Source organism: Xenopus tropicalis, chromosome 1 (assembly GCF_000004195.4).
Source record: "Xenopus tropicalis strain Nigerian chromosome 1, UCB_Xtro_10.0, whole genome shotgun sequence".
In the NCBI taxonomy this organism is placed as follows: Eukaryota; Metazoa; Chordata; class Amphibia; order Anura; family Pipidae; genus Xenopus; species Xenopus tropicalis.
The window spans coordinates 173,922,909-173,994,997 of NC_030677.2; the positions used below are offsets into that span (position 1 = coordinate 173,922,909).

A 72,089-nucleotide genomic window follows, 5' to 3' on the forward strand; every position below is an offset into this window, starting at 1 on the left:
CAAAAAAGTTTGCTGATCCCTAATGTTTAACATAAAAACAACTCCCTCCTTATCTATTTTTTTGCTCTTTCCAAACAAAGTATAACCACTGGTATTTACTACCCAGTCATTAGAATCATATAACAGCAATGCCATTAGGTCAAATTTAAATATACATGTAAGATTTCTATTACACTGCGTTTACACGTTTACACATTCAAATACTACAGCATTACTTTGGGCATCATCATCATCAAACCACCCCTGTTTTACAATGTTGAAACATTCTAGCCATCTTCTGCCTTAAAAGAGAACTAAACCCTAACAATTAATATGACTTGAAATGCCATATTTTACATACTGAACTTATTGCACCAGCCTAAAAGTTCGGCTTCTCTATATCAGTAATGATTTAGGCCTTCGAAGTTGTCACAGGACCTCCTCATATTGGATATTGCTAGAAGTGTTAGTGACACTGCACATGCTCAGTGTGCTCTGAGCAGCTGTTGGGAAGCTAAGTTTGGGAGTTGTTGCAAATTATCATGAGAAAATTTGGTTTGCCTGTCATATAAGCTGATATCAGCCTTGTATTATGACATTTATATTCTATATATACATAGCATATTGTGCATCAGCCCCTCAGCTCAGTAAGTGACAGCATTTTTTACTTTAGTTAAGCTTTATTACTTGTTTAAACTCCTTTATGGTGTATAGATACTACTATAATGTCTACCCCTTTTCTCTGGCAGTCCCCTAGTAACTTAGACACCTTAAGGGGGGTTCCTTATTCTAGGAAGGAAGTAAGTCCCTTTCCTGGGTCAAAGTATCACCATTGTAGTTCTATAGTTTGGCCACTAGGCACTGTGTTATAATTTATAAGGCAGAGCAGCCATGTGCTTTGGGTCCATTTTAAGAAGAATTCCACCTGAACAAGCAAATTTGGGAAGATGTGGGACCTAGGACCAGCTCAGGCTTAGTCAGTGTCAAAATACACTCATTCATAGATCACCCTATGAACAGCATGAGCTCCAACAAGGAGATTTATTAGGATTAGTATCCCTGGTGCACTATTGCAAGGAGTAGAGATCAATTGTATAGACCTAGGAATAAAGAGAGTTTGCCTAGGTTCCACTTGAAGGAAGATCCTAAAAGTTGGGGGTTACCCATTGTTCATGTACTACCCCATTGTGTATTGATTGACCCTGCAGGGCAGAATATTATTTGATGAGTATCTGTGAGTATATAACTGACACCTGTGCTATGTGTATAGCCTGCTTTATTGCTGATTAAGTATTCATATGTTAACTTAAATAAAGTTGCTCCTGTTTAAGTTAAGGAACCACTAGCGTCCTTATTGTTACCTCAACATGAGAGGTATAGTTTCGCTTCACCCTTTCCTCCAGTACATGTGAGAAAGAGAGTCTCATCCTTGGGCAATTATTGGTAAAGCAACTGGGTTTTTTGAATTACATTAACTACATATAAATGTGAAATACTGTAGAACTGTTGTTGGAACTAGACAGTGTTCCAAGCAGTACTTGAAGCTTACACCATGAAAGTAAGTGCAATATCATTATCCTTAGTAAAATCCTTAGTTGTGCTACCAAGCATTTATTCAATTATAATTTTTAAAAGGAACACAGGAAAAAAAAATGACAGAGAGAGAAGAAAATGTCATGTTGTGCCTTCCTTTTATCAGAAAGTTAATAAAGACAGTACATGGAAATAAATGTTCAGACCGGTGGATAATAAACATTGTTTAGCTGTCTACGCTATTGTCTTCCCATCAGCTTGATTAATGTGAAGCATGTCTAAAAGGCTTGTAATGGCATTCCCACAAGGCACTTTACAGCTTGCAAAGATAGGAAAATATCAGCAATCCTCTTCAGAGTTCCCATCTGTAATAATAGGAAGGTTGTGGTGGAAATGGGGAGCGCTGCAAAGGGAAATCAATCAGTTCTGTACCAAAGGGCCAGGCTAAAGTAAACAGAAATGTCTGTGTGTATGTGAAAAACAATAGAGGTCACCAAGGCGTTCCATGATAATATATGCTTTAACAATGGAAACATTTTACTATGGTAAAATCTACTAAACTGTAGATTGGCTGTTATGATGGCATTTTATATTTTTCCAGCAGGACTTTGATGGCAAACATCACACTTCTGCCCAATGAAAATTTCTTTGCTTTTTCCCATCATGGCGCTGCATATTTCTTTCCCAAATTCTACAGTACAGTAATCTGAGACAATTATGGCGCATATTTAAAGTGTGTAAGCCAACATCACCGGTGATGTTGCCCATAGCAACCAATCAGCAAGATTGGTTTGCTACGGTCACCTTAAAGTTAGGAAGCAAAAGCAAAGATCCTATGGGCAACATCGCCGGTGTTGTTGGCTTACATAATAAATATGCTCCAAGGTGTATTGTAAACTGTATGTTTAAATGGGTTGTTAACCTTAAAATTACCTTTTAGCATACAGTAAAGACTGTAACTCTGAAACGATTTGCAATTGGTCTTTATTTTTTATCATTTGCGTTTTTTTAATTATTTGGATTTTTGTTCAGCAGCTCTCCAATTTGGTATTTCAGCAGTTATCTGGCTGCCAGGGTTCAATTTCACCTAGCAACAAGGCAGTGGTTGAGAGAGAGAAAAGAATATGAATAGTGAGGAGAGCCTAAATTGAAACAATAACATTGTAGCCTCACAGAGCCATTGTTTTTTGTCTGCTGGGGTCAGTGAGCCCCGTTTGAAACCTGGAAAAAGTCAGAAAAGGAAGGCAAGTAATTAAAAAAAATGAGGACCAAATGAAAAGATGCTAAGAATAGGCCATTCTATATCATACATAAAAGATAACTTAAAGGTGAACCACCCCTTTAAATACTTTCTGTACCAAGTATCTGATAGGTATTTTGCAAAATCTAACTTTTAATCTGAAATGCTCATCCAAACATAAACAATCTCATTAAATAATTTCAACAAAAGGAGGGAAAATGGTCAAAGCAAACGCTACTAATTAAGGAAAGGTGTTTTGTGTTAGCTTTCTAAAGAGTATTAGAAGCTATTGAATTGTTTACATAAAGCCTGGGGGTTACATAAAAAAAATCAGAGATCTAAAAATCTCATGGAAAAGTAATGACTTGTAAAATTAACAGTTAAAAATGCCCCAGGAATGATTAAAAACTATCATGCAGAAAGCTATTAACTTAATACTTTAATTATTATTTTCAGTTTATTTACAGAGCCAATATATTTCTTAATGCATTACGAACAGTGTGGAAAATACATTTACATAAAAAAAATATTTTTTAATGATTTGATACATCTTAGCAGTGCATCTAGTTCATAAAAGAGACACAGGAAATCAGAAAATGTTCTGAGATGGAAATATATTACATGGAATGATGCCTTTTTAGATCTCTCCAGCTCAGCAGGGCAGGCCTATCGCGGAATGAAGCACAGTTGCTGTTAGAGGTCTGCCTGTAACCTTTGAAATTGGTGACTAAACCTGATGAAACCCTTTCAAAGAAAACAATGACTTTTTGATCCTGATCTACATTTATAGAATGTGCGGCCAAACTTGAGCTGAACACTTTGCACAAAGCAGTTCTGAGCTGTAATAGGCTTGTGTGCAAAAAAGAAAAAAACTTTGGCCATTCAAACTCTCATACAATTGCTATATAGCTAATTAGCCAAAAGAGAAAATCATCAGCCAATCCACAACTGCACAAGCCCACAATTTGGCCATCGATCCATGTGTTTAGCCAAAACGTACGACATCTGTGCCAAATATGTTGGAAATATGTTCAGCCTGTTTATGGCCAAAATATAAAAAAGAACTACAAAACAAATACATTTTGTAAGATGCAAAATAATGATTTTAACTAGTAAATCCGGTGACACAGTGGCTTCCCAAGGAGCAAGGAATATCCATATGTCATGTGAAATAAATTATTACACTAGATTACTCTAATAAACATAATCTGAAGTGGTTACACTGGTCCTAGTTCATTCTTTTGATTACTTTACTCACTAAAAGCCACCGTTAAAGAGGAAATTTCTGTATTGCAAAATTCATCTGTATATGAAATAAATAGGTCCACTTACAGGATACTCTGCTACTTTGGGATAAAGTGATTTTGTCATGCCATCTATGTTAGACATATAAGGGCCAATTCACTAAAGTGCGTTAAAACGTGTGCTATTTAATACATTTTTATCGCTAAAAGCATACTTGCGTTAATTTACGCGCAATACTGCATGCGAAGACTATTTTCGTGCGGTATTTGACGGTACATGTGCTAATCAACGCCGCATATAAATAGTCGCCGCATATAAATAGTCACCGCATATAAATAGTCGCCGCATATAAATAGTAGCCATAATAATAATAGTCGTGCGAATAAACGCACGCCATGTTAGCCATACATGCCAATACTTGTGGAAAATTACTGTACTGAAAATTATCATTTCCCTGCAAACTGGAGGCTGCATCACTCTAGGGCCAACACAGACTTGAATAAATCACACTGCAAAGTCCATATTGTGTTGCCAAAAGCTCATTAACTGTACTTTTCTATAATTACTGCCTGCCTCAAGTAGGTGTTAATTTTCGCACAAACTAATGCAATATTTAGCGCATCTAAGTGTTTGCGAATCATGCGTTATTGTTATTTCAGCGCGCAAATTAACGAATGCGGGTGCCCGTAAATTAACGCATGCAATGTGCGACTTAACGCTACTAATACTGTAGTGAATCACGCGTTAATTTTAAAAAATGAACGCACTTTAGTGAATCAGCCCTATAGTTGCATGATGTGAGATCAATAGGGTTGTAGACCAAAATACCTGGACTGGAATGTGATAATTTTGGGGAGAGAGCACAAGCCTCGGTTAATACACGGTCATCCTGTCTGCACAATTTTCAAATACTGTAGAAAATAGGGTATAATAAACATAGCTAAGATTTACATAATTTCTCAGTGTTAATGACAAAACATAATGAGAAGATACTGTACATCTGTTTAATTGTGTTTTTTTATGTGGAATTGCAGTAACTGAAGTGGAATGAATAAATGCAGGACTGTGTGTAATACATTATGGTTTATCTAATGCTTAAAATGTAATGTTTACAACAATATTATGCTGCTGTCAATGCCAAACGGTACTGCTGGGATTGCAGAAATATACATTTTAAGGCAAAAATGTTCCAATTAGCTTATAAAGACACTAAGAAACCTTAAACATTATAATGCCATCAAACTACAGTGCAGAAGTTTAGATTTATTGCAAAGATAAATACAATTTATTCTACATTAATTACACAATAAAAATAAATTGCATGTATTCCTTAGCGTAACTGTATGGGATTTAGAATTTGCAGTTGGTACTGGAGCCCCAAAAATGCCCTTAAAGTTACAAAGACAGACCGTTTACTATATATATGGATTCTACTTGCACTAGACCCGGTGTTAGGAATGTAATGCGTGCACAGTGATAGGTGGATCAATTCATTCCTGTCACTGTGCTCAGGACAGATTTGGGCTGGCCTTAGAAGCTCAATTAAACCAAATTACTAGTCCTCTAAGAAGCCCTATGTATAAACCCAACACTTTCCCCAGCTGATAAAGAGCAGCATATTCTACAGAGCTGAATAATGAGCTTAGTGTATAGTGTCTCTTTAAACCATGCAATTGGGTATGGTGTCAGACAAATGGTTTAACTACTGGTGGAATATTTTTCAACTCCCTGTTAGCACTGAAAATGCAAGGAGCCAAGAGTTGGTATAGTTCTCTGTTATTACAATTAGGAAGCACCGAATCCAGTTTTTCGCATTCATGCAAACCCTCTAATCCACTGTAAGGGATTCCACCGCATACCGCACCGGATATTAGCATATGCTAATTAATATTTGGAAGGGTTAAATGTCATGCGCCGAAAAATTAACATAACAAAAAGTCATGTAATTTTTAGGATTCGGATCCGGTTTAGCCAGGACCGTGGATTCGGCCGAATCCTGTCTGAATATAGAACTGAATCCTGGATTTGGTGCATCCCTAATTACAATAGAGCCAGGTTCAATGCTCGAATATAGGCCTTTCCCTGTCAAGTTCCCCGGTGCATTTAAAGTACTATTTTGGCTGAATTTCTGCTTTGTTTCTGACTTTGATTGTCGGCTGCCACAATCTTTTGCCTGAATTCGACTAAGAAACTAACAGACTTGCTTAACCCCTTGGATACTGCATACTGGATTTTCTGAACTCAGCTTTTTCCTTGGTCCTGACTTCAACCCCGGTAAGGGCTGTCGGCCCTGGCAGTATGGCTCTTTTGTCCCTTGGTCAAGGAAATATTTTACAGTCCAAAGATAATTCCATGGTCAAATACAAACATTTCAGCAATACTTTCTGACAGGAACAACAGGAAGCTTTCTCTATTGATTGGTTGAAAATCCTCTATGGCCCCCTTGCCTTGACTCTGGTGATGTTGTGCCTCTTGTTGCTGTCTGAGTCTGCTAATGCTGAGAAACAGTGGTTGCCAGATCCTAAGGGCAATAATGCAAAAAAGAGGGTAGAAGAGGCCTGCTATGAAGAATGGAAGCTGGACTGGAAACAGTGAAGTTCTGTATGATCAACTACAAAGTTTCTGAGGCCTGTAATTATGGGGGTGGGGGTACAGGTACAACATCATTAACACACCTAGTGACTGGATGCACTCAATACATGGGGACACAACATGAGTAACACATACACAGGAAACCATGTTCTAGCTGAGAATGGTATAAAAACCATGGGGCTGGGGGTGTACCAGGTGCTGCCATTATGACAACAGCTCATTCCATATTCATCCTGTTGTGCCATAATAACACCAGCTGAAAGGCCCAAATCATTCAGTGGGGCTCCCATCAATAAACTAGTCAAACAGGGTTTCTTGGTAATGTGTGGTGCCTTGTCGGGTTAATGTTGTATAGAAACTAGCTCTGCAACCTGCTGACCACCATTAAACGGGAAGTGCTGTTGCTGCAAATTGGAAGTAACGTCATTGGAAGTGGGCAAAAAAAGTTTAATAATGTTTAAAGGAGTAAAATATAGATAATATAGATAAGACCCGCAACTCTCAGACCTGCATATATACACGCATCCAAAAATCCTACTCGCAGCACATAGGGGCCCATTCATCAAAGTTCGAATGAGTATGAATGAGAAAAATTTGTATTTTTTCTAACTTTTAGAACTTTGCGTATTTTGTACGATATTTTCGTACTTTCTTGCAACTTTTTCATGCTTCCTGTCAAGTTGTGAGACAAAAAAATGACTACAAAAGTTTCGGAATTCATTTAAACTTTGTCATTGTGACTTTCCTTGGGCCAGGTTGGAGCTGCAGAGTGCCATTGAGCCCTATGGGAGACTTTCCTTGGGCCAGGTTGGAGCTGCAGAGTGCCATTGAGCCCTATGGGAGACTTTCCTTGGGCCAGGTTGGAGCTGCAGAGTGCCATTGAGCCCTATGGGAGACTTTCCTTGGGCCAGGTTGGAGCTGCAGAGTGCCATTGAGCCCTATGGGAGGCTTTCCTTGGGCCAGGTTGGAGCTGCAGAGTGCCATTGAGCCCTATGAGAGACTTTCCTTGGGCCAGGTTGGAGCTGCAGAGTGCCATTGAGCCCTATGGGAGACTTTCCTTGGGCCAGGTTAGAGCTGCAGAGTGCCATTGAGCCCTATGGGAGACTTTCCTTGGGCCAGGTTGGAGCTGCAGAGTGCCATTGAGCCCTATGGGAGACTTTCCTTGGGCCAGGTTAGAGCTGCAGAGTGCCATTGAGCCCTATGGGTGACTTTCCTTGGGCCAGGTTGGAGCTGCAGAGTGCCATTGAGTCCTATGGAAGGCTTCCAAAATCATGCATTGAAGGTTCAAAGTCAGAAAGGTTTTTGCGCCATTTACGATCGTTCGGACACGAAAATTTTGTAACTTTCGGATTGCACCATAAAATTTTCTTATGACCACGATACAAATTTTTGCGTGATTAACTCACATCAGAAATTACCATATTTACTCTGAATTTTTGCCAATCGTACTTTTAAACATCCGAAATTCGGATAAATGTGCCCCATAGGGTACCCACTTTTTTTGCTGCAGGACTCTACCACAGAAGGCATTAAATATTGGTGGTAAATATTTCCTCTGCTATTTTATTGAACAAAGGAATTGATACCAAAAGGCTTTACCCTTCTTTCCTATGTCTTTAGGACACATAAACAAGAGACAGCAGTTCATAATGCATATGAATATGACAATACATTTTGCCTATCTGTGTTTGACTTACATCTGAAAAGTCATGTTACCCCCCATTATTTGCAGAAATATAGCACGTGGATAAGCTGCAGAGCAGAGATTGAGCTTTTGGAGATAAAGTAATTGACTGTATTTGACATAATAGACAGGAATACAAAAGCACTGCAGGTGGATATAGAAAAATGTTAATATATACATTAAAATGGTACAAGATGAGCTGCATCTTGTGAGAGGGCAGTGGTTGCAATGGATAAGGGGCTCTATACTATTATTATTAGATTATAGGGCAGTGGTTGAAATGGACATGGGCTCTATAATAATATTACTAATATAAGATTATAGAGATGTTCCAGGATGAAAATACCTATGTTCCTTTCGCCACTGATCACTTCTTTACAATGTAGAAAGATTTTGAAAAATTGATTAGCAATGCAGTTGTATGTTCAGTAATTGATGGAAAATTGACCTGGTAGCATGAAAAACAAAGACTGGTAGCTCAAGGGATAGAGGCTTGGCAGTAGATTGATAGCGTTTGCAGGTCAGAAATCTGCATTATTTAATCCTGCCAATGTAGCTAAACAAATTCCTTACCAAAAACGCAGTCAAGATACTGCAGAATATGATGGTCAAATATATATTCACACTAAGTTTAGGCAGTTGTATGTTCTGTCACACTAAGGACAGACAACATGGCAGCTTCATCTAACTTGAAAAGATTAATTTACCACTCCGGTATGCTGCTTGGGTATTGATGCTCGCTTGCCACTACTTTCTCTTTTGCTTGAGGTTGTGCTAAACTACTCGGCGCCTCTGACCGGGTGCTTTAAATGGTGGCGGTTATATAAACTGGCGATTTTGGTAGTGAGTCTAGTGCTGCTGATGTGATTTTGACCTCACACTGCCCAGAGGCCATTGTTAATTATAGGTAGCAATACCTGACTATTTACATGGGGTTTGAGATGTAATTATATGCCACCATGTATTATCTTATCTTGAATTATCTTGAATTTCAAGACTATGAACTGGCTTTCTGGTGGTTGCCTTGTGTACTTGAGACAGTAAGGGCTCTGGCACACGGGGAGATTAGTTGGCCGTGGGTGGGATGGCATACGTGGTGCGGCGATTTCCCCGAAATCACGGAAGTTTCCTCTCAAGGCAACTTCTGCGATTTCAGGGAAATCACTGCGCCACGTATGCCATCCCACCGGTGATTTACATTTTCGCCGGTGGGATGGCATTTCGGGGAGATTAGTCGCCCGCAACAAGGGAGATTTGTCGCGGGCGACTAATCTCCCTGTGTGCCAGAGCCCTAAGGAGGAAAGTTGCACTGTACTGCTTAGATCAAAGAGTAAACCCGGCTTGTTTCATTTTAGAAAAAAAAGGCCTAATACATTTGGTTCTTTGGCTAAAAAAATCTACAACTGAGAAACCCTAAAAGCCAACTCAGATATTTGGGTTTAATTATTCCTTTGGAGTTAAGTATTCACTGAATTTTACTCCAGCTATTGAGAAAGTTGTTAAAATGTGTAAAAACTGGACAAATTCTCCATCATCTAAAAGGTAGGGTGATATTTTTAAAACTTTAATCTTTCCTAACTTGATTTATTCTTTTTAATCTGCATCTGCTTATCCCACACTCTGACATTAGGACGTTAGACACTGCATTAATTAATCTTATTTGAAATTGTAACAAAATCTAAAATTGCACTTTCCAAAACTGAGAGCCCCGGCCAAATTTGGAGGGTTAAAAGTGCCTAATTTCAGAGTTTGTAATTTGGCAGCATTAACAAAATATCAGGTTGAATAAATTTCAAACAAGAAATATACTAACCCTGAAATAAAAATGTTACATGAACCTCACACTCATATTTTATGTATATTACATAGGAAATATCTAGTATAAATAAATCTAAAGCAACTGGACTTTCACTACTCATCCAAGCAGCTTCTTCAGTTCAACTGTTCAATAGGAAATGGAGTGGTGTTCCCAGCGGGTGTAAAAACAATCCATTATATAGAGATTCCATCTGTCACGATCTCCCTGTGGAGACGCTGTGGAGTACCAGGAAGGTGGGAGCCTGAAGACGGGGTAACCCGGAGTGTAACCATAGATCACAGAACTGGTGTCAGAGGCCATGTTGATAGTGAAGAACTTTTAATAAACTTAGTGACTTAACAGTGCACACAAAGGATATACAGACTGAATCTTGAACGGCAGGCAGAGGCAGAATCCAAAACAGGCAAAGGTCAGGGCAAGCGGCAGTCAAGCGAAGTAAAGGACAGGCCAAGGTCAAAACCGGGAAATCAAGGCAGAACTAGAAAGGACTCAGGAACAAGGCAGAAGGCAGGATCAGGACACGGAACTGGAGCTTGGAACCAGCGAGAACAAGGACACAGACACAGGAACAGGACGGCAGGGTCACGAAAGACAATTAATGACCAAGCAAGGGGCAATGGTCAGGGAAAGGCTTATAAAAGGGAGAAGATTAGAAGATGGGAAACACATGAGGTTAATGAGGTGGGCGGAGGAAAGGGAGCAGGCAGAAAGTAGGAGACAAGAGAAGAAACAGACAGACTAAAATGCCTCCAGTGGCTACAAAGGCAAATGCATGCCGCTAGGAACACCCCAAGTGGTGTTCGAATCCCGCTGATCCTGACATTACCCCCCCCTTGAGGATCGACCACTGGGCGATCCCAGGATCGGGTGGACATATTTTAAACATTTTCCTACCAAAAATGTCCTTAAGGTTTGCAGTCCAAAAAATGTCCAAAAGTTTCAAGTCCAGAGAGACCAAAAACAAAAGAACTGCAAAAAATTGAAAATAACCAGGATCAGAAGCCGAAGCCAAAGGGTCGCCAGGAACAGAAGCCGAAGCCAGAGGGTAGTCAGGAACAGAAGCCGAAGCCAAAGGGTCGCCAAAGCCAGGAGCCAGAACAGGAGTGTCGCCAGAGTCAGGAGCCGAAGCCAGAGGATCATTAACACAAGGTAGGCCACCAAGGTCAGGATTTAGAACAGAGAAGTTGCCAGAATCGAGAGCCACAGCGGATGAGACGCCAGAATCGAGAGCCACAGCGGATGAGACGCCAGGGTCAGGAGCCACAGCGGATGAGACGCCAGGGTCAGGAGCCACAGCGGATGAGACGCCAGGGTCAGGAGCCACAGCGGATGAGACGCCAGGGTCAGGAGCCACAGCGGATGAGACGCCAGGGTCAGGAGCCACAGCGGATGAGACGCCAGGGTCAGGAGCCACAGCGGATGAGACGCCAGGGTCAGGAGCCACAGCGGATGAGACGCCAGGGTCAGGAGCCACAGCGGATGAGACGCCAGGGTCAGGAGCCACAGCGGATGAGACGCCAGGGTCAGGAGCCACAGCGGATGAGACGCCAGGGTCAGGAGCCACAGCGGATGAGACGCCACACAAAACACCCATTACAGGTGAAGCACCATCAAACACACCCATTACAGGTGGAGGACCATCATAGACACCCATTACAGGTGAAGCACCATCATACACACCCACTACAGGTGGAAGAGAGATGCCCAGGGAAGCAACAAGACCTCCACTCACTGCAACGGAACTGGCAGTGTCTGTGACAACAGAACCACCAGATCTAGTAGCAGGGAAGGTAGGCCCGGAAGCAATTTTGTCCTCAGAGGCTGCTGGCAGAAGCATTGGCACTGAAGCGAGAACAGGCACGACTGCTGACACAGAGGCTGGAGCAGCCACAACTGCTGGCATGGGAGCTGGCAGGACCACTGGCACAGGAGCTGGAACTGATGGCTGGAGAACCGGCACGGAGGCTGGAGCTGATGGCTGGAGAACTGACACAAGGGAAGGAGCTGGTACAGACCTTACTGCTGGCACAGGCTGAGTAGCAGACACCGGAGCGGGCACTGGCTGGATGGCAGACACCGGAGCGGGCACTGGCTGGATGGCAGACACCGGAGCGGGCACTGGCTGGATGGCAGACACCGGAGCGGGCACTGGCTGGATGGCAGACACCGGAGCAGGCACTGGCTGGATGGCAGACACCGGAGCAGGCACTGGCTGGATGGCAGACACCGGAGCAGGCACTGGCTGGATGGCAGACACCGGAGCAGGCACTGGCTGGATGGCAGACACCGGAGCAGGCACTGGCTGGATGGCAGACACCGGAGCAGGCACTGGCTGGATGGCAGACACCGGAGCAGGCACTGGCTGGATGGCAGACACCGGAGCAGGCACTGGCTGGATGGCAGACACCGGAGCAGGCACTGGCTGGATGGCAGACACCGGAGCAGGCACTGGCTGGATGGCAGACACCGGAGCAGGCACTGGCTGGATGGCAGACACCGGAGCAGGCACTGGCTGGATGGCAGACACCGGAGCAGGCACTGGCTGGATGGCAGACACCGGAGCAGGCACTGGCTGGATGGCAGACACCGGAGCAGGCACTGGCTGGATGGCAGACACCGGAGCAGGCACTGGCTGGATGGCAGGAACTGGAGCAGGCACTGGCTGGATGACAGGTACCGGAGACTGGACTGCGGGTGCAGGAACCGGAGACTGGACTGCGGGTGCAGGAACCGGAGACTGGACTGCGAGTGCAGGAACCGGAGACTGGACTGCGAGTGCAGGAACTGGCAGGTTAACAGCAGGTGCTAGAGCAGACAGCAGCAGCTTTCGGGGAGCCGGCACAGGAGCAGACAGCTTTCGGGGAGCCAGGACAGGAGCAGACAGCTTTCGGGGAGCAGAGACTGTCACAGGAGCGGGCAGGGAGTCAGCTGGCACTGGAGCAGTCAGCTTTCTGGGAGCCGGCACAGGAGCAGACAGCTTTCGGGGAGCCGGCACAGGAGCGGAGACTGGCACAGCAGTGGAGTCTGGCACGGCAGCAGAGTAAAGTTCAGAGCTGGACCGCCAGAGGGATGGTAGAGGCCCAATCCGTGGGAAAGCTGACAAGGGACCAAGCCGCCTGAGAGCAGGTACCAGAAAAATAGACAAATACGCAGGTGCTGAAGGCTGGGCAGCCAGCCCTGGAGCAGGTAGCATGGAGATAGCCAGCATTGGAGCAGACACTGGAAGCTGGGCAGCCGGCACCGGAGCAGACAGGGGGATAGCTGGCACTGGAGCAGACAGGGAGATAGCCGGCACCGGAGCAGACAGGGAGATAGCTGGCACTGGAGCAGATACTGGAAGCTTGGCTGCAGGAACTTGAGCAAGAGACTGGTTTTTAATAGACAGACTCACGAACTGGGGTTCAGGTCTGAGAGACTTGAAAATGGTCACAGGTTTGATGTCAGACTGCCGAACAGCCAAAGCTGACAGGGGAGCAGTTACAGACTGAACAGAAGGTAAATGAACAGACATGGGTTTAATGGCAGTTTGAATCTCATCCTCATCAGTATCCACATCTTCCCAATCTTCATAATCAGAAAAATCAGTATAGTCATCTTCACAGTCTGGTTCCTCATCATAAAAATCATAATAGGAAGGAACAGTAGGCTGGTGGATATTCAATATATTTAACTCAACAAGCTTTGAATATCTTGGGACTGAAGGGGTAAACGGGAAAGGTTTTACAGAACCGGCAGTCCCAGTGGCACTTGAAGAGAATGAGTCAGAGGTAACTGGGAATAAATCCCCAGTAAAAGTAGCTTTCAGGTAGGACAAAAAAGCACAGGGATCCTCCAAAAAACTGGCCTTTTCAGCAATGCACCATTCCGCCCATACACGAGCATCTCCCTCTAGGAGATAACGAGCTATAAGTCTACTCCTTAAAGGATTAGTGGCTTGTACAAAAAATGGAGCAGAACTTAAGACTTTACATGATAGCAGAAAGGCAGAAAAAGAATCTTCCTCACCGTTGTATTTCTTGAGGGTAGAGAGCCAAGGAGCAGTAGAGAGTTGTAGTTCAACATCACAGGACATGGAGGAGTTACCGGCAGGCTCCATTTTGTAAGGCTTGGTCATTCTGTCACGATCTCCCTGTGGAGACGCTGTGGAGTACCAGGAAGGTGGGAGCCTGAAGACGGGGTAACCCGGAGTGTAACCATAGATCACAGAACTGGTGTCAGAGGCCATGTTGATAGTGAAGAACTTTTAATAAACTTAGTGACTTAACAGTGCACACAAAGGATATACAGACTGAATCTTGAACGGCAGGCAGAGGCAGAATCCAAAACAGGCAAAGGTCAGGGCAAGCGGCAGTCAAGCGAAGTAAAGGACAGGCCAAGGTCAAAACCGGGAAATCAAGGCAGAACTAGAAAGGACTCAGGAACAAGGCAGAAGGCAGGATCAGGACACGGAACTGGAGCTTGGAACCAGCGAGAACAAGGACACAGACACAGGAACAGGACGGCAGGGTCACGAAAGACAATTAATGACCAAGCAAGGGGCAATGGTCAGGGAAAGGCTTATAAAAGGGAGAAGATTAGAAGATGGGAAACACATGAGGTTAATGAGGTGGGCGGAGGAAAGGGAGCAGGCAGAAAGTAGGAGACAAGAGAAGAAACAGACAGACTAAAATGCCTCCAGTGGCTACAAAGGCAAATGCATGCCGCTAGGAACACCCCAAGTGGTGTTCGAATCCCGCTGATCCTGACACCATCTTTGTTTGAAAATATTTACTTGTCGTAGGTTTAATCATTCTTAAATTTCATTTATGCCTGCCAAACTATTATTGAAAACCTCTGATCAGCTTAGTTCTCCTTTCTTTTCAGCCTCTGAAGAAAAAATAAAAATGTATGTGATTTCTGGAATACTTTTCAGTAGAGTAGGAATCCTTTGGTCACAGTGTATGCTAAATAGTCCAATTATTTACAACATATGCTGTATCCATCACAATGAGCCCATTTAGATTTTAATGACTGTATCCTAGATGAGCGTTGGAGGGTTAAACAATGTACAGTAAACTAGTACACTTGGGCTACGGTAACATATTTGTTAGAGATAAAAATTCTCCTTTACATGCATGCTGCCCTAAATGTGATAAAGTGATGTAAACCTGTTCCATTATTTTTGGTCTTGACAAGAAACGAGGTGGCAAGTTTTTAAATCACAAGGTCAATATACCCCTACAACTAATATACCCTAGTTTTGCATTATTACATTTTAAAGGAATACTTTCATGGGTATACATGTTTTTGCACACAGCACTTATTATTGCTGCTCCAGCAGAATTTAAAACATCAAAACATTTTTTAAATTTAATTTTGAAATTTGACATGGGGCTAGCAGTTTCCCTACTTTCCCATGTGCCCATGGTCATAGGACTTGTGCCCTGATAAACTTCAGTCTCTCTTTTTTGCTGCACTGCGAGATGGAGTGATATCACCCCCTCAGCAGTCAATCAACAGAATGTTTGGCAGGAAACAAGACAGGGACTTCCTGACATCTTTACTGAAGGATTCAGCTGATTAAACTGATAGTGCTCCATGGGCTAAAGCACTGCTGGTACTGTCCTGAATTTTAGTGAGAGGGTAAACTGGCCTATACGGCCTCCCAATAATTTAGGGCGGCATCAGGCACTTCTCTGCCAGATAAAATACACTGTGGAAGAGCTAGATTATCTTGAATTAGCTTGTACAGTACAGGAGATATAAATATATACACACAATATGCATTTTTAAATGGTACATTGACTTCTATAAACAGTAACTCCATATCATAAATACATTATACAGTGAGGGGCAGAAGTAGTGGCACCCAATATACGTTAAACTGAGAGACATAAGAAAGTGGCACCACAAATACATTAAATACAGTGTGAACTTTAGTCCCAAATACATTAAATACAATGAAATGCAATGATTTCCTCCCCCTCCCCAAACACTTTTACCCTTCCAAAAAGCAGGTTTCCTGAAAGGTGAAGAAGGTTCATCTTTGTAAAGAAGAAATTAATTCAGAAATTGTTTGCATTACTAAATGTGCTCACATACCCCACCTCCTGGTAGACATGCATGAGAATAGCATTCAAGTAGGAGAAACCCAGTTTTTCTATTATACGACTTGAATTGTATTGACAGTTCATTGAGTAGGAGAAACAATGGGTTATCTGAAAGCAATTCTCTTGTGTAGCGCTGGCTCAGAATCAGGCACAATCACTTAAGATGGCTGCCTACACACCAATATTACAGCTACAAAAAAATACAATTTTTGGTTTGCGAATAGAACTTTAAATAGTAGAGTGACTTATTTGCAATGTAATCATTGTTATTTAGAAATAAAAAGCACACCATAAAAATCATGACAGAATTCCTTTAATACAAATGAGGTAATACTAAATAAACTATCAGAGGCATCTGCTAAAAAACAACCTTTTAATTCTCTTCATGGATGCCACCAAGTGAGCTTTACACTATTTTCTTTCTGGTTGCAAAAAAAGTTCCTTCTGTAACTGGCATTTTATCTTACTGTAACCAACTGAGTTAGCTGGATGCCATCACATGTGTAAAATTAGCAAAGGGAAATTTAGGTTATTATTTAAAGAGAATTGTTTAATATATTTCAATACAGGTATGGGACCTGTTACCCAGAATGCTCGGGACCTGGGGTTTTCCAGATAAGGAATCTTTCCGTAATTCGGATCTCCATAACTTAAATCTGCTAAAAATTATTTAAACATTAAATAAACCCAATAGGCTTGTTTTGCTTCCAATAAGGATTAATTATATCTTAGTTGGGATTAAATTGCAATGGTACTTTTTTGGAAACAATTATTCCTTTTTCTTTTTCTAATTATTTCACTAGGCTTAGTTCATTTGTTTAGTTGTCTATCTTTGCCCTTGGTTTATTAGGGTTAACATTTTTGTTTGTTTTTTTTTAGAAATCTTGATTTCAGATTGGCATGCATACAACCTATCATACTGCTTATCATAAGCTTTCCTTACTAACAAAATAGCATCTGCCTGTTTGCTGTAGTTGTGTAATTACAAGACATAAGGAAACAAGATTTAAAGGAGAAGGAAAAGTCATTTGGAATTTTACTGCCAATAGATTTGCCACATTAGTGCCACCTAGAACACTATATTTATTCTGCAGAAACCTTTATCATACTTGAGTAAAGAGCCCTAGAAGCTTTCTCTGATTGCTGCTGCCATTTTAGCTTGGTCTTGGTAGCTTTCTGCTGCAGCTCTGGCCGTTATAGCTCAGATCACACATTCATAAGAGTGGGGGGGGTGAGTTTTATGAATTCTTATGGGATGGGGGAGCAGGAGAGAGGAGAGAACTGTGCAGACTCTGGCCCCGGGAATAAAGGATTTTTCTGTGAGAGGAAGTCAGATACCAAAGAACATGGTTATCAAAAAGGAGACAAGAAATCCGTTTGTTTGTTTTTTGACAGAGAAGTCAGTGCAGTGTTTCTGTGAGTGCTTATGGCTGTATTTACTTAGGCCTTTCTGATAAAGCTTACTTAGTTTGTACCTTTCTTTCTCCTTTAAACAATTTATAGTTTGTATAGCAAAGTTTATTATACTTGACTAGTGATGAGTGAATTTTTTCACCTGGCATGGATTCGCTGCAAATGTCCGCATTTCGACATAAAAATTTGTTGCAGAAAAATTAATCACGTGTCAAAATAGGTGCGGTTGCCGCAAAAAAAGACACGGCCAACAAAAAAGTCACAAGACAAATGCATTCCGCAGATTTTTCACCCTTTCCTGAATTTTCCTGTGAAGCGAAATGGGACAGATTGGCTCATCACTATACTTGACTAAACCATACCTTCCAATTGTCCTGATTTTCACGGGACAGTCCCTCTTTTGACAGCTCAAACCGCAGTCCCGGATTCTTACTGAAAAGTCCCTTATTTCCCTTTGATTTCCTGCACTGAAGCTAAAAAAGATACAAATTGAGGCTAATACCAGACGAGGCGTAGGGGGCGGATATTTTCGGCAAGCGGAAAAGCGATTGCCAAAAATACCGCCCTACGCCTCCTACATGTGCCTGCACCCGAATGAGTAGAATACGCTCAGGCTCATGTAGCCGAAATACGCATAAAAATGCGAGGCTTTCAAACTCTTGCGCTTTTATGCGTATTTCCGCTACATGTGCCCGCACCCGAGAGTATTCCATTCATTCGGGTGCAGGCACAAGTAGGAGGCGTAGGGCGGAATTTTCAGCAAGCGCTTTTCCGCTTGCTGAAAATATCCACCCTACGCCTCGTCTGACATCGGCCTTAACCCTTTAAGTGCCAGCCGAATTCGTCATTTCGGTTCCCCCCAGTGCCAGACGTTTTTTAAGCATTTTGTACTCATTCACTTTAACAATGTTTTTTGGTAGGAAAACCTCCACGAAACTAGGGAAATTATATATCGTTTTTTTCGTCACTAATTGGGCTTCGACATACATACCAAATTTTATAACTTTTCTGGAGATATGATGTGTATTTTGGGTGAAATATGTAAAAAAAAAATAAAATTATGAAAAATTTCTGTATATTTTGAGGTTTTTTTCCATAGAAAAGTTAATTTTACTCACTTTTTTTTATTGTTTGTAAAAGCCCTGATACTCCCAATTCCAACGATACCAAATATGTGGTGGTACCCCACAGTTCCTGTCCAGAAGTAACCCCCAAACTAAGGCAATACTTAGTACAATATCACACCAGAACAAAGCAGAAAAGCGCTTGTAACAGTTAATGCAGCATAACTTATATGTAAATCTAAAATATCCCCTCATGTTTGGTATCTTTAGAAACTACAGACCTTCAGGTTTCTAGGTGCAATGTAGTTTTCACTCAAAAGCCAAATACCTTTTGTCAGTGCATTGTGAAATTTGGAACTTTTTATGACATTTTTTTTTTTTTTCTAAAACGTAAACTTGGACGCATGATCAAATGTGGATTTGACAAAAAAAAATCTCATAAAAATTTTCTAACAAAGGCATATTTGAAAGACAAACTTCTCCTGAATAAAATGATGCCCCATATGTATGGGTGCACATAAAGACATGGGCACCAAACACTCCAAAGCAGGGGCAATGCACAAGGGCAATTACAGCTAAAAATGTGGGGGCTGCGCTCTATGTGCACTTCCTGCAGTTTTTCAGTGTTAACCCCCCCTACCTGTGAAATAACCCCCACAAACTATATATTTCTGAAAAGTGCACACCTTCAGCTATTCAGAGACACCACTCTTCTCTTTCTACATGGAAAATTGTGGCCGCAGTCCCTTGCAGAAGTCAGCGCTTTGGTCAGAAATCAAGGAAAAACCAGATAAAAAACCTAGATTTCTCCCCAAAATCTCCATGGCAACTACCAAAAACTTACTAACCATCAATCTGCAAGTTCCCCTGAATAAAACGATACCCCATATGTATGGGTGCACATAAAGACGTGGCCACCAAATGCCCCAAAACAGGGGCAATGCATAAGGGCAATTTCAGTTGAAATTTTGGGGGCTGCGCTCTATGTGCACTACCTGCAGTTTTTCAGTGTTAACCCCCCCTACCTGTGAGATAACCCCCACAATCTATATATTTACGAAAAGTGCAAACCTTCAGCTATTCAGAGACACCACTCTTCTCTTTCTACATGGAAAATTGTGGCCGCAGTCCCTTGCAGAAGTCAGCGCTTTGGTCAGAAATCAAGGAAAAACTAGATACAAACCTAGATTTCTCCCCAAAATCTCCATGGCAACTACCAAAAACTTACTAACCATCAATCTGCAAGTTCCCCTGAATAAAACGATACCCCATATGTATGGGTGCACATAAAGACGTGGCCACCAAATGCCCCAAAACAGGGGCAATGCATAAGGGCAATTTCAGTTGAAATTTTGGGGGCTGCGCTCTATGTGCACTACCTGCAGTTTTTCAGTGATAACCCCCCCTACCTGTGAGATACCCCCACAATCTATATATTTACGAAAAGTGCACACCTTCAGCTATTCAGAGACACCACTCTTCTCTTTCTACATGGAAAATTGTGGCCGCAGTCCCTTGCAGAAGTCAGCGCTTTGGTCAGAAATCAAGGAAAAACCAGATACAACCCTAGATTTTGGTCAGAAATCAAGGAAAAACCAGATAAAAACCTAGATTTCTCCCCAAAATCTCCATGGCAACTACCAAAAACTTACTAAACCTCAATTTGCAAGTTCCCCTGAATAAAACGATACCCCATATGTATGGGTGCACATAAAGACGTGGCCACCAAATGCCCCAAAACAGGGGCAATGCATAAGGGCAATTTCAGTTGAAATTTTGGGGGCTGCGCTCTATGTGCACTACCTGCAGTTTTTCAGTGTTAACCCCCCCTACCTGTGAAATAACCCCCGCAAACTATATATTTCTGAAAAGTGCACACCTTCAGCTATTCAGAGACGCCACTCTCCTCTTTCTACATGGAAAATTGTGGCCGCAGTCCCTTGCAGAAGTTAGCGCTTTGGTCAGAAATCAAGGAAAAACCAGATACAAACCTAGATTTCTCCCCAAAATCTCCATGGCAACTACCAAAAACTTACTAACCATCAATCTGCAAGTTCCCCTGAATAAAACGATACCCCATATGTATGGGTGCACATAAAGACGTGGCCACCAAATGCCCCAAAACAGGGGCAATGCATAAGGGGAATTTCAGTTGAAATTTTGGGGGCTGCGCTCTATGTGCACTACCTGCAGTTTTTCAGTGATAACCCCCCCTACCTGTGAGATACCCCCACAATCTATATATTTACGAAAAGTGCACACCTTCAGCTATTCAGAGACACCACTCTTCTCTTTCTACATGGAAAATTGTGGCCGCAGTCCCTTGCAGAAGTCAGCGCTTTGGTCAGAAATCAAGGAAAAACCAGATACAACACTAGATTTTGGTCAGAAATCAAGGAAAAACCAGATAAAAACCTAGATTTCTCCCCAAAATCTCCATGGCAACTACCAAAAACTTACTAAGCCTCAATTTGCAAGTTCCCCTGAATAAAACGATACCCCATATGTATGGGTGCACATAAAGACGTGGCCACCAAATGCCCCCAAACAGGGGCAATGCATAAGGGGGGGCTGTGCTCTATCTGCAGTTATTTAGTCTAAACACCCCCATACCTGTGAAATAACCCCCGCAAACTATATATTTCTGAAAAGTGCACACCTTCAGCTATTCAGAGACACCACTCTTCTCTTTCTACATGGAAAATTGTGGCCGCAGTCCCTTGCAGAAGTCAGCGCTTTGGTCAGAAATCAAGGAAAAACCAGATACAAACCTAGATTTTGGTCAGAAATCAAGGAAAAACCAGATAAAAAACCTAGATTTCTCCCCAAAATCTCCATGGCAACTACCAAAAACTTACTAACCATCAATCTGCAAGTTCCCCTGAATAAAACGATACCTATGTCTGGTTGCACATAAGTACATGGCCCTTTTTTTTTGCCTGCACCCGAATGAATGGGATACGCTCGGGTGCAGGCACATGTAGCCGATATACGCATGAAAACGCGTGAGAATGCAAAGTCTCGCGTTTTCATGCGTATATCGGCTACACGTGCCTGCACCCGAGCGTATCCCATTCATTCGGGTGCAGGAACAAGTAGCAGGCGTAGGGCTGAATTTTCGGCAAGCGTTTTTCCACTTGCTGAAAAAATCAGCCCTACGCCTCGTGTGGCATCAGCCTAACCCTTGGCAATAGAAACTACCAGAACAATCTTAGCACCTCTGGACCTTTCTAGAACAACTGAAATCAAATGGAATAAAACCACTAAAAGCAATCAAAGAACAATAGTTGCAATGAAATCGGTAAGAGCCCTGGATCCACCAATGTCACTGCAAAAGCAACCTTTTTGGGGGCACTAAACACACAATAAAGAACAATGCAAAGATAAAACACCGTAAAATCCAATAAAACCACCTAAACCAACAGAAGAACAATAATTGCAATGAAATCGGTGGTCAGAGCCCTGGATCCACCAACGTCACTGCAAATTCAGCACCCAATAGCAATACAAAAAGTTACAGTGCAATAGAATAATTCAAAAACAGAAATCAATTATGAAAATGCCAAAAAAACACTAAAATGCAACCAAATAAATCAGATAATTATAGAGCAAGATCAGAAATAAAGTTTTAGTAAAAAAAAAGACTGCCAAAGAAAGCAAAGACAGAAAGAAAAGAAAAGAAAGAAAGAAAAAAAAAAAAAAAAAAAAAAAAAAAGTGTAAGTGTAAGTGTGTGTGTAAGTGTCTGTGTGTGCTTGGGAAAGTTGTAAATAAGTGTGTATGTGTACAAAAGTGTAATAATGACAAAGATAGAAGAAAAAATGCAAAAAAAAAAAAAAAAAATTTTTTAGACAGTTGAGATAGAAATAAGCAAAATAAACAGTGGTAGAGAGTTGTAGTTCAGCTTACCCAAGGCAGGCAGACGATCAGGGGCGATCAGGGGCGATCAATCCAGCAGGAAGGCAGCAGGGGAGCTCCATCTTGTCCAAAGTGCGCAGCAGGAGTGAGGGAGCCGACAGTAGGCGGCGCTATTTAAAGGGACAGCAGTGGACACGTCATCAACGCATGTCCACTGCTGTCATTGGCTGGTGACGCGATCGGTGCGGCTGGGGGACCCGGATCGGTATGTATGTGCTGCTCTGCTCGTTGCCTAGGGGGATCTGAGGGGTTTACAAGCGCTGCGCTGCTTTAAAAGCGAGCGCAGCGCTTGTAAACCCGACAGTGCCATTGGACGTAGATTCTACGTCCCATGGCACTTTGGTCCCTTGGTACCTGGGACGTAGAATCTACGTCCCTTGGCACTTAAAGGGTTAATTAAAAGTAGCTTTTGGCAGAAAAGAGCCCAGAAATCCTAAAGGAACAGTAACACCAAAAAATGAAAGTGTATAAAAGTAATAACAATATAATGTTACTGTTCCATCACTTGCACTCAGATACATTGTCTCTCGCTTTTAATTAAATAAGTAGCTTTTGGCAGAGCTCAGAAAGGTAAAAAGCCCCCCCCTGCACGTAGATACAACTGTAACTAATAGGCAAAACAGGGCTCTTGGGGGAACTGAGACTTCATCTTAAAGGGAAATTTCACCTTTTTCAGCAAAACTGTAATAACACATAAAACAGGAGCCCAAAACCCCCAGAAATGTGTTCAAACTTTAAATAACCTGGTAAATTTAGTCAAATGGGAGTGGTTTTAGGGGTGTGGTCGCACAAATGGGCATGGTCAAAAAAAATTTATTTTTGTCCCTCTTTCCGTTTTCAAAATGCTGTGAGGTATGCTAAACAGGAAAAAAAATGAATGATATCTAAAGGTGGCAGCTGCCCTTTAAGAGGCTCTAGTGGCAGCTACTGGGCTACAGGTTGCACTCTACAAAAAACAAACCACAAGGGGCCCAGGTATGAGCTCTAGAGAGCAGAGAAAACAAGGGAGGCTTTAATGTTAGTCACACACAGGGTCCCGGGAGCGCAGGCTGTGGGGATAGCGGAGCCAGCACAGACTGACAGACCCGGCCCAACCCTGCTGCTCCCACTGAGAGGCGAGTGCCCGGAGCGGCGCGTCTGTAAGGGGCGTGTGACGTCACACTCTCGCGAGATGAGAGCTGCGGGCCTGGGTTACCTGTCCGGAAGGAATCGAGGAGCTACATATAAACGGCACTGCGAGACTTTGAAACAGCGATCCGGGGCTGCGGGCTGTGTAAGGAAAAGCGGGACTGTCCCGGCCAAAGCGCCACTATTGGGCGGTATGCTGATTACCGCAAACACTAATGCCGATGTTTTCCCTTAGTTGTGTACGTGTGCATCCAGCCATAAGTTGACACCACAATACACTTCACAACACACAGGGCATTTGTGTAGGCGCACATATAATTCTTAGTACTTGTTCAAACCCATTCACCGTTCTGCAAATCGTTTTTAACAGTAAGGCCTTCGAGAAATCGGGGGGGGGGGGGGGCCTTATGCAATAGCATTTAGCAAGGAGCCGTCATAACAACACCCCCCCCCTTAGTGGGTGAGAGTATGTTTGTGAGTGACATAGTATGTTATGTACAAAGCGTATATTGGAAGTTACCTTGTGTGAGTCCTGTGCCTTCAGCTTCTTGCCTTTATATTGCTTTGGTACTCCTCGTTTTTTATATATATTTTAACAAAAAACTGTGCAGGTATGAGATCTGATAGCTTAAATGCTTGGGAACTGGGGGTTTTCATATAGAGAGTCTTTGTGTCATGATGTTGTATTGCTTTTAACACAGGTTTATGCAGCTTAATTCTGCTGGAACTGTTTTTCTATGAGTTGTTAGTGTTTGATTTGGGTATCCAGGCATTGTATTATTTGTATCTATCCAACAAGGACCATAGTTACTGACTGCAGTGCATGAAATACATGCGGTGCACAAATACCCAGCCATATAGTAAATACTTTGATGCTGGCCTTCTCCAAACATAGGGCCCAAGAATGAAAGCAATGGCATAGCCCAAATTCCATTCTTACAATGCCATTAAATACTTAAATTTATTGGAAAACTGGTGCTGAGTACAGGGGAATACTTGCTGAATGCGGGTAAAGCATTACGTTATACCACTTTGCAGGCTATTAGCAAATGTAGAGAATTGCCACTTCTATTGAAAGTGTAGTTTACAACCCTGTTTAACTGTAAGGGCCATGGCACACAGGGAAATTTGTTATCTATAATAAATCTGTGCTACCACAGCCAACTCCTCAATATGCTCTCCCACTAGTAATAATGTAAATCCCTGGTGGGAAACATATACGCGTTGTTTCTTTTTGCCGTAGTCACCCAAAGTTTCCTCACAAGGCAACTTGTGACAAAGCGACCTGTATGTTTTCCTTCCAGCACTTTACATTATTGCCAGCGGGACAGCATTTTTGGGAGGTTAGCCACATGCGGTAGTGCAAATTTATAACAGGCAACTAATCTAACATCTTTTATCGTTTATAACTTAGCACTTAATTTTAAATGTAATAACATTTATGTTGTATAGTTCTCTATTGTCTAGTGATGTCTTCTTTTCATGTACAGTTAGAAAGTACTGTGTTTTGGGAGACTAACTGTACCATTTCAGACACTTTGTAGCCCTGCGAATGTGAAGCTGCATGTTGCCTTTAAAATTATTTCTGTCCTACAGAGTTTTCCATTTACAGTTCTGTTTAGCTATTCATACCCTAATAGGTTTTAGATTACCCCTAGCCACCTATGCCACCAATCTGAATAGTTTGTGGATTGCAACACAACAGGAGGGCTGTGTGGTAATAAGAAAAGATTAGTTGGGACTTCATAGCACCTTCTAAAAAGCTGTGAGATGAAAAGTAACCATTCATTCAACTTTTAAAGTGAGTCTAATGTGTTCCAGGAGGCAGGGCAAACATGTAGACTAAAGTACTGTTGCAATGAGTGCCGCTGGCCTGTAGGGTGTTTAATGTAAACTACTATACTTACATCCTGACTAATATTGTTCAGATCACTTCATCGGTCTGACAAAAACAAGTCTGTTAATTTGCTTGCATAAACAAGCCATGATGTTTTGTAGATTTTGACATGTAGGGTTCTAAAATATTCAAATTGCTGGCTGCTTTGCAGGATCTTTGCTTCTGTAGTATATTTTTTGTGAAAATTATGCATTCGGTTTGCACCTCCCACAATTATAGTCAAGTATAACATGCTGATTTATCCATGATTTCCATTTTTTTTTTTTAGTGATGGGTCAGGAAGCATGCAAAGCAGCCTGGCCCAAGTCAGCTGGAGGCTCTCAGACCATCACTGGGCGGAGGTATGGAAGGAGGCATGCATATGTGAACTTTCGGCCTTCTTTAAAGAGCCCAAAAAGAGCATCAAGTCAACAAATCAAAGAGTGCGAAGGACTGGAACTTGATGATGTACAGACAGAAAAAGATTTAAGTGTGTGCTGTTATTAATTATTGCATTATGGCATATTATTCTTAGCATACCTAAATAATCCACAACCTAATAGCAGGTATGGAGGGCCCATCCATGTGCCAGTAGGTTGGTAGCAAAATTTTGCCTTAGGCTTTAGATTTAGTTGGATTTTCTTCCCGCAGTGTAGTAATCTACATATAGGAATATTTGCAACTATGGTATCAAATGTAAAAGCTGCAATTAATAATATTCAGAGATTATGTTCAGCAGTGCAGAGATAATAAAAAAAAAAAAATACTTACAATTAATGCGTCACATTAGAAATGAGTTGGTGCCCCCCCCCCCACCCCCATCTGCTCCATGGAGACATGAGAAGGTGAACAATTAAATGTTAAAGGGGGGTTAGAAAAGGGGCAAAAATAAAAATAGAATAAAACAAAAATATTCCTGGTAAACAGAAGGGATATTATACGTGACCATATGACCATATAAAAGCACAAGGCCAAAGGTGCTTGGTAATGTCAGGAATGACATCACTAAGCTCCAATTAAAAAAAAATGACATCGCTAAGCTCTGTTTATAAGGATATAATTTACAGGATATTCATGGCTTTTGTGTATTATAATGTTATAATCTTCTCTGTCTTATCAAAGTTATACAGTGCCAACTGTATTTTGTGTAATTTATTTTTTACAATGATATACCACCAGCCAAGACCGGGAAGTCTAGCCAGAGGTCCTCAGGCTGTTGATTTACAACTCCCAACATTATCTTACAACCAGTAACATTTGTAATAAAGTATATGTTATAAGTAAAACTGTAATTAGCTAACATTTTCAAGAACTGAAGACAAGGCATCTAAACTTATTCTCTAGCTACTGCTGAACATCATCTCTGACTGCTACCAGGGGCACTAAAAGTGGTTGTTTGTAAACTATTTAAAGTTGACTTTCTCTGATAATGGAAGTCATCTTGGAATCCCATGGCAACAAGTTGCTAGATTACATTTATGCTCATATTACTACACAGGACTTTGAGTGTGTAAAGGTAGTCTTTTTGAATCCTAGCCGTGTCGTTCTCAGCTAGCAGTGGATACATTTACCAATATGCATTCTGACAAAATTTTGTTTCCCTCAGTTTTGAGATTTTTAGATTTTTTTCCTTTTTTCACCAGCCTTTTATAGTTTGTTTTTTTTTTTTTTTTCAACAAATTTTGTAAATTCAATCTGCTGAGATCCATTTACCCCAAGAGTCTATGGGAACGTTATTTAGGCTAATATCCCAAGGAGAGATTAGTCGGTGCAATTTTTACAAAGCGAGTTCCAGCGACAAGTCGCTCGTCTTTTCCTAACAAGCAATTACTAGAGATTTCAACAACAGAGCAATTATATTTCCCACAAATCCAGTTTTCCCCACCCACAATTAGAAATTACATTCAGTGCAATGGGGAAATCACAGCGACTTCCCGCTCAGTGGCTTTTACTTTCAGCGATCCCAATAGTCTTGAATTATAATGCTTTCTTTGTAAAATCGCTTGAAAAAGGGTCTCATAGTGATTCGGAGCAATAAGCATTTTGAAGTAGTATCATTGGTTTAGGTACTGACGATTTATAAAACGTGCGAGTTTAAAATCGCAGCAATTAATCTCTCCGAGGGACATTAGCCTTACACTCAACAAAATTTACGATTGATAAATATCTGAGAATGCAAAAAGTGAGATGTTTTTTGTTTTAATGCAGTTGAGTAGCAATGTAACAAGTTCCTGATTAGATAAGATAATGCCAAATAACTGCCATACATTGTGAGGAAGAGTATCAGTGGCTTTTTTTCTTACAAGTAGAAGCTATCTTGACAAATGTACCATTATACTATTATTAGATCTTTTGTGTCTGCTGAAAATGGGCCTATTTCTTTTTCTAGTTTCCATGGAAAGCTGTGATTCACCTCTGTACGACATTAGTAAATTTTTAACGACTGACTTGCAACAAGACAACAATAAACTGAAAGCAATGGATGATGTTACATCTTTAGTTACAGAAGTAGAGGAACATGGAGTTTGCCAATCCTTATGTAATAACAATATCTGTAAAAAAAACAAGACTCTTACTAGGCATGTACCCCATAAGTATCAAAATGGAATTTCCTTTTTAAATATTGACTCTTTTGAGCCAGACAGTAGTGAAGGAGAGGAAAACTGTTACAGTTCAGAGGATTTTACGTTGACTGAGGAGACCGGCAAAATTGAAAAATCCTTAGAAAACACACTATCTGAGCTTGAGGAGGTGGGGACATTTTGTGAAATGGAGCCTGAGTTACAAAGTAAAAATCACAGTTGTGCAAAAGACAGATTATCAGAGATGTGGCCTGTATCTTTATGCAAAAGTTCCAAAATTGATTTTGGGACCACCCATGGCAAATGGAATGTGTCAGTAAAATCTGTTTCAGAGGATGAGGCCACAGCACTGGGTATTTCTGAATTCGATTCAAAGAAAAGTAGGACTGATATAACATTAAAAAATTCTGTTGGACTCTATCCTGAAACTGCTTCTAATAGCACTACAATGGAGCAAGATAGTTTAGCTGAACCAGTTGTCAGACCAAAAGTTAGAAAGCAAGGTACAAGTTATGGCAATAAAAACTCTTCCCTACCGGAAGAAAGCAAGGACAATTCAACAGTCCGAAAGAGCAATCGAGGAACACGAGTCAAAGTGGAAAATTCCTGCAAAGATGAAAAGAGTTACCCTGAAATGGAGTCTTCTGGCAGTAATGATGAGGGCACAAGAAAAAAAATCAAGAGCATTTGCAAAGAGCAAGAATATACCGACTGCCATGTTGACAAACCTGCAGTGGATGATACATTTTGGGATGACTTTGAAATATATGGAATGAAATTGTCTGGCTCCATTAAGGACGATGAAAGGTAGGAAATTTATAACATAGATAAGTGCTTTGTAATAACAGGTTAACAGTTAGATTCAAATGAAGACCCAGTATGTAACTTTGGGCTGTATTTGCAGCACCTTAGTGTGCCTAAAAGTAACTGTTGCTATGCAGAAAAACACAGGCAAAATTTGACCCAACTCTTTGGAACCAGTTTGTGTTTTTTCATTATTCTAACTACACTAGACAAAAAAAAACACTACTGAATTGTTCTTTGGGGTTACTGTACTAAATTTCTTGATGGGCATGCACTCTAAACACAGGTGAAGGTGTTTAAGAAAAAGCTTTATTCACATTAGTCCTTAGGATTAATGTGAATAAAGCTTTTTCTTAATCACCTTCACCTGTGTTTCTAGTGCTTACCCATCGAGAGATTGTGCTTTTGACTGCTGGGTCTCCCTTTGCTATGGGTCTGGGGCGCTGCACCCGGACCTTTGGACCAGTGGGATGAGTGTCCATGAAAAACTGTGATTTGTGTGATGATTTTTTTGTCTATGAAGAAATAGTTGTGGAAAAAAATTTCCCTGAGTGAAGGGTCCTGGGCAAGGCACCTACCTGGACAAACTTTGTGAGGGGGTGAGCGAATGCTAATTAAGACTGCCTGTTTTAAACTTTACATTTTAAATTTGGTTTAATGTGTTGGGTGGCTTAGAGCAAGTTTGGAATAATTTTATTTACTGTACTAAGGGGCACATTTACTAACCCACGAACGGGCTGAATGCGTCCGATTGCGTTTTTTTCGTAATGATCGGTATTTTGCGATTTTTTCGGAAAATTGTCGCGACTTTTTCGTTACCAATACGATTTGCGCGAAAAAACGCAAGTTTTTCGTAGCCATTCCAAAAGTTGCACAAAATCGCGGTTTTCGAAAAAAGGCGCGACTTTTCACGCAAGTTTTAACGCTACGAAAAAATCGCCAGATTTTGCGCAACTTTCGGAATGGCTAAGAAAAACTCGCGTTTTTTCGCGCAAATCGTATTGGTAACGAAAAAGTCGCGATCATTTCCGAAAAGTCGTAAAGTCGCCGAAAACATCGCAAAAAATACGAAAAAGTTGCAAAATGTTCGTTTTCCAATCGGAATTTTTCCAATTCGGATTCGAATTCGTGTCTTAGTAAATCAGCCCCTAAGTGTAGTTATTCTGTGAAGCATTCATGGTGTTTCCTGTAGAAAGCAAGCTGTTGTGTGACATTGATTACTTATTGCTTACATCTTTGCCACAGACATCTGTTCATAGAAGAAGGCATTACATTGTGTATACCATTTGGTTCCTTTTTCAGATTATAGTTGAGCAAAGTTGTTGCAAAAAAACAGTTTCTGTTTGTGACAGACCAAAGAGATATACTTTATGCTAGCATACTAAATTCTATATCCGCTTTAGAATGAAGCAGTGGAATCATTTTGGTTTAATATGGGTTATAGTGTATTTTTTTATTGGAAACCACACAGTCAAGGAAGCTATTTTGTGAAGGACAAATTACCATTTAATGGGGTTGTGTGACTGCTTGGGTTTACAAAGCACTTACTTTTGAAGTAGAAGTTTCTAATTATGCTTTACTCCTGAAGGAAGAATAAATGGTCAAACTATAAACCAGTTCAATATCCAACAGCAACTAATCAGACGCTTGCTTTCATTATTCTAATTGGTTACTGGAATAGAGGACTGTTTTGACCTCTTGTTGTTTTCACGGCCCAAAGCTGTTAAGGATAATGTGCCTATAATTCCAAAATCAATACTAATTAATATATAAAAGCAAATACTGGAAAAATAAAGCTATCGTTTCACTGCTAGTAAAGTAATGAACTAAAAAAAGCTAATTTTACTTCATGTCAGCTCTGTCTGCAGTGATGGAGAATGGTCTACATGCTTGCCTTCATATTTTTCTTCGGACAAAGACCATTCGTCAAGTGATGATAGCTGGGAAACACTGCCTGGAAAAGATGAACACGAAGTTCTTAGTAACAGCAGTAGTCTGGAAGAAGAAAATTCTGACTTTTGTTTTCAAGTAGAGTATGTATTCTTCATTTTTTTTTTAATGAATATTTATGTAATGTTGTAATCGTTTTTATATGGATAATGATTTTTCTGAAAGCCAAACAGCAATGTTAGAGCAATCCTGGAAAAACCATTAGTGTTATAATCACTACACACAACCAGGATACTGCTCTAAAACATATTAACCTTTTTTAAACTGTTGAAGTTGATTTTTGTGTTAATTAGATGGTATAAATGGACACTACCATGAACATGAAAAAAAATCTTATTTAATAGTATAGGGATGGTATTAGCCAACACCATCATAAAACTGTGTTTTTTTAATGGTTTGCTTAAGGTGTGAAATGCAGGTGCAAGAAAAATATTTAAAACATTGAAATTTATAACAATGGAGTATTTGACTGCTAATCATCCCTCATACAGCATGTTGTATGAAATCTATTTGTGTTGTAAGGAGGATTTGACATTCTTTCAGCAGAATAGCTTCCTTCTACTTCTTTATGTCTCAGTAAGAATATGGATATTGCCTTTGCTACAGGATTTGTTAAACATTGTCTTAATGTTCCCTTTACCAAAATAAAACACTGCTATAGAGGAATTATCATTTTCATAGCATCTGTTGCTAGTAAAGTGCTTTTGATGCACATGATTGCTTAATATGTCAACATAGTTAAATGTTTTAACCGCACTGTGAAAGGTGATAATAGGACCCAATCATATTCCTATCAGACATCCATCTCCATATTTAGCTGTTGGTGCTGGGCACGGCAGATTGTAGGCTTCTTTAGACATTATTCAATTTGTAAAGCAATATTTTGTCTTACCACAAGACCTGTTTCAAAGCATTACATTTAAAACATTATTTGATCATTATACTTTTGCATTTAGGTGGGGGTTTTTTTATAGGTTTTAGGTTTGAAAAGCTCTTGTCCAATAGCTCTTGTATTTTTCACATGAGTATTGCAATTTATGACAAATGTTTTTATAAAGTGAATTTCTTTAAGTTAACATTTTAAAGCACAATTCTTCCCAAATGCTATTATAACGAAGGGCACAGTTTTTCTGGTTACAGAGTAATATTTTTTTGTCATGGCCTCTGGGGATTTGTCATTTTAGGAATTTAGACAAGTCTGCTTTAAAAATAGTGAACTAAAAATAGTTTACAAATACAAAACATTGTGACTCTATATCGCATAAGTGACACAATCGATCTAAAGTTACAGTAGACATAGTGAAATGTCTGTACTGTACACCAGATTGTTTACATATTTTGCCTTCCCGCTGAATATCAGTCTTTTATTGCACCTTTTAATTCAGTTACAAAGATTATCAGAAATATAGTCCATACAGGGTCCATGGTCCAGAAAAGTCAATACTTGGACTGACTTGAGATCCTGGAACAAAAACAAGAGGAGTCAGTCACAGTCCATAGAGCATACAATTTCTTTCTGAAGCTGGCCTTACTCAGATTTAAGTCTTCTTCCGAAGAACGTTTGTATGTTTACATGCAACAATCTAAAACTAACATTCAGATTAAAATTGTAGACTAAAGTACTAAAAATAACAAATAAGTGGATGTTCTGAACATAAAATAATTAGCAGATAATAATCGCATGAAAGTGACGGTCCAGAAATGCATTGTAGGTCACCCAAGGATATCGTCAGATACACAATACATGCAGAGATTTTATCGTTAAATGAACAAAATTTTCTAACCTGTCCAGTCAGCTGAACAACGATTAAACACCACAGTCCAAAAATCACACAAAATGTTGTTTAGTACAATTATATTAGTGTGTAAATGGCCAGCTTTAGAATACTCTGCAATGAAAATAATCAGGTAGAACAGTGAAAGCAAAAATCCTATTGGCTGCTGTGGGGTTACTGGCCAAATATGCCCAGTTTTTATAAATAAGTCCCAGTGAGTATTGGCAATGGCATATTTTAAAGCTGTTGGCTTTGTATTGCACAGTATTTGTGCATTTACAGTTCATTCAAGAGAAATTAAAGCACCTCTGACACACATGACTATTGTTTCCGTGTCTACGAGCCCTAAGGGTTTTTTTTTTTGTTCAAAGTTGATTTTTGTGACCATTCTTTGTTATTAAAAGTATCCAATGCCCTTTTTAGGGAACAAATTTCCTTGGAAGATGGAGAAATCCCTTGGTTGCAGTACCATGAGGATATTGAAAGCAGCACCGATGAAGAAAATGAAATAAGTAACCAGTTTGTGCATCCTGGATTTTTCATGTTAGATGGCAATAACAATTTGGAGGATGATTCAAGTATCAGTGAAGACCTGGAAGTTGAATGGAGGTAAGCCTAGAATTATATGCTCTCTGTTTGTAGAAAATCTTAAAGATTGTCATTGTTTAAATTGATTCTGGATAGGAAAACATATTTTTTACAAAATGCATGATTTAGTATCACTCCTCCAGCAGAATCCTGCATTGAAATCCATTTTTCCAAAGAGCAAACAGATTTTTGTTTCTATTTAATTTTGAAATTTTGACATGGGGCTAGACTTGTTCTTAGTTTTTCAGGTGCCCTCAGCCATGTGATTTGTGCGCTAATAAATTCTCTTTACTGCTTCACTGCCCCCCCAACTCCCCACCCCGCAGCCGATCATCAGAACAGTGGGAAAGTAGTAAGATAACAGCTTACTGACGTCTGAATTGCTAAAATGTCCCATGTCCCAACTAGTGGTATATATGAAAATAGCACTGAATAGTAAAACACCCAAGTCCTGCCATGACTCCTCCAATTACACTAAGTAGGGAAAACAATAGCTTATATGAAAGCAGTTGCATTGTGAAGTGCTGACTTTATTCTGATGGCTCAGGATCAGGCACAGGGACCTGAGATGACTGCCTACACACAAGAACAACATTTTTACAATGGTAGAATGAATTATTTATTTAATCATAAAAACTAAACCATAAAAATCATGACAGAATCCTTTAAAGCACCAGTACAAATGTGCAAAAGTCCAAAGGTTTGGTTTGCAATTTATAATATAATGCTTTAATGTGATACTGTATAAGTACATTTCACTCATTTTGATCAGTTGGTAGTAAAAACCCAATCGGAAGAAAGTTTTGCAAGTGCTTTGTTACCGTGTAAATCTTCACACAAAAAGGTGCAGGACTACAGGGTTCTGTAGATTCCAGACTACAGGATAGAGTAGTACAGGTATGGGATCCCTTATCCAGAAACCCTGTTATCCAGAAAGTTCCGAATTACGGAAAGACCATCTCCCATAGACTCCATTATTAGCAAATAATTATAATTTTTTAAATTTTTAACAAACATAAATTATGGAGATCCAAATTACGGAAAGATCCCTTATCCGGAAACCCCCAGGTCCCGAGCATTCTGGATAACATGTCCCATACCTGTACTACAAAAAAAATCACTAAAAATAAATCTGCACAGCCCTTCAGCCTCTCCGTTGCAGTGGTTTGGGTCTGCAAGGCTGCACAACTGTGGTTTTATCAGCTGTGCCAAGCAGCATTTCAAAGGGCTCTGGCTGAGGATATGTGCCAGTTAATCATGTCAGAGAGGCTGATCTATATTTGGATGACCCTAGGTTGTGGATTTGGTGGTAAAATGTATGTATGAAGCCAGAGATATTCTAGTTCCTGTAGAACAAAGTATTTTACCTTTTTGTTATACCCAAGTGATGGGTCCTTTAGACCTGTATTGGACCTACAATTGTTTAATTGTATGTCAAGCATGCAAAATTCAAAATAGAATCAAAGGGTATACCTGGAAATTGAAAGTGATCATTCCCTTTGGCCAGACCTTGTATGTCAATATGTGGCTTCTGGCAGAGGGGCTGCTGTAAGATGCCATAGGCAGTCAATATTTATTGGGTCAGTGGGGGCTGCTTGGGCCTCTATTTACTTGAAATGCCACCTTCCTATGTTTTCTTAAAGGTAAGACATATCACAGCCATGTAGCCAGCTTTATACAAGGATGCATACAATGTCTCAACCATATTCTGATATAAAAATATTTATTTTGTATATTTACTATAATAGACTTTGAGTAATTAGAAAAAGGGCATATAAAGAATGTAACAAAATGTTCTCGGAACAAGTTGTATGTAACCTATCTACACTACAGAATAAGAATTAATCTTGTGCTTTGAATACCAGTAAAATCATTTCAAATATATATATATATTCATACCGTACTAGTATTTCCTAGACATGTGCATTTAATTCTAGTATATGAAGGATACAAAATCTGTAAATTATATTATCCCTTTAATTTTGTGCTTTGTTTTATAACTTTTCTGCTCACACTTCACATCATCATGTTCTAGACATGCAGTCACAGCTATTTCTACTGTTGTGTGTATAAAACCCAATTTCCCCTTTGCAGTTATCTGAGGAATTGTAATCTGAAACTGAGAAGCTTCATCTGCTATGATTCAGTACACAGTAGATATTGTGTTTGCAGACATAACAGTAGCAAAGATTTGACATTCGGAGGTGTGATCTGTTTAGGCATAAGACTTTAATATAAAGACTTGATGCAGTGGTACAGCAAAAAATACAGTGCTCAACTCTAAGGTTTGAACTGGTTTAAAGGGCCAATAACACCAAGGAATGAAACTGTTTTATATGCATTTAACTGTATGTACATATACCCTGCATTGGTAAAAATTGCCTGGGTGTTTAGGGACACTTCCTTAGTTCATATAAATAAGCTGTTAAACTGGCCATACACATTAAGATTTTTCTCTCCCTAACGACCTATTTCAGTGTGATTTGACATCCATTGGCAAAAATCGACAAAGCCGATAGTAAGGTTAGTAGGCACCGAACGATCTCGCATCTAGCAATATTTTTTCCAACATTGGTCAGAAATCAATTGGGCAGGTTGGAATATTTTCATAGTTATCAATGACATTTGCCCATTGTCCAGTAGTTTGCAGCACCAAGCAGGTAGTTTTCCTAGTTTTAGCTAGATGATTTTACTTGAAATGGTCGTTTTCATTGATGGACAAATTGTACTTTTTAAACGTTTCAGGATAAGTTTGGTCCTATCGTAATGGAAAGATCATTTACTTTAATGCATTTGGAATGATAAAAATCCCTCATTGACTTTAATGGAATTTGAAATTAAATTAAAAAGTTGCACATAAAATATCGCCTATTGGCTTTTGCGTTCACATTTTTTCACCGTTTTACAGATTTTACAGATCAGTTCATCACTTCAAATAAGGTTAAGATGTGTAGAATACAATGGATTTAGTTCTGCAGGAAGATAAATGGGTCAAATGCATATTGTACCTCTCTACAGGAATAGAGAAATAATATTTTTATCATATAAAATTGGATGTTTGTTGGCAAGAAATATTTGAACAGGTAACATTTACTAGTCACTTGTTTGAAACTTCTGATAAGCTGCAGTGGGTAACTAGAGACGGTGTCAATTTTCAACTTGCATGTAGGAGTCATAATTTACCCATGTGTAAGATTTGATGGATGGACTGTAAAAAATGTACTACAGGTAGGGAACCTGTTATCCAGAATGCTTGGGATGCTTTCTGGATAAGGGGTCTTCACATAATCTGCATCTCCATACCTTAAAGTTAATTATATTATAGTTGGGATCAAGTACAAGGTACTGTTTTATTATTACAGAAAAAAATGAAATCATTTTTAAAATTTAGACTTATTTTCTTATAATTGAGTATATGGGAGATAGCCTTCTGGTAATTTGGAACTTTCTGAATAACTGATTCCTTTCCTGGACTTAATAGGCGCTGGAATAAATCTACTGGATTTTTAGTTTTTGTTTTTTTAATTTTAGATTGCTTGATGATTTTGGTGATGGACTAGGAGTTGCACAAGCCATGTCCTATATGGACCCTCAGTTTCTTACATATATGGCTCTTGAGGAGCGCCTTGCCCAGGCTATGGAGGTACGTATTTTATGAAACATTTGTGGCACAGTTTAGGCAAAAGGAAAAAAAAACAATTTTCTATTATTGAATGACTTATTTATGGACTTTTTTATGTACTGTACAAAGTAAAATTTATGATTTGGGGAGACACTTTGTTCAAATATACATTTAAATGTGATTTGTTACATTTCCACAACCATTCCGAATCCGTAAACTCTCCACCTAAAACCTGTCGAGGTCAGGTAAAAGTCAGTTTCGACATCCTATACATGTGTCTAATAATTATGCCAAATTTGGTAAAATATAAGGTTTCTACAGTTCATACATTGAAGATTAAATGTATTATATGCACTTAGACTTGCAGCTTATTAAGCATATTATCCCCACAACTATAATAACTCTCTGAAAGCAGCAATATATTGATCTAGCAAAAATTTATTTTTTTATTGTGTTATGAAGGAATTTTTTCTACCTTACTGGGCTTCCATATTGGGCTTCTTTTAGATCAGCACTGTTTAGCTAAAGGCTAGATATGGCCATGAGTAATTTTTATGGCCCCAGGCTTTTCAAGCAGTCCATAGAGTTCTTTGCATGATATTATTTTAACATAGTACAGGTATCGGACCCCTTATCCGGAAACCCGTTATCCAGAAAGCTCCGAATTACGGAATGCCCGTCTCCCATAGACTCCATTTTAATCAAATAATTCAGAATTTTAAAACTGATTTCCTTTTTCTATGTAGAAATAAAACAGAACCGTGTAATTGATTCCAACTAAGATATAATTAATCCTTATTGGATGCAAAACAATCCTATTGGGTTTAATTAATGTTTTATTGATTTTTTTGTAGACTTAAGGTATTGAGATCCAAATTACGGGAAGACCCCTTATCCGGAATACCCTTGGTCCCGAGCATTCTGGATAATGGGTCCTATACCTGTATATAAAAAAAAAAACTGCCCAGCTTGATTGAGAACAATTTACAGCTTCTTCTCCACTGAATTCACAACCCTGCCATGTCAGCGCAGACTCCCTAGGCAACAAGCACCTGCCACACTGCAAGAATAAATAGGTTTAAAGGAGCTGCACAGACTTAATGTTATGCAGGCCAGTTGGGCTGAGCTCTGGATGTTTCTGTTTGTTACTTTCAGTGTTCACAGAACAAGGACATGGTGTTTTTTTTTTCAGTCAGGCAGTTTTGGCGACTTTTTCTCAGTTCATGTACATTTTTTTTTTGTATGATTTCCATCTAAAGAAGAACCTTTTTCAGTATACTAAGGCTTTACCCTTTTAGTGCAGGGGGTTGTAAAATCTATGGTACTGGCTCTAAAGGACCATAGTGCCAACACAATAAATTTTGTGTTTGCAGTGGACTTCTTTATTTATGCTACGTTGTTGTTGTTTGTGTGGCAGATCAAAAAGCCATTTTGGAACAAAAGACTGAAGGACAAATACTGGTACTTAAAATACATGGAAATATAATACAAAGTTGTTATTATTTTTTAACAAAAGACATAAAGATTATAAGGCATATATCACTGAGTTGGGTATCAGGCCAGCTGACTCCAAGCTTTAGGAAGTTATTCAAAAAGGAGTGAGGAGAATGCTGTGGAGCCAAACTGAAGTGAGCGAATCAAGGAGTAGTATGTAAGCTGGACCTACAGAATATTAAACATTCATATGAGTTTGTTTCATTATATGTTTTGTACTTTGTCTTTTAGACTGCTCTAGCACATTTGGAATCACTTGCCGTTGATGTAGAACAGGCTCACCCACCAGCTACTAAAGAAAGCATAGACTGCCTCCCTCAGATCATTATTGGTGAAGACCATAATAGTAAGTTTTGCCTTGGGGCTCTCCCTTATAATGGCTTTGAAGATTGTATGGTAAAGTTCTCCAATGTGTTTTATTTCTCTTTTAATTCTCAAGTTATAACTTTCATATATACGTTACGTTAAGTGAGTTAAAATAGAAGAAAAGGCATTTTGGCATTTTATTGCCAATAGATTAGTGACAATAGTGCCACCTAGAACGCTGTGCAGAATTCTTTACCATACCCTAGCAATCAGCCATAGAAGCTCCCTCTGTTTAAGATAGCAGCTGCCATTTTTGCTTGGTCTGACTTCCCTGCCTCCGCACTACTCCTGGAACAGCTCTAAGCTCAGATTACATAGCAGAGATGGGTGGGGAAGAGAGGAGAGATGGAGGGGGATAGATGAGCAAACTAAGCAGACTCGTGCCATGCCCTGAAGGATTTTTCTGAGAGCAGGAAATCTGACTCAGAAGATCATGTGTAAAGGAAAGAAATATGATGTTCTTTTCACTGAGGGCTCAGAGAAGCAGTTCTGGCTGTATTTACATAGACTTTTTTGATAAAGCTTACTTAGTTTTTACCTTTCCTTCCCCTATAAATTGCAGGCAAGCATTCAAAATTGTCATGGTACATCCATTCATCACGTATCATCCACCATTCTTTAAATACATTTTCTAAGCTCTAATAGAGAGAATTTAAGAAAACATCATTACACGGTGTGTGTCAGTGTGAACAAAAATTGAGCTAATGTTTTGGTATGGGTTTTGCAGCTATTTTCCTTAGATAAAAGAAAACTTAGCACAAAAATATATGTGTGTATTCATTTTATAGGAAAAATGGCTCCACTGACAAAAGAATACATTTAATGAAAAAATAGATGTGATGTATGGCTATATGGAGGAACATAGTATGTTAGGCCATTGCTATACCAGTGCTGTAGTGAGTCGCACCCTATCAGAATTTAGATTTAGTTACAGCTGCAGAATGCTGTCTAATACATAATTTTGTTGTGAAAGTTTAGTACTGTTTTTTCTGGGGGAAAGCTGGAAAAAATGAAAAACATTCTTAATAGTGTATAGAATTTTTTAGAGATAATAAATATATCCAGTCTTCTTCTAAGCATCTTCAAAGAGTACATACATTTCCATTTCCAGTAGCAAAGGGATAATATAATGTTCTCTGCTTTGTTAATATTGGAGTTCTTCAGAATGTATTTTTGGCTTGTTGACCTTTTAAAGACACATTTTCAGCTTTACAAGGTGCTTATTTAAATATGATAGGAATCATTAGGAAAACAAAATGGATCATTTCATATGTTCAAACATCTGATCTCCTATCTTGGTAAGGAATGCACACCAGACTCCAGGCAATGCAGCATAGAATATAACCTTTATATCACATCCATCAAAGGAAAATAGCCATTTTGCTTTCAATGAATGTAAAAATTGTCATTTTTGATGGTATTTTAATGTTTAGGGAGCTAATGTATTGCCATGCAAGCATCTGAGTATAGAAGGGCTATTTTAGAAAATAGGTTAAAAAAAAAAAGTGTCTGTTTAAAGACTGTAGTTCTCCCTTTTATGGGTTAAGGCATCACGTTGCTGTCTGCCTAGTATTTGCTGAAACAAAAGTCCCCGTCCTTGTCATGGAACCTTTATTATAAGTGCAGTTAGCAGAATCCCCTTTGCAAGAAAAATGTTTTCTTGTACTGAGTCCTTGTATTTCTTCCCATTGTATCCACTTGAGTCCAAATATATCACATCTCTTTCTTTCAAGTCGTAGGTCAAGAGCAGTGCTGTGCCATCTGCTGCAGTGAGTATATCAAAGATGAAATATTAACTGAACTACCATGTCACCACCTTTTCCATAAGCCCTGTGTTACACTTTGGCTACAGAAAGTAAGTATTATTTGTATTAGTCATTTCTTTCTCTGTGTTAGTCCTTGTGAATGATTGGCCTGTCAGATAAAAGCAGATTAGGGTACTAGAAGGAAACCAGTATTTTTCCGTATGACTAAGTTTGGTATATCTTGTTTATGTGTTATAGTTGGCTGGCCTCATTTATAAAAGTGGCACAGTTTCCTGCAGCTACATTTTAGAAATTATATTTAATTTTATTTTGTAGTGTTTGCAAGATTTCCATACAAGTAGATAATAAAAGGGCACGGACCTTCCTTTTTTTATGCTACAAATATCTAGGGATAGTAACATTTAAGATGGTTTTTCCCTTACTGTATATGTTTCTTGCTGCAGGGCTTTTTTCACAATGTTGTAGTTATTGTGCTCATTAATCACATTATTTATTTTGTTCTTCCCTCCGGGGATGTAAAAACTGGCGGCTGCAGTTGTAGCCTTCGCCCTTGTTGCTAACAAATTCTAGTAGGCACTGAACTTTGACTTGTAAGAAGGGATTTTCTGATTATGGATTTTTTTTTTAAATATACTTGCTAACTTTAGTTAATCAAATACTTGGTGTTTCCGAAATCCTTGCAAACTGTGACTTCATTGCCTCTCCAGGTTGAATGCACATTCCTTTATCTACTTACATTATATTCTTAAGGTTCCGCCACTAACCTTCAGGGCTGAAACAGGCAGATAAGGAGGTAGAAACAATAGGATTTTTACCTCCTTCTGCCGATTCAGCACTGAAGGCAGATTTTGGTCAGGCGCCTTCTGTGGCGCCCGATCAAAATCTTTTAACTGACCCGATTGGCGAGTCGACCGATATCAGAAGACTCCTGCAATATCGGTCGACTCGCCGACTTGCCATACATGCACCGAATATCATACGAAACGAGGTTTCGTTCAATATTATCGGTGCATGTATGGCCAGCTTTACTTAGTTACAGTTTTCATAGATTCTGTGGAAAGATGATGACAAATGTTATATGTTAAATACTTCTTGATACAGACAATTACATGTTAGCCAGAGACATATATAGCAGTCGGCATCTTAAAGGGGGGTGTTATTCTAAGACAATTTGCAATTGGTCTTTATTTTTCATTATTTGGGGTTTTTAAATTATTTAGCTATTTTTGTTGAGCAACTCTCCAGTTGGAAATTTGAGCAGCCTTCTGGTTGCTAGGGTCTAAGTTACCCTTGTAACCAGGAAGTGTTGTAAATGAGAGACTGGAAGATGAATAGGAAAGGCCTGAATAGAAATATAACTAATAATAAGTAACAATAATAATAAAATTGTAGCCTCATAGAACAATAGTTTTTTGGGGATTTGTTTTTTTTTTTTTTTTGCTGCTGCTGCTGGGTTCAGTGACCCCTGTTTGAGAAAAGGAAAGTCAGGAAAATAAAAGAATTGGCGATTCTGTCATATACTATAGGTTAACTTAAATTTGAACCAACCCTTTAACACTATGGGGCTGATTTACTAATCCACGAATCCGAATCCCGAATGGGAAAAAACTTTTTTGTATTTTTGCGATTTTTTTCACTGTCGCGACTTTTTCGTAGCCGTTACGACTTGTGCGAATTGTCGCGACTTTTTCATAGCCATTATGACTTTTGTGAATTGTCGCAACTTTTTCATAGCCATTATGACTTTCGTGAATTGTTGCAACTTTTTCATAGCCATTCCGACTTTCGCGAATTGTCGCGACTTTTTCGTATTGAGCTCGAAAAATTCATGATAATTCGCGAAAAAGTCGCAAAATACCGATCATTACGAAAAAAACGCATTTCGGACGTTCGTGGATTAGTAAATGTGTGTTTATGTGTGCTTATGTGCATATCCACACTAACAATATTTCGAGATGCTGTCATTTTCTGGATAATTATGGCCATATATATTTTGGGGGGAATTGTTATAGGAGATAAACATTGTTTTTTTTAAAAAACTGACCTGTCTGGATAAAGTTTCCTCTGCATGAATGCATCTTTATAAGATTCTCAGTAGCCACGGACACTGGTTTGAGATGTTTCTGATACAAGAGATATTTTATTTGCAGTTGCTGACAGACACAAATAATCTTTATTCTTACTCTTTCATTCAATCACTGGGCATAAGCACCCCTTTCCCCGGTGAAATTGTGTGCCATTTCCACTGGGTACTCTTAATGAGATACCGACACCAGAAATTAAACCTTTTTCACATCTGTCATAACATTGCCTTTGCATGCTATTTATAATTTTGCCTTAAAAGTATTTGCCCAATGCATTTACATTAGATCCCATTTGATCCCCCGTGTTCCTCTATAAGGGGGCTGCCATATTTGTGCAGCAGGAGTCCGTTAGCATTAGAATCTATAACTGACAGGTTGAGAAGGGACAGTCAGGTTGGCAAAACAGTCAGGTTTAGGAAATCCAAGTAACATTGACAAGCAGAACTATGAATGAAAATCAAACCACATAATCTGTAGGTAACTTTTAATGTACATTCATATTTCAAAGAGAAGTTTTTTAATGCCAGTATCAGTAGTAGAGTATAACTGTATTTGCAATGTTGAAGGTTCTTTTATACTCCTTAAACATGAATGAAATCTTAATATGAACCCTCGTATTTATCTTTTTTTAGTCTGGGACGTGCCCTGTTTGTCGTCACGTGCTTGCATCTTCACACACTGACGCCGCTGCAACATCTTTCCTGTCTGATCACGAGAGCCCCCCTTCAATCCACAGTGCAGCAGGAACCCGATAAAGCCACTTACTAATGAATATAATAAAGCTTGTTTTCCAAAAGGTGTACCATATAAAGTCTAGAAATGATTATACAGATGCACAGATATAGTATAATATATATATATATATATATAATAGTTTAGTTAGAGTTTCAAAGACTTTCTAAGCATTAGGTTTACAGCATTAGCTGAACATTTTAGAGTAGTGCACAGTAATTAAACCAATTAGAGCAGCTATATGTTTAGCTTTGGCTTGGTTCTCTGTTCAGCTTCACTGTTTTCTGTTTATTTTTTCGCTGGTTCTTTCTTTGTGGCACAATGATTGATTTCCTGCAACTGCAGTGCAGTTAGAGCTCCTTTTTTTTTTCCTTTAATGCCTTTTTTTCAGTGGGTCAGAACCTATATGAGAACAATATTTTCTGCTCATTCCTGTAGTGAACAGGTGAACACTGTGCCACGTTGTAACCTTTCATGTTTGCATCAAATGTGAAAACGTTTTGTGACTATACCAGTGGTATAAACCACACACATTCCACTGGAAATAAAATGCACAATGAAACATGGCCCAATTGGGTATTTTTGTATTTGGATTTTATTTATAATGCTATATGGAATCTACAAGCTTCTGTACATTCACAACTTTGGTATTACAAACGGAAATTGTAACACCATGCATACAAGCCACATCCCTTTCTACCAATAAGCCAAGAGTCAGAAGAACAATCTGTGCAATTCCCTGAAATATAATCAGAGATCTCAGTACATTCCAAATATTTGTGTCTGACCTTGCATGTACTCATTATATGCAAGATCAGGCTGGTCAGCCTGGGAAATACCTTGGCCAGTCATCTCATCAGCTTGCAGTGCTGCTCTGCAGGATTTTATTGTTTTAAAGATGTTTCTTTTATGGAAACCTTGTCCACCCAGAATGAGAGGCAAGAGAGGAAAGTGTGAAAGGGTACTTTTCATTGGTCCTTCCCTGACCACTGGACAAGCATTGTACTGTTATGGGAATATTCTGTGAGACAGATATTTGCTAAGTATGAACCACCTTTACCTGGTTTCCATATTGGGAGCCTTTATTATTTGCATAACAAATAGTTGGATAGGGATTTGATGTTAGGGTACCAGCCTGCCTCATGGGTAAGCTTCAAGATGATCAAAATAACCCCTTTGTTTCATTACTCTATTCAGAGACGGTGAAAAATGTCTTGCAATGGTATAGAGCCTTTTTAGAAGTATAATTTGTAAAATCAGTCCCTGATAAATGGATCGGTCAGGTTTCAAGACTTTTGTTTCCTTCCAAACCTCTTAATCAAGGCCTGGCATGTTACATTGCCAATTAATTTAAAGCAAAGGGTCTGGTTCAGCGTAAAACTGATGGTCTTGGTCTTTCTATTAGGATCTAACCTCAGGTCATCTTTACCAGGGATGCAATGAATCCACTATTTTGGATTCGGCCGAGCCCCAAATCCTTCGTAAAAGATTCGGCTGAATACTGAACCAAATCCGAATTTGCGCATGTAAATTAAGATACAGAAGGGTTACATTTTCAACTTCTGTGTTTATGTAACACAAATATGCTTTGTGTTATCTTATTGTGTTTTAAAACATGAATTTATGCACAGTCCTGGTTTACGATGAGATAGTAAAGTCCTTAATTCTCTCAAACAGCCTGACATTATTTATGCACACTATTAGTCACTAGCACGGAAGGTGCCTATCTGGTGGGGGGGGGGGAGAATAGATAAATAAAGTGAAGAAATGAAGCGTAGTTTGTACTTTGTACTTAGTGTTTGTACTTTGCACAACGGCTTTGTAATCCTACCCCTGTTTTATTTCTCACTGTAGCAATGCAGTCAGACTTCTATTAAATGATACTTGGTGGCAATATAATGATTTTGCTATCCATATATTGTATGTACAGTAATTCATCTTGGCAAATAGAGGCCACTGTGTCAAATAAGAACAATGCCTTTGGGAACCCAGAGTGTTCTTTCCTATGAAAGTTTCCATGGTAACTCAAACTCAGGCAACAGCATGATCAGTTCCTATTACCAGTGAGAGGATATAATCATTTTTAGGTGAATAGTACATAAAGCAGAGTATTTTTACAACTGAGAAATGCTTTGTGAAGAATTTGCAAAAGAAGAATAATGTATAACAAAATGGCGCTGTTGGGTTGCCAGAGGATATTTATGTATTGCATCTTTTGGTAAAAGGTCAAATATACACACATATATATATATATATATATATATATATATACATACATACATACATACATACATATATATGCTAAAATTGTATAGGTATGGGGTATGTTATTTGGAAAGCTTGGGAACCTGGGGATTTCCAATAAAGGAGTCTTATGTAATTTGGAGCACAATCCTATAATGCTTCTAAAAAACAGTGAAAGGAGAACTAAACCCTAAACAAAATGCAGAAATGCAGTATTTTATATACTTAACCTTTTGCCCCAGCCTAAAGGTTAAGCAGCCCATTAACCGTAATGATGCAGGTCTTCAAAGTTGTCATAGGACCTCCCTATCTGTCAGGGAGGTCATGGCGATGCGGGCGCACACCATTAGTTTGGAGCCCCATGGCTACATATCCAGCAAGTTGGGGGTTGCAGGTTACAAGGAGACAGGAACAAAGAATCTTGAGCACAGAACTTTACTAGAAACTCAAGGTACAGAAACACAAAAGAACTCAGGAACAGCACAGGATACAGATTCAGAAACAACCCACAAATGAACAAAATCAACAAAATGATCCAGCTTGGACCAAATGAGGGCGGGAACTTTTAAAAGGAACAAAATGAATAGGAATAATTGCCAACATCTGGCAAAAGGTGGCAGAATATCGCTACAAGGAACTCCCAGAAATATATATATATATATATATTGTATATACAGTGCAGTGCAATTTGGTCCCTAACTGACAGCAGCCCCATGGATCAGCATATAGCGGGGGGGGGCACAGATCTTCCTTGATAAAAGGCCTGTAGTTGCCTTGGGCTGGTACAGAAGCACAAAACATAATGTACAACATTTCTGCTCTACTTCTTTAGTTAAGCTTTAGTTCTCTAACAAAACAATCATTTTCTTGAAACACCAGGAAACTGCCAGAACTGATTCAAATGAATAAGAAATATTGCTAAAGCATAGAAATCCTTCCAGCCAGTGGAACCCATACACCTTCCAAAATGGCTGCACACAAGCCCAAAGTCAAACTAAAATTGTACCCCATGGGTGGAGAGAAAAGAGAATTAATCTTTGGTGGTACAATTTCGATTCAATTTGTGGTAAATGGCACCAAACATAAACCATAACTTTATGGGTTTATACAATAAAAAAACAATTTTGGATGTAATCAACATGTTTTTTTACACGCAATGCAGTGTCTTGGAGCTACTGCAGGATAGACTGAGCAGTGCTTGGCACAACTATACAGAAGTGCAAGAGGCACATGTTGACACAAGTGTCTCTAATAAATGGAATTTGATGCTCAAATTACTGCAGCCAATTTAGTGGCTGTGCAACTGCACTTCAGTAACCCATAGCATACAATTAACAAGAAGCAAATACTGGTCACCTATTTAAAAGCAGACATCTTATTGACTGCTATAGGTCACTGCACCTGGGCATAGCTAGAGCCTTTTATTAGATATGGGGGACAGAACATTTTAAATCTGTAGAAATCTACCTGATATAACCTTTTTATAACCTTCCAAAAAGACATGCATTGTGGGAAATGAGTTTTCAAAATGCTTTATAGTGATAGTCATGGCTAAATGGTAGGGGCTCAATAAGAATCAGTAATTTGTACTGAGTGGCAACGACCTTTCCTGCATTGAATTGATTCCTAACAGAATTGTCTGAATCACTACCCCCAACAAAAAAAACCCACAGAACAGAATGGTGTTCAAGTCTTTGAAATATTGGGGTAGCCAAGTGTCCTGCTTAAAACTTCCCTTTTATAGGCTACAGCACTATAATCATTCTGTGTGACTAGTCTGTGTGAGGGTTTATGTATACAGGTATGGGACCTGTTATCCAGAATGGTTGGGACCAGGTGTTTTCCAGATAAGGGATCTTTTCTCAATTTGGGTCAAATTTTGTCTACTTAATAATAATTTAAACATAAATAAACCCAATTGGCTTTCCCTCCAAAAAGTATTAATTATATGCTAGTTAAGATCAAGTACAAGGTACTGTTTTGTTATTACAGCGAAAAGGAAAGTATTTTTTTTCATTTAAATTATTTGCATAAAATTCAGTCTGTGGCATGAAAGTTTCACTGCAGAGGAATGCAGGTAAGTACGCTCATGTGTAAGGGCCCTAATACAGTACAGCTCTGAATGTGTATGGGATGGTAAAGCGCTGCTGCCTATTGCTTCTAATGTGTTAGACTCCATAAGCAGTCTTAGCATGGGATGTTCAATGTAATATGCTCCTTAGGTCCAAATATGCCAGCAAGCCCCTGTATGCTTCTTCCCTGATCATGTCTGAGTATGTATAATTACTGCACTAATCTCGTTTTAATATGATTTGTACAGTCTTTTCTCCTGAGTGTGGGAGTTCTGTGATAATTACATGCACTTCATTGTATTTCCTCACAGTCTTAATTCCATAGATTATCTAATGTGGCCATGTAAAACACCTCATTGTACTCCACCGTGGGTTGAAGGAAGGAATATGCCCTTGAAGTGTAGACGGTGCATAATGAGGGCAAACTGACTAGCAAGGAAGGCTGTGCTGTAACATTACTATCTAGTATCCACACTGAGTGCTTATAGACTAGGGTTCTGCTCACACTTTCCATGTAAGAGCTCAGTGAGGCTAAGACAGAGAGACAGAGTATACATATGTCCTTTATCCATAAACCTCCCACAGAGTCCATTTTAAGCAAATATAATGATATACTAAAAATGGTTTTATTTTTTTTATTTTTTCTCTGTAATAATAAAACAGTGACTTGTACTTGGCAACTAAGCTGCATAATTCCATATTGGTAACAAAACAATCCTATTGGGTTTATTTAATGTATAAATGCTTTTTAACTTATGCTATGGTGATCCAAATTATGGTAAGATCTCTTATGCAGAAACCCTAGGTCCCAAGCATTCTGGATAATAGATCATGTACTGTGTTGGAATCAAATGAATCTGACTGAGACAAGTTCTAAACCCAAATGTTCTATTTACTTCTGGTTATGAAAGCCAGTGCCTTAATCCCATATACATTCTGTATTACAGCTGCCTTTATTTTACAGCATATGTTTAATGAGATTCCTTAAGTAAGTATTTCAGAAAATAAATGAATCCTTTCAATGTATCATTTTCTTAGAAAAAGATTACAAGTGCTGCTGAAAATGCTTTTCATGTCATAAACTGCACTAAACAAACAAGCAATCATGGAACCTGATTTCCTACCACATTTCTCTACCAATTATCCTGCCTCATGAATGGATATGTTGACTGCTCATTATAAAGCAATTTGTTTTATTATCACTAAATAAAAAACACCTTTTACTGTATCTATATTCATATTAAACAAAAACTTTGAGTTTATCATCTTCTAGGTTTTTTTTTCTGTCCTGGTCTCCCAGGAGGTACCAAGGGGGCCATAAAATTTATTGTTATGCAATTCCCTGTGGATAGGAGTGAGTGATATATCCACTGGGCCGGCAGCACACTAACAAGTTCCAGCACTCTGAGCTTTGGTCTAAATACAATTTTTATCCAAGGCTACAGTTTAGTATAGTATAGATATGAGTATATACATTTATATATATATATATGTTAGCAGGACTGTTTTAAAGTACAAGGCAAAGTTATAGCAAAAAAAGGAACAACAAAATTCATACAGACAGAAACAAAAGGTCTTTTACACTCACCCATTATCAAAATATATTTGACATTAAGACATTCTGTGCTATTGAACAATAATAAACAGGGATTGTTTGTCCACATATTGCAATATATTCAAGCTGGCCAACTATGTCAAAGTCATCCTCAGTCTGGCCAGTCCCAGGGCATACCTGTCATTGGTTGGCACCTCTGCCCCAAGACATTGATAGTGCTACCCTTAGGCAGGAACTTCACTTTATTAAGTAGGCAATGAAGAAATGGTCTGTGCTTACATGACCACCCAGGTGTGCCAGCAGCCATGGAAACAGTTCAATGACAAAATGTGAGCACCTCTATAACATGCAAATAATTTATAATAATAATAATTTTTTGTGTATATGCAAGGAATTGAGAAAAACAATGCAGTTGTGAAAAAAAATCCAGTTTAATCACAATTTTCTTCCCTTTTTTGCCACCAACATCGACACATTCAATTCAACAATGTACTGTTTTATTATTACAGAGAAAAAGAAAATAATTTTCAAAATTAGAATTATTTACTTAAAGTGGACTCTATGGGAGAAGTCCTTCCTGTAATTCTGAACATTTTGGAAGATGGGTTTCCAGATAAGGTCTCCCATACTGTACACAGTATCTAATACCTAGAAAAATAAAAGTTATCTTCATCTTTTTAAACATACCTGGAGCTATAATCCAGTTCCAGCTACTGGGGTACAGGTTACATTCTACTTATCTGTAATTTGTTTTTGTTTTGTTTTTTTATTTCTGCACCACAATGAAGTGCACCTCTGCTGTTATAATGATAATTTTATCAGTCAGTATCAGTTAAGTCTTATATGTTGTATGTTGTTATTTTATGGTTCAAGTCCTTTAATAAAGACACATAATGTGTAATAAATGTATTTATTGCTTTCACTGAAACACCATCCCTCCAGGGTCTGGACCAAGTTGTGTTTGTGACCATTGGGGCTTCGGATTCTCAGGTCCCTGCAGTGAATTGGAATTCAGCAGAATACCTCACAAAATGATATAAACAACAAAGGAAATAAAGGTATGGGCCCTGTTATCCAGAATGCTCAGGACCTGGGGTTTCTAGGTAGGGGATATTCCCATAATTTGGATCTCCATACCTTATTCTACTAACAAATCGTTTAAACATGAGGTTCAGTGTGGACCTTAATGGAGAAGGATCTGGGGTTTTTTGTAGATAACAAGTTGTCTAATTCCAGGCAGTGTCATTCTGTGGCTACTAAAGCAAATAAAGTGCTGTCTCTGGTAAGGCCTCACCTTGAGTATGCAGTGCAGTTTTGGGCTCCAGTCCTTAAGAAGGATATTAATGAGCTGGAGAGAGTGCAGAGACTGCAACTAAACTGGTTAAGGGGATGGGAGATTTAAACTATGAGGTGAGACTGTCGAGGTTGGGGTTGTTTTCTCTGGAAAAGAGGCGCTTGCGAGGGGACATGATTACTCTGTACAAGTACATTAGAGGGGATTATAGGCAGATGGGGGGGTTCTTTTTTTCCCATAAAAATGATCAGTGCAACAGAGGCCCCCCCTTTAGATTAGAGGAACGGAGCTTCCATTTGAAGCAGCGTAGGGGGTTTTTCACGGTGAGGGCAGTGAGGTTGGGGAATGCCCTTCCTAGAGATGTTGTAATTGTATAGGCAGATTCTGTTAATGCCTATAAGAGGGGCCTGGATGAGTTCTTGAACAAGCATAGTATCCAAGGCTATTGTGATACTAATATCTACAGTTAGTACTGATGTTTGTATATATATTTTGTGTTGTTATATGTATATATGTGAGTGTATAGATTGGTACGTATAGGTTTGTGTGTGCTGGGTTTACTTGGATGGGTTGAACTTGATGGACTCTGGTCTTTTTTCAACCATATGTAACTATGTAACTACTATGTAACATCAGTTAGACCCAGTAAGATTATTTTGCCTCAAATAAGGATTTATTATATCTTAGTTGGGATCAAGTACAAGGTACAGGTTTAATATTAAGGAGAAAAGGGAAATCATTTAATAAAAATTTAAATTATTTGATTGCTTTCCTCTAATTTGAAGCTTTCTGGATAATGGGTTTCAGGATAACCGGTCCCATACCTGTAATAAATCATTTTGTTCAGAAATACAACATGGTCCTCTAGTTTCTTTCATTTCTCTCCCCCCAACCATGGGTTTTACTTCCTTTTTATGAAACTGTTAGTATAAGTACTGGGGATAACATTAATGCCTTTTGATATAACACATAAATTCTAATAAGCTCTTGCCGTGAAGCTATATTGTGTTATATATTTGTTCTATTATTATGGATAATATGAGTCTTATAAAAACAAAGGTACCTATGAAATTGTTAGCTTGAAACAGATGCCAGCTCTGATTAATAACCATAAGGAGCATATGATTGCTTAGTAGCTATGAAATGGAAACCTGCTGAGTTAAAAAATGACAATAAATTGAGTATTTTGTCTTGTAAATTGGTTAACCGCGTTCTTCAGTGACCGTTTAATCCGAGAGATGACCTTTGCAAAAACAAAGATGAGTTTTGTAGTGTTGAAATCAAGCCACTTTCCTCTCTATCAAACTCATAAGGCAATTTGCTGTAGCTCCACATGAACACTGAAAAGACAATTATTGCTTTTTAAAAGTTATAATTGATCCCCCATACCTGCTGATCATAAATTATCTGAACATTTTTAGACTATTATTTTTGGGTTGAAACTCCTTTTATTCTTTGCATTATTAAACCTTGCTTCAGCCACACATTGTCTCCAGTTCCACGTTACTACATGTTGGCTCCATATACCATATCTAATTAAGCTAGGCTTTCTGACGGCCTTATACAAAGGTGCATCTATAAACAAGACTCTTATCAAAAAGAAACACACATTCCCTCTCCCCGAAAGACAAAACATAATCTATATTAAAAGGAAAAAGAAAATAGTGTCCTCACAAAGAGAAGCCAAAAGCTATCACAAAAGTTGCTGCAGTATTGGTTCTGCTCAAAGAAACACACCGGCGTCCTCACAGTGAAGTTCAATGTCTTTATTCCAAAGAGAAAAGTAGAAACAGCTCCTTATAATCAAAAGTCAATATACCTCATACACTTGTATTGCACATTGAATTTCTGTGACTATTATTCTGTGTGGTTTAGGAAAATTCTACTGATGGCTGGGTCATGGGCAGGATTTAGTTCTTTTGGTAACTTGCCCATGTGAAATTTGTGATTGCAACAGGTAATTTATATATATTCCAATGGTTAGGATTTGTCAAAGCACAATTTTCATAAATAGGAAAGTACATTGTGCTGGTAGCGGGGCTTTCCCATCTGTTAAATAGAGTTGGTCAGCTATAAAGATCTCATGTAAGTTCATTCACAGAAAGGGAAAAGGGCAGATATTAGATCTGGGTGTCTATATTGCATCTAGGGACCCCACATTTTCAAGAGGATGGACATGTTTTTGGATCATTAATAATAAGTTAATAATAAGTTATTTTAATGTAAAAACAGTGTTTTAAACAAGCACATGAAAACTACTAATTTGTTTAAAGGTCTTTTTAACAGGTTGAGTAAAAAAAACAAACATTTTTTCCCACAATTGCATTTTTTTCCTCGAGCGCTACCTTATTTAAGAATAGAAACACAGCAGAAAATTCACTGTCATGTTTTTTGTAGGGAAAAAAATACACAAGCAAGAATCACATTGTTGCATTTATTTTTAGTGGGGCTGAGGACTAGGGAAATAAAGTTGTTAAAGACAATTCCTAATTCTCCCTATAGAAAGCCTTTTCTGGTGACTTTTCATGTTTTTCTTTAATAAAACCCAACTATTTGGGGTTCAGAGAATACTTGAGCATACTTTCACCACATAGAACTTTATCCTTTGCATTGAAAAAGAATGACAATTTAGTAACCCATAGCAACCAATCAGTGATAGGCAGCTGCAGGTAGAACAATGAATGCAAAAATTTGATTGGTTGCCATGGGTTACTGCCCATGGGAAAGTTTGCCCAGTGTTGATAAATGACCTTCATCGAACTTCTACAAAGAGATGTGCTTAAAAGTAAAAAGAAATAAATGAAATAGACCAGGGAATGCTTATGAGTCAGAAAACGATAGCACTGGATCTCAGATAACTGCAGAACTTAGTGCTCAGGTCAGGGACATTTCCAGCAAACCAATTTGATGAAAACTTTACAAACCCAAAATCCATAGCTGCTATTGCCCAACCCCTCATAGCACAAAATAAAGCACCCTCTAATTGGAAACATGTCATATGGACTAAGGGTTTAGTGTTTAATTAACATTCGGTAGTGTTTATGTTTAGGTAGTGGCTAAAGAAGTCTACAGCCCTCAAAGGCAACTAGGAAAAGAAATAATACAGGGAGGATCTGAGCATTAACATCTTCACAAAGTTCGAAGATATAAATGTATTGTAAGTGCTTAATAATGGCACCTGGAACATCTGATTCTGGCTGATTTATGTGTAGGATTGATTTTACATAACGTTACATGGTTATATATTGCTCGAAGCAGTAACGTAATGGCTAACATTTATGACACTATAAACCATGATTTTATGGGATGGATGCCAGGTATATAGACGGGCTACAGCATCAAATTAATCAGGCTATTGTTTTATTTAATGCATGTGAATATACTTTACTCTGGGCTGTGTGATGTGGAGTCCTACTACAACTGGAGTGAGCGGGATATAATCCCTGTTCAGGGCAAGGAGCAGGGTCGGACCCTTGCCGGCGCTCCCTCTGCCCAACCGTTTCTCCTCTGACGCATTAAATTTACGCTCGCTCAGGGGAGGATGTCAGGTGGGGGGTTAGGGGGGCCCCTGCAGGGGGTTAGGGGACACAGCAGACGGGGGCCCCTGGGGTGGGAGCCCCGGTGGACCCTGCAACCTCCAGTCCAACCCTGGCAAAGAGTGCACCAGGCTGTAATTGTGTTCAAATTCTGAAATAAAATAAGGAGAAGAAGAACATTGCCTCCCTCCTTCCTCAATATTGTGGTGCTAAAAGAATGGAAAGTATTTCCATTATAGTAGTTCAGGATTTATCCAAGACAGAGTTGCACAGAGTTGGGCTATATTACAGGCTAATAATGATGTAGCACCATATTACAAACTGGAGTCTAGATAACTTTTCTACTACTGCTGCATTAGATCTTACACAGACAGCATTTCAGGTTTCAGTTTATTTAAATTATAGTTTAATGATTTCTCTTAATGCAGAGTGGGTTTGTATACTTACTTTAATTGTGAGGTGGACTGAAAGCTGAAAAATTTGAGGGACACACCGAATGCACAAAATGTCACATGATTTTAAGTATTTGAATTTGGTTCGGCCAGGAGTTTGGATTCAACCAAATCCGAATCCTGCTGAAAAAGGTTCAATCTTGGCCGAATCCCTTACTGAATCCCGGATTCATTGCATCCCTACAAAATTTGCATGAAGTCGTATATTTAACTCACCATACGGCATTATTTCCCAGAATTCCAGCCTAATTGCAGGTTTCTGCAAAGTAGCACGTGCTGCAGTTTGCTTGTGACTTACCAATTCAGGTGCTTGTTGGCAGCAATTTTGTATGAACTGCAATATTTCCAGTGCAGAGAAGATGATGGTGCAAGCATTCAGCAAGCACACAACTCGCATTTTAACCTTAAAGGACAAGGAAAGGTTAATATAAATTAAAAGTAAGTGTAAAGGCATTCTTTTTAAGTACTTACTGCATATCTAAATTCCCAGATCCCTGCTTGCTTCTCTGAGATATGGTGCTGGCAGCCTACAGCAGTGTGAAGCCTACAGTGACATCACTGAAATCTCTCTCCCCTTCCTGTAGGTGCCAGCGGCAGCCTTCCTATTCTCTGAGCATGTGTGTAACTTGATCCTGTCTCCTGTTCTGAGCTACACAAGCCCACCAGCCAATCAGAAGCGGATCTGGCAGAGGGGAGGGGGGGGGAGGGAATGAAACACATGTGCAGTATGAAGCAAGGAGGGAAAGGAAGGGAGAATACCTTTTTAGAGATGGCTGCCTGTTCTAGAAAATGTGAAGTAAGTGTGACTGAGTAAATATGTGATTAGGTGAGCCAAAAGTGTGGCATTTTTACTAAACTATAGGAGGACTGTTGGGCAGTATGCTTTTTAAATTTTGACTTGCATTCTCCTTTAAGAAGAAGTGTATTGATGCAATAAGCTTTGGAAATTTAGCAGGTATCATATTCGTTTTATGCATTAAAATGATAAATTACCCATATGGGGAAGGAAATCTAGAACAACCTGAACTTGATGGACAGCTGAATTGTATGGGCATATAATACAAATAGCTTCTGAAAATCATACTAGCTTACATACTAATTTGTCAATATTTTTAAATACAGTTTATTATTCAGTATTCTTATTGGGGTACCACTTACCATTTCAGTAATTCTGGTTTAACAACCTGAATCCTTACAAAGGGGGGGAGGGCCCCCCGAAACGTTGATTTTTTTTTTGTGGTATATTGGCATAATAAATGGGGTAAGCTCCCCAGCTGAATTTTGTTTGAGTGCAGTCTCTATTTTTGCTTTGTTCTTAACAACCTGAATTGCCATTAGCCTCCAGCTAGCTACCTATAGCATTCAGCAGCCCTGCGTTCCAGAGAGTTCCCAGGAGTACCTCAAACCTTCATTCTGAGCAAAAGCATGAGATTGGAAGGGCAGCCAGAGCCCCTAGGGGAATAGCAGCACGCACAGAGATGGCATAGTATAAAGTTCAAGTACAAGTCACTCAACCTGATGATTTTATTAAAACAGTTCTAGTTCTATACACACACACGTGATAAATTATTCTGTCTTATTCAGTCACGAGTGTAGTTTATTCTCCTAATATAAATTTCTAGCATACTAAACACTCTGATTTGTTGCCTAGTAATGAAATAAACCAAGAAAAAAATATATATATTTATTTAGTAAATAAGTGGCTTGTAACACTTGAGACGTTAGTCAAGCTTTGATAAATATATTCTCTGGTAAATAGAAATAGAAATGAGATGTATACTAAATTATATAGTGGTTAGCACAGGGATGGATCCAGAATGCTGAGGACCTGCGGGGTTCTCTCTGTAATTTGAATTTCATACAATAAATCTACTAAAAACACATTTTTAAATTAAATAAATCCAAAAGGATTGTTTTTCCTTCAATAAGGTTGATTATATCTTAATTGGGATCAAGTACAAGGTACTGTCTTATTTTTACAAAGAAAAAGGAAACCATTTTTAAAAATTTGAATTATTTCATTAAAGTGCAGTCTATAGGAGATGGCCTTCCCATAATATGGAGCTTTTTGAATAACGGGTTTCCAGATAAGGGATCCCATACCTGTACTGTTTTATGTATTTCAGGTAAGGAAAATATGAGAGTTTTCTTTTTTATCCTTGTTAGGGAAGTATAGCATAATATGTAATATGGAGAAAGAACATTATGAGAATCACAATTACCTTCTCTCCCTATGCCCTGCTAGAATACTGATGACTGAGGCAGGAAATTGTAAATCTAGTGACATCTTGCAATCGAACTAGAGTCTGGAATTCTTGGAATAAAGTGTCACCTTTTGGAATAAACATGCCTATCATGCATCATCTGCAGCATACAAGATCAGCTGAAGCCAGGGGTTTACTTGGGCTCTTGTAGCACAGTTAATTCTGTAGCATTAGGCTCCTACCTTGTTGTCTATCCTTTCATAATGAGAATCTGTTGGTACAGAACTGTACATCTGTAGGAGTATTTTGCACATATTATAAATGCATTCATGTAATCCAGGCCTAATAGTGTCTGGTTTCCCACAACACTGGGAATGAAGAAACTTTGAATGAAGAAACAAAGTTATTTTACCTGTGTAGGGTAGACCAAGAACTTTGACATGCTTTCCAAAATATATCTGTATATAGTTTCTTACAGGTAGCCATCTACAAACGTGACAATGGTGAACTAATTTCTTTAACTATTAAACCTGCTTTCACTGAAGGTAATGTCATTTCTGAAAAATTTGCATTTGTTTTCCATCCAAAATGCACTTGCTGAAATGCGTAGTTTGTTGGTTTGATATCCCTGCTGTTTCTTAATTCCGTCATTACATAAAGCTTCAGTTTCAAAATCACTCTTCTGGGTCCTTAAATGTAATTCCTGCTGGTATTATTCTTCTGTGTTATCCTGCATTTGCACTTATTCCATCTTTATTACCTTTCCACCAGCTCCTGTAAAAGCCTGTATTTCTCTGTGGGCTTCTTTTCACACACACCAATCAATTGCTGCACTCAGCCGCTCTCCAGATGTATGCTCTAATAACCACCTTTCCCACAGTCTCAGCTCATTCCCTGATGAAGAAAGTGTACTTAAAATTCAAATGATACTATGTTTTTGCAGAATATTAATGGTACATTGTGGCCCTTGGAAAATAACTTCACTAAAAGGAAAAATGATCAAACTGTATGTTTTTGTCAGCTTCTATTAAATTTCAGTTTTACACTATGTATATAATTGTATACGTAAGCAAAGAAAGTTGCCTTAATCTTATTGTAGATGGGCACGGGCAGCTAGAGGAGCACAATAAGATTAATTATAAAAACCCAGTGGAAAGCTCACTCCAATAGCTTTCACCAGTCATTAACACAGGACACTATATTGCTCCTCTGGACTAGAGCACTGAGCACAGATAGGCAATGGAAATTGTCTCTTCATCCTTTCCTCAGCACCACACAACTGCCACACAACTGCCATTCAAATACCATGGCAAGTTACACCCCATATGGTGGTCCTAGGTATCTACTGACAACTTCCTGCATGGCTGCTTTTCTTGGGAAAAATGTCTCCTGACCAAAGCATTAGTCTCCATCACAGACTTGATCCAGCCCCTCCATTAGCTGTTATAGTAGAGACTGCCATGACGAAAGAATTTGTTCCATAGGCTTCATCCTTCTCCATTTGTGGCTTTTATAAAGGAGACATCACCATGACCAAAGCATTGGTTCCACATGCATAATTTTCCTCCACTCTTTTAAAAGAAAAGACATTGACTAAACAAACACCCATTTTTTAAAGGCATAATACTATTAAAGACACAAATGTGGGGGCTTCATTACATGAAAGTTAGACCATTCTTCCTGCAGAATAAGAGCTAAACTACATAATAGTATACTGGGACATTTATAATATCTGATGGTAAACTACATGGAAGATTTGCTATCCAACACAACACGCCTGTTGGAAACTTGAAACCCCCCTTCCATACGCTGTGCAAAGGATTGCCTGCAATTGCAATTTAGATTGCTGAGGAAATCAGCAGATTCTTATAAATATTATAAATGTTAAGTGTACATTAGGAAGATTTAGATTTCATTTGTGATTTTTCACCAATTGCAGCCTTGAGGCTCTTATAAATAGAAAGGCTTCATGTTATTATGAACTGTTCTTTGTGGCCTGGTTCAGATAATTATTACATTTTGCTTATGGAATGGAAAAGAGGAAGAATAGTTTGAAATAATCATTTCTGTCCATGAAATGTAAAGGTAAGAAAAGGACCAGAAAATAACCATTTCAGAAATAGTACAAAACTTGTAATTAAGTATAATGTGAATGTTACTTGTCTTCATGAGATGCAGCTCAGGAAGCCCTATGACAAGAAACACGTAAGGCTATCTTTACTATGTGCTTGTGTAATAAAGTCTACAGTTACAAAGCTTGGCCTTGGTTTTCTGTTTCTGTTATGAACACTATACAGGATATGCTGAGACATGATAATAAAAATAACCAACCTCTCCAAGGAAGATATATTTATATTTAGACTTTCTAGGAATCAGAATAGCATCAGAATTGTCTCAAATCCACACACTAAGGAGAAACTGCAGATGGCAGCACTCTGTAACACTACTAGACACCTGTTCAGGACCAAGCAATTCATAGAACCCTTCATGGCATTAAAGCAAAAATTAAAGACAACCTCAGAATTAAGCTGCATTGCATAGCACTATATTGTATATTACTGGCATTAAAATAATGGGGAAAATATAGGAAAGCCATGTGCAAATCAAACTACACACTCATATTTACACATTGCTACAAGCCTTCTAACAACACAGGCAATCAAAAATACTAATTCCTGCCTCCCCCCCTTCCATGTTCTGGTAGTAAGTCTGACTGCTCTTTCCCCCTGTAAAATTTAATTTCATGTCTGCCCCCTTTCCATTGAGTCGCCTTCCGCTGTTCAAACAGAAATCTGAGAATCTAAGAATTCTGCCCATTCTCTCCATTGTTCTGTTTAGAACCATTGGAACAAGCAATAAGAGGCACTGCAATAGAACTTTACCAGGGTAACAATGAAGCGGGATGCTGATAACTTTGCTGAATTTAACACAGCCAAGAAAATGATGGATAGCAGTAAAGTGACGGAACCATTTTGCAGGTTTAAACAGAAAATACACAAAAAGGGGATTCATTATGTGATTCTTCATAGGAATCTTTAAACACTGACAAAGACTGGAAAACCAACATGCAGTAGGTACATGACTGGAATGATCTTATCTAATTAATAAAAGCATACCTCATTAAAATATAGCAAACTGAATATAGCAAATGTTGTACAGAATTTGCGCCAATGAGCCCTTCTTGGCAGAGCTACTTTATTTAAGGACCAGTAATACCAACTATGGAAGTTTTTTTATGCATTTATATATAATATACTGCTCCCAACACTGGTAAAAAGTGTCTGTTTGCTTTAGGAACGTTTCTAACATATATCTAATTGTAGCTATGCAGGCAGTCATACTGTGCATGGATCCCAGGAAATATAGCAAGAGGAATATGAAACATCTCATTGTTCAACTACAGGAAATAGAGATAACAGTGGGTTTGGAAACATTTCTACCATGTGTATAAATAAACTCCTCTATAGCCTTGGGGGCAGCAATTCAAGTTGATTAAGGCAATAGAGCACAGATTTAAACAGCACATAACAGGTTCTGTAGAAAATAATGGGTTTAATTCTTACACAGGAAGAAAAGCAGGAGGTCAGCTCCATTTATGGATCTCAATCTCTACAAGACTATAGAATTAAAACTCATTTTAAATAGGACATTTATATAAGGAAACATTTCGAAAGGAATAAGCAACGTCACACTGCAGGAAATACAGTAACAGTGTGTTTATTTAAACATGATTACATTAAATATTTTTCAGCAGTTTTCAGTTGTTCGTTAGTAAAACATTGTCTAATATTACTTACATGTCAGTGCACACCACAGGTTATAACTCAGTCAGATTTAGGTAACTCACAACAAATCTGGACAGGTTGCAAATACAGAGACACATTACATAGGCAAACACAATCCTAATATGTAATAGAAACCTCTGATTTCCCCATGGCATCTCTGTGTAAATTCATTCAATAAGTAAAAGATATAAACATTTATAAGTTAAATTTACCAAAGGCTTTATGTCTAGTGACTGTACGCACAATTTACTCTATTTAGTGGGTACCATGAGGCACTGGGATGCACCTATCCATTGTTTGGTATAGTATGTTTGCTTTTTTTGAATTGTTTGTTTAATTTTGATAAATAATGGTTGTTTATTTCACTGAATACTTTGTTGATTGTTGATACTCTACCCTAGGACCTTGTGCTGATTTTATGAGCAGGTGTCTAATACAGCAGCCAGATCATATTATCTGTATAAAGAATGGAAGTGCTTTCATGAGGTGCTGTAATGCCAACTGAACAGGTAGAATGTTAGGCTTAAGGAGTTTTCAGAATGAAGGCAAAATTTAGGTAGAAGTATGGAAGATTGCATCACAATGGTAGGGTTGGGAGAGCATTAATGGGGGTAAAATCAGTGGCAGGTAGAAGCTTTTGGGCAAGTAGACTAAGGGCTGTATGCTGAAGAAATTGTTTTTTTGTTTAGTTATAGTAGACATCTCAAAACATAAAATATGTGATGTACAGTATGTGAGCCAGATATTCTGTTAGAAATGTCAACACAGACTAAATTTCCCCTCTTTGGTCTTGCATCAGTCATACAACTCCAACCAAACACAACTTGAGTTTTTTGAAAAGTAAACATAATTTCTAGCAACTTGGCAATATACATAAATTAAAAAATATGCAGCCTTTTCATACTTTTTAGTGTAATAATATGGTTCAGAACAATTACCAAAGCCTGGGTACTCAAAAAAAAAAATTATCGGTAGTCAACTGTCCCAGCCTGCCTTTAGCCTTTATCATCCAAATGCCACATTTCCCTGCACACATGTCAGTAAGGAAAGGAACATTATAGTGCAATGCATTATGGGTTATGTAGTTCCTGTGTGCTGTCTGTAAGTTGTGGTCAAGTTGTTCAAATTTGTAATTTGTTGTGTGGGGCTCTTTAACATATTTTGGTTTGGAAAGTGGAATTTCCCTTTAAGATGCATTATGGAATTTAAGAGAAAATATCCTATGCAATATTTGAGTACATGTAGCCCCTGTGTGTAAAACACATAACACAAATAGGGTGGATATGCCTGTTCTAGCCTTGAGTTTTATATTTTGATGACCTACTGGTATAATAGACCCTGTATTTCTTATTCTTTTCCTCTTCAAATGTAGGGACACAGGCATTGAGCAATGAAGTGAGATCGATGTTTTACTCTGGACAGAAACCCTGGCAGGAATATGGTGGGTGTAGGTTTTACACCTCTGTTCTTCAGGCTGCGTTGAGTTTGCTGTGCCTTCCTCCTTTACGATGCCAGATATAATTTCTTTCATTTCTTTTCATTTTGTAGCGTGGGAGAGCGCTGAAATGTATCCACATGTGAAATGATATTGGCTGCTAGAGTAGCGCATAATAAACTTACCCCACAATCCTTACATTCAGCAGCCATTACCATTTTCAATAGGAAATGTAGCCGACTCTGCGCGCCACGCAGCTTATACCTACCATTCCGGGAATTTATTTCTCTCCTACTGTCATTCAGCGCATAGCTGCACTCCATGAGGCACTTAAAATTGTGGAGGACATAAATGTAGCTCAACATTGCTCTTGCTAATGATCCAGAAATTGCTACTGTGCGCCTGCGAGAAACCAGTTATCACATATCAAGTAGAGGTCATTCAAATAAAAAGCAAATCAGGGACACTAAGAAAAAACATCAAACTGAGGTTTACTTTTTGCTAATTAAACCATAACTTTATTTTACTGTGGCCCTTGATTATGAATGTAAACGTCACAATGATGTTGTCAAGTCAATTGCTTTCTTTGTGAAAGTTTTCTGTACAGGATAGTGTATATATCCAAGTAACATATTGCTGTGTTCTCTTTTTAATTAATAAGAAGCTTCTTTACACTGGAATCACTTGCAGGTAAAAGTTTCCATAACACAGGAATCAGGAAACTGTGGCCTTGTTAAAATAGTTTTAAATGGGCTTATTTACTAAAATAGGTGAAAGTTTGAGCCAATACAGTAACCCACAGCAACTAAAGAGACATTTGCTTTCATTGCTCAAGCTGCACTGTACAGATAAAACTAATTGCTTATTAGAGGCTAGACAAACCTAGACAGAAGGTAACAAGGGCTTTGTCTGCAGCGGCTTACAATATAAAGGGAATGGGCATACATGAAACACAGGGTATTATATGAAGTAACTGTGTGGAGATTTATGATGGCAATGTAGTACCTAATCTAGTAAATAAGAGCCATTAATTAATTAAAAATGCAGAAAAGACAAACAAAATAAATATGAAAGATAAAGGTAGAGTTATTAGGGCAGATAGAACAGGCCTTTCTCACATTTGAAAAGAGAAGGGGGAAAGATAAGGTAAGCTGCATGAGATGAAAAATGACTTTTTTTTATAACTTTTTGTCCCACAGGCAATTAAAACTGTATTTGACCACTTGCCTTTGTTAGCTTGTAAGGGGTATATGAAAAAGAACAATGGGCTCAGAACAATAGGCTGAGAGATCTCACCAATAAATACACATATATGATGTGCTCTAAGTTTAAATGAAGATGGTTTAAAGAACAGGCTCTTTACAGGTAGAGCTTTAGGAATGTGGAATTCCTTGGCAAGAGATGTGGTTTGAGTAATACGTAGATTTTTTAAAGAGGTGCTTGGGTAGCATGTTAGAACAAACAAGAAAAGTTGTAGATAGTGGCAGTAGTTTGGGGAACTGATGACAGGATAAAAGGGAGGGCCAATCTATATTCATAGTCCCTCTCCATAGTGATAACATCCAGGGCAGCACTTATGGCATTAACTTCTGCCACCCCTATTTAATAGTGTTTAGTCAACCTGACAAGATCACAAACATGCCAGGCTCAGTACTGACTGCTAATGGTCTTAGTAAATGTATCACTTGGGTTTTAGTTACATCTACACAGGCACAAACATTCCTCTGTTGGGGTTATGTAATGAAAGGCACTAAGTTTGCCCAGGAGCAGTCACCTGTATTGCTATGGGTTATTGCAACTGGGGCTCATTTATAAACACAAAGGGGAAGATTTATCAAAATGCATGTTTTGTTTATAATTATGTTTGAAAAACTCAAATGTCTGGTATTTATTGGGTGCAAAAAACCTGAAAGCTTGAATGTAAAAATTGGCCATCTAAAAGCTTGCGAGTTTCTATATAAGGCAATGGGAGTTGTCCTAGGAAAAGTCAAGCCAAATGTGCAAACTCAAAGTTTTTTGAGTCTATAAACTCCAAAAATTTGAGGGATTTTTTATTTGAGTTTTTTATTTAAACAAGTTTTCCTTATAAATAAATAAGCGAGCATTCGATAAGCAAGTTTATTCGATTTATAAAAACAAACGCAAATTCTCAAACTTGAAAACTGATATAAAATAAGCCCATAGGCAAATTTGCACCCAGGCAGTAACCCATAGCACCCAATCAATGATTAGTAGTAATGAGCGAATTTCATCGTCAGACAAGCATTCACTGTGAAATTCTGCATTTTGCCATCTGCAAATTTTTTCACAAAACTGACGCAAATACATTTTTCAGCAGCTCTGTTAAAAACAAGACAGATTCGCTCACCACTGAAGTTTTTCAGCCAGCCGCAGGTTGAACTTTAAAAGCAATCTTTTAATTGGTTACTGCCTAGGTGGAAATTTGCTGAGTGTTTATACTGTAAATGACCCCCTGTGCCCTTTATTACATATGGGGGTTATTCTCTAAAAGGGTTCACTTGGAATATTAAGCAAAAGAAACAGGACAAGCTCAAGAATGGTATGCCAATAACAGGAATGGGAGCTATTATGCAACTAGAAATCAGGATAGACTGTGATTCTCTAGCCAGGCAGTGGCAGTTACTTTAAAAGCATGGAAAGCTTGGGAATAATGGATGGAACAGAAGCTGCGCAGGGCAAACAGACCGGTGCTCACAAGTATTTATTCAAGCATTTTCACCCTATTGAATTTCCTAAATGCAGAATGTACAATTTTCTAATGTTCGATACACATTCTTTTTATTACTGAGGCAATGAAAAATAGTTTTTACTGCAATAATCAAGATTTATGATTTAGAAAAGCTGGAAAGCTCTAAATGAATATCTCGGCACCTAAAACCTGTGGAGCTATAGAAGTCAATGAGTGTATCTTTAGCAAGATGTTTTTCAGCAAGAATTTTTTCCAACATTTCTTAAGTTTCACTGTGATTTTATAGTTTTATATTTTAATAAATCTGCCCCCATAGTGTGTACATAGCCTAAGTAATGATTTCTTTTTTTACAAATGTATTTGCCTGAATGAATACATTTCCTCAGCTAAATGTAGTGGGGTACCAGCTGGGAGCAGTTACTGCATTCCTGAACACAACAGAAAGTGAGAAATAAAGGACATAATATGTGTTATATCTTACATTAAATGCAAGATTCCAGTGACAGTGATACAATAAAGTACAAAGAGGGTTTCCTATCAGTGCAAGCAATGTTTCTATTTATTTACAGTATCAAACTACTGCAAGAACCAAACATGGCACTGAAGTGCTAAATATTGTGTCATTATTATCAGATATACTCACAAAGCACCATGTTCAGTCCAAATCCTTCAACTGTGTTTCAAAAGCGAGAGAGCGGATTATATATATAATAATAACAACATATTTTATTACAGTGTACAGAGTAGTGGCAAACAGCAGGCGACAGATCGGCTGGTAGAGAATAAATGTAAAAAACTTCTCGAGCCATCTGAGCAATCTGTTCTCAAGCAAGAAAACAATTGTGTGGATACAAAGAAGAAAAGCTGAAGAGACCAAAAATATCACATGCTGCAATTTCTCTTAGGGAGAATAAATGCTCGGTAACATTCTGTATAACAAGGCCGATGAATCAGGGAATGGGACTAAAGAAGAGTTATTCTAAATGAGGGCTATATCAGAAAATGATGTGGAGGAGAACTCAGGCATTATACAAACAGCCAGTAATTGTGAACTGGACCAACAAGCCATGTTTCAGCACTAATGTGCGTGTATCTCGCTTTCCTAGTCTGACAGGTCGCCCCATTTGCTCTTATCATAATTATCTTTAACAAAAGAAAGTAAATCTGTACTGAATTGAGCTCCTCTTTTTACCATCAAAAACAATATTACTGTGCCACTGAGATATTATCAGAGTTTTGTTTGCTGCTTATGTCTAGCACCGAGTAAATGTGACAAGCTAGTTATGATTAGACTTTATATAAGCAATCTTTTATCTACCATAGAGTCAGAAAAAAATAATGGTGTTGATTTCACAGTGGATAATTTCTCCTTCCCCCAGCCTTACCTGTTACTGTTTAAGCAAGCTCTTACTCCAAGAGTCAGTATCAACATGAAATTAAAATGGTCAATGTATGCTGAACTGAATTTGTTGTTTTTCACTAAATTTAACTCACAGATAATGTCACAGTGCGATTCTCAAAAAGGGTCCTATATATATAATGGGAAGTATAAAGAAGTCTTGAATGAAGAATGAAGAATGGATTTTAACTGAAACACATGCTTATATACCAATTGGTTTGAATGTATCTTGCCAGGTTTCAGCTCACACATTTTTTGGCCAAGAAAGTGCCCTCAGAAATGCTAAAAAAAAAAAAGTAGCAAAATACCAAGAATCTTGCACTAAAAAAGCAATTTTGGATCAGATTCCATTCAGTTTTCCACCTCAACTGAAATCTGCCAGTCGGGGACCTCATTCATTTACATCGTTGCCATTTTGCAAAAAAAAAATTCAATTCTGCTAGCGGTTTATTAATTTTTTCATTTCCTCTAAAACCATGAATGCCAAGTGATTTATAAAACAAAAAAGAAACAAGAAAACACAAATTTTTCATATTGTCACACTAATGAAAGCATGAAAAAACCTGAAAACCTTTAAAACCACAAAGCAGCTGTAAACTTTTACATGACATTGGCAGTTTTTGTTGCATAACAAATGGTGAAAAAAATCATGTGTTTTTCCTCAAGAAAATTGGATTTTTGTGCAAAAAAATATGAATTGTGAGAAAAACAATAGCACCTTTAGTAAATGCCCCCCTAAGTGAAGGTAAGTTAAGTAAGCAAAGTAAAGTAAGGAGGGTGAAAATCCCTTAGCATTTAATTGTGCATACTATTTTTGACCTTAGGACAATGGTGATAGATCATGTCCCTATTTTAAAGCCAGAGGTGGCGACATTGACCTGCCTAGCAAGTGGTTGTCTGGAGCAATGTAATGCCATATGGGGTACCTGGCTGGAACTGCAAAATCTCTGATTGTATAACATTCCTTTCTTTGAACTTTCCAATTTGAAGACTTTGCCTCACTTTGTTTTCTCTTTATTATCTTAATTGCATATTTGCATCTGAAAATTATGTAAAATAAAATCTTATTAAAGAGACTGATAAAGAAAAGTTCTGCAACATGAACATTTTTGGACAAGCACTTTACAGACCATGAAATCTAAAGAATTAAACATTTGCGTTTTTTAAAAAAGTGCTAACAAGTTTATGATGTTATTGTGTGGCTTGGGCTATTAAAGGGGACCCATCACCCTGTCTTAAAAATCAGTATAATAAAGTCCTTTTGAGCTGTCAGTCATTTGTTGCCTACCCCGCCTGTATACCTGTGGCACACCAATCATTTTCACTTTCATTTCTGCACTTCCTTGATGTCACCGCCCTCCTCCCGTCCCCAGCCCGCCTCACGGCCTATAATTTCATAGTCTCTTAATTTTTGCACATATATTAGATTTTTGTGATAATGCTTGCCTTGAAAACTGTTTCCATAAAATGGTGCCTGCTTGCTTGCTGTAATTGTGGATTCTAAAAGAATAAAGGAAACAAGATTTACATAATGTATATAGTGTAAGTACCGTGTGTTTTGTTTAACTAACATGATAAAATAGGATTTGGAATTATGTTTAGGGGACAGTTCCCATTTAAATAGCTTTTTTTAAATTCAATTTTGTATGCTTTGAGTTCATCATTGTGGCCCCAACGTGATGCTGATATCATTTCTGGTTATAAAGGGTTACTTGAGACGGTTAATAAATACACCCAGATAAGAAAAATCTTCTATACTCCCTTAGCCCTTTTTCTATATCTTCCTTTTAAACATATATTTTTCTTTACTTATTTATTTTGTTCTAATGATCGTGATTCACCGTTTTGGCTAAACATTGCAGATCATCTTTGCTCTGAACATTTTTCTAAAACTCATATATGAGACATATGCTACTTGATAGCATTAAAGGTAACCTACAAAGCAGATTTATTAAATATCACCCTGGGGAATCCTGAAGGATTTGCAGCAGTTTTAAATTTTCTCCATTTATCAAAACTCCTTTCTGACAGGAATGGTTTTTAACAAAACTGACACATTTATTAAAAATGATGAATGATGAATGGGGTTGACTACTGCAAGCAGTTGCTTTATGAGGTGATAATAACACTTTCACCCATCTGAATCCTTACTTTCTAATACAAATTGCATGTGGAGAGAAAGGATTGAGAGTCAGCTTTTAATGGACAGTTAGGTCATATACATCAATGGCTTGTGATCCCGGTCCATAGACAATGTATTACTGGTAACTGTCATTCACAGTCAGTATGTGTTTTGAATTGTAATTTCCTCCAGCCACAAACAGGTTAATCATTAAGTTGTTTGTGCATGGGGCTTTTTTCTTACGTTAGAACATATAATTTCCTTCCCAGCCTCTATCCACAAATGTGCTAAATGCTCCCACACTATAATGGGGCTACACCATGGCAACTTTTTTTTCAGCACCTTGGAGAGATACCCGGCTGATTGCTTAGCCCTGACTGTATTTATGTTCATATGGGGGCCTCTGCTTCTTTGGTACCCATCTATAAAATTACTGTATGACTAGCACCATGTGGTAAATGAAACTGGGCCAGGGGAAAAAAGGTAAACATTAAGGAGCCTATTTATTATGCTGTGTAAAAAACGTCAAGAAAATTTGCCACGTTTGAACTTCTCCATTTATTTTACACAACTTTTTACACAGCATAATTTTAATTTTACACAGCATAATAAATATGCCCCTAAATATGATTTGGTAAATGGCTTTTTGCCATATTCATATTTAATGAATTGGGAAGCTGTAAGACTAAATCACAGAGGTAAAACAACTAGATAAATGAATCCATCACAGTAAGGAATAGAGCCTAGAGCAGAGCTGGGTTTGAGGACATTACTTTAGCTGTTCAATATAAAGTATGGCTAATTAAAGTTTTGTTGGGAGCTTGGATCATGAGTCTGCAGCTCAGTCCAGGACAGTCATATAAACTGACCATGTAGGGGTACAGTTTGACTTGTCCAATTGTTGGAGTCCTGGAACTGGAACTGAATCACATAGGGCACCTTATAAGGCCAGTGTATGACCAATTTTATTCAAAGTTCTATTATCTATTTGAATTTAGAGGGTCAGTTGGGAGCCGGGATAGGCCCCAAATACTCAAAGATCATAGATGTCTTATCCCTAGAAGTATATTCTTTGTAATATATAGATCAGAGATTTATATAAATAATTCTGATAAATAACTTCAGACTTTCTGTTTCAACTATTTCAGTGGTTAATCTTCAGTTACTTCAGTGTCTGAACAACTGAATAAGGAAGTATCAGCCAAACAAACTGATAGATATAAAGCTATGGTTGCCTTTTTAAAGATCAAAGTTCTTTCGTGGCCAACAAAAAGTGTACAACCCAATTCACTCAGAATGATGGCAGGCAGGTTTTTGTTCTTTTTATTTGCCTATTAATTCTGTTTGGAAGTCATCTGCTTTGCTAGGGTTACATTTTATTGCATTTTAAAATTCAGGTTGGAGAGCAAATTATATAATAATGAAAAACATATTAAGTTGTGTATTAAATATGCTAGGTGTATCACAAGCCACACTGCCAACAATAAAAATAAAAATAGTAATTTTATGATAATATACAATTTCCAAGCAATTTACTCCCATAGAAAAAAATCATAGATAGTACGCATTTCCATTCTTTGTCAACAAACCAACTACCACGCCAGTTTTCAGTGCCAATACATTATTACTGCCATAGACACCATCTCTGAGTATTGCGCAGTCACATACCCTACAATACTGGCAGCAGGCTCTTGCATTTCACACTGAATTTATATTCCTGAGCATGCTGTGCCAGTATCTGTATGAGAGTCAATAGAAATTCTATGTATTTCAGTATATTCATCCATTCCAGATGATTTTAGCTCTGCAAGCTGTTTGAACATATCCCTTTTTATTACAGCGTATGCTATATTCCTTTTTCCAACAGAAGCAGAGAGATTTTACAATCCTTAGCTGCGTCAGTAACCCGTTTCACTCTAATGAATAATCTTTGTCTTCTCCTAATACAAAATCCTCCAACGTAGTTCTTCTATATTGATTTTAAGGTAAAACTGTATAATTCATTGGAATTTCCACAGTAGGTTCTTGAAGCTTTTAAAGGGGGCAGTTACAGCAAAATGCATGACCACCATGCAAAACATTTGTGTGACACTTACATGATCCCCTAAGTGAATATTCCCATGTACCCATGTTCATCCCAACTCCTTTATCTGCTACTTAAATGCCCCAATAAGTTTTGTTGGGTAAGAGCAGCACTCAGAAACAGAAAAGTGAATGTTGGAATCTCTAGAAGCCATGTTTCTGTTTAGCAAATAGTTAAAATATCATTTAATTTAGGTTTCTCTCTCTTAATTTGATTGTGAGTATCCTAAGTATTTCTAACATGTGTGAAGCCCTTTTTAATCTTAATGGGTCAATGTGCATGCTTTCTAATTTGTTTATAGCTAAATTGTGTTGTCTTCTAATGCAGGACATTTTATTCCTGCTGTTTGCTCTGCTTGTTAAACGTCCAGCTTCCAAATAATCATGCCCTGACTTCCACCCTAATATGGCGCCTGCTTTGGCATTTGCCTCCCTGTTTTGCCAAATAATTTTCCCACCCTAACTCTTGTCTGTGTCCAGAAATGTCTTTTAATCCTACTGGTAACTGTACTTCCAGTTTGTATCATGTACAGTGTACTTCTTGCTCCCTCTTAGAGATATGTTCAATCTCAAATCTAAAAAAAACTGTCTACACAGACCAGCTGCTGTATAATAGCTGTCAAATTCTATTTTCCTACAAAGAATGTGATAATATTCTGCTGTCTCCATTTGTCTTCTTCTTAAGAGTGGTTCCTAATAAAAATAATTGTAATAGTAGATAATAATGCAACAAATAGCTTTCGGCAAACAGAATAGGGGATGCTATCAATAACGCTTTTGCAGACAGCTACGATGCAATAAAGAAGTGAAACAAGAGATTTGGATGATACATTGTTGGAAGTGGAGTGATGTTGCAAACATTGTAAAGATCGATATCTTTCTGCTTCACTACCACAGATTCTTTTCTGCATTATAAAAATAGCTGGGTTTTTTAATGTAATCGTTGAAGGTTTTATTTGCTGAAATTTTTTTTTTATCTTGAATACAAATGGCTATAAAGGCCAGGCACAGTGGAATTTGATTTCCAGCAGCTCAAGCTATTCTTAGAAAATCCAATACTGCTCTGTATTCTTATCTGTATCAAAGGACTATCTAAGATCAATAAAATCTGTATGAACTGTATGGGCTATGATCCATATTTATTGCTAGATCATTACACCTTTTTGTGATTACAGAGGGTTTTCTTTAATGGCAAGATAGTCTACTGTGATAATGATGATCCTCCAGGAGAATATAGAAACATATAACAAGTTTTCAACAATTATCTCCAGCTAATTTGTATTACAGTTTATAGATCATTAGGATTCTAATTATTTAGATGACTATCTGAATGAGCAACAGCTTCACACTTTGCCTACATCTGTTTAATAAGGAAAATTAAATTTGTTGTATAGATTTATGCGCGCATATGGACATCTTGGCAAATTCATTGTCAGTACAGCCCTTCCCTGGTTACATGGAAGCAGTGGAAGAAAAATATATAAAAAGTTCAACTTGATTGCATTGCAATAAGATAACTATAGAACAGAAAACAACATTACTTACCTTTGTGTAAGCTTTGAATGGTATCGTTAGTGAGATTAATTTCTCCCCTGCATTGTTTACCCTCCAATTCAGTCTGTAGATCCCTGTATTGATCACACCTGTAAGACTCTGCATTATTCACCAGCTCACACTTCAGAATGTAGGAGCAGTGCTGGCATTGTGTCAAGGTTAGTGATGAGAGAATTTTTTCAGCAGGCATGGATTCGCAGCAAATTTCCACATTTCACCTGCGCCGAAATAAAGACGAAGGCAACAAAAAATAGACACGTGTGACAAAAAAAAGATGCGGGCTACAAAAAAGTCACACAACAAA

General features: G+C 38.5%; 1 protein-coding gene across 4 annotated transcripts; it reads left to right on the forward strand.

The window, feature by feature from the left end:
- Positions 1–23,633: 23,633 nt before the first annotated feature.
- pja2 (praja ring finger 2, E3 ubiquitin protein ligase) lies at positions 23,634–43,908 on the forward strand. Of its 4 annotated transcripts, none has more exons than XM_018089900.2 (9): positions 23,634–23,893; positions 25,868–26,068; positions 27,968–28,967; positions 30,833–30,997; positions 33,113–33,298; positions 36,809–36,920; positions 38,625–38,739; positions 40,493–40,614; positions 43,242–43,908. In XM_018089900.2, exons 1-9 carry the CDS (start codon positions 23,746–23,748, stop codon positions 43,362–43,364), a joined length of 2,172 nt encoding a protein of 723 aa, XP_017945389.2. In that variant the 5' UTR covers positions 23,634–23,745; the 3' UTR covers positions 43,365–43,908. The 4 variants fall into 4 exon arrangements, with proteins under 4 accessions (XP_017945389.2, XP_002935519.1, XP_004910519.4 ...); XM_002935473.5 differs by having other exon boundaries at positions 23,636–23,847; positions 30,821–30,997; XM_004910462.4 differs by having other exon boundaries at positions 23,637–23,893; positions 30,821–30,997.
- The last annotated feature ends 28,181 nt before the right edge of the window (positions 43,909–72,089 follow it).

Coding starts and splice junctions, on each gene's coding strand:
- pja2 (XM_004910462.4), top strand. CDS start 23,746: ATGAGAGCTGCGGGCCTGGGTTACCTGTCCGGAAGGAATCGAGGAGCT. Junction 26,069..27,967: donor ACAGACAGAAAAAGATTTAA/GTGTGTGCTGTT, acceptor TTCTTTTTCTAG/TTTCCATGGAAAGCTGTGAT. Junction 28,968..30,820: donor TCCATTAAGGACGATGAAAG/GTAGGAAATTTA, acceptor ACTTCATGTCAG/CTCTGTCTGCAGTGATGGAG.